A 72,089-nucleotide genomic window follows, 5' to 3' on the forward strand; every position below is an offset into this window, starting at 1 on the left:
ATACTGGAAGTATATGAAAGAGAACATTTGTTTAAATAATGGTGTTAGAAAGCCTTTCTAAGGAAAACAAAAACTTCAAAGGAAAACATTTACAGATTAAACAACCTAATTTTAAATTTAGATAATGGCAAAAGATACTAAAATCGAAATTGAAAAACAAGAACAAAAGATTGGGGGAAAATATGTTTAACATCCACAACAGACAGAAGATTAAAAACCTTTTATTTTCAGAGTTCCTATAGATTTTTTAAAAAAGATTAGAAAAAAATGGACAAGGGATATTAACTAGTAATTGAGAAAAGAAGATGTATAAATAACCAATGTATACATAAAAGTGATTCTTTATTTTGGTAATAATCAGTGAAATGAAAATTAAATGAACAATAAGGTGTCTTTTTTTTTCCCATTAAATAGGTGAAAATGAAAAAGATTGCTATCATACAAGATTGGGGAAGGTATGGAGATGCATGCTTTCATATACCTTTGGTAGGAATATAAATTGATACAGGATTTTTGGTGGGCAATTGGGCAGTGATAATTGAAATATAAAGTATACATACTCTTTGACTCAACAATTTATATCTAAGAATTTATCATATTGAGTCATATATATGCACAAAAATATATGTGTAAGGATTTTCATTGAATCATTGTTGGTAATAGTAAATAATTGAAAATATCTGTAGGGGAGGAAAAATAATTTTCCCTCTACCCTTTTAGGTTTTAGGCTGAGAATATTCTGTAAGAAAAAGATTCACAGGAGAAAAACAAACTTACATATGTGTGCATAGAAACCTGATATGAGACTCAACGAAGTGACCAAAGCAGAAAGCTTTTATATTTTGTAGACAAAGAAACAATAAATTTGTGAAGAATTGAGAAGACAAAGGGGTAGTAAAATGGTAAAGAAGCAATATTTGTTTACACAGCCATTTTGGCCCTAAATCCCTGTCTCTGGTGATAAGAATGCCTTTTACCCTCCTGTTACAGAGAGGGTAACTTTCACATAGGAGATTTATCTCCTTCTTTCAGGGGGACAATGGAGGGTCAGAGTGTCCTTGCACAAGCTGTTTCTCAAGTACCTTTAATTAAAAATAATCAATATGCCAAAGTGGCATATTTTGGGTTGACGTATTCTGAACCACTACATGTCTCAAATATCAATCAAAGTAGTAATAGTTAAATAATATATTCATACTGTGGAATGCCACATAGCCTTTTAAAAGAATGAGGTCAAAATGAAAAGATCAAGATATATTGCCAAGTGAAAAAAATTGTGGACTAATACATGAACATATGAATACTCCTTAATTTCCCCAGCATTACTCATTTATTACCCAACCTTAAACTAATAAATTTCTGCTATGACAACTCATCCTGGAGAACCCTAGAGGACGCTTCAAAACAACTCAACCTGGAGCATGCTGCACATAAATTGCCCATGTGAGGAGCATCTCTCTCAGAAATCAATGTCTGAAAATTGAAGTCTACCAGAGAGATTTCTGACTTGAAGTATTTTTGTTTTCTCTGAACATACCATCTCACTCCATATGTCTGTCTTTCTTGCCCAGTATTCCCACAGGCCAATTTACATATTATTTCATGTCTTCTGGAAGATGACTGCCTTATCTCTTTGTGGTACCAGAGCCGTTTCAGGTGGGTCCCAAGACCTGTGTTTTACCTTACCCCATCTTATAAATATTTCCTCTAATTGTGGTAAGAAATCTGTGTGGGGGCCGGCCCAGTGGCTCAGGCGGTTAGAGCTCCATGCTCCTAACTCCGAAGGCTGCCAGTTCGATTCCCACATGGGTCAGTGGGCTCTCAACCACAAGGTTGCCAGTTCGATTCCTCGAGTCCCGCATGGGATGGTGGGCTCTGCCCCCTTCAACTAAGATTGAACACCGGCACCTTGAGCTGAGCTGTCGCTGAGCTCCCGTATGGCTCAGTTGGTTGGAGTGCGTCCTCTCAACCACAAGGTTGCCAGTTCAACTCCCGCAAGGGATGGTGGGCTGTGCCCCCTGCAACTAGAAACAGCGACCGGATCTGGAGCTGAGCTGCGCCCTCCACAACTAAGACTGAAAGGACAACAACTTGACTTGGAAAAAAGGCCTGGAAGTACACACTGTTCCCCAATAAAAGTCCTGTTCCCCTTCCCCAATAAAAAAAAATCTTAAAAAAAAAAAATCTGTGTGTGTGTGTGTTTGTGTGTGTGTGTGTGTAGTGTGTGTGTGTAAATACCCAGTAAAAGATCTGAAAGGAAACTCATCATATTGTTTTCAGCAGTTATTTCTAAGTTAAGGGGTAGGGTGGGTGGGTGAGTGAAAGAGGGAGTTTCACTTTGTACTCTATAAATGTCAATATTATTAGATTTAAAATAAAATAAGCATGTACTTGTATACATGAAATATAACACATATACTATTTTATAATACATTTACAATTTCAAAACAGTTTAAATCAATCAAACAACTTGCCTGAGGTTTTCAGTAGGATCTGAACTCCGCTACTTACAACCTCAGGCAAGTCTTCCTCTCAACAGCCTTTGTTTTATCCATAGACATCTCCACAGTATTTTCTGTACTACTTCAGATGAGTGCTGTCAGTGACAGAAAATCCTGACTCAAAATGCTTGCACAATAAGAGAGTTTATCATCCCACATAACAAGAAGTCTTGAGGTAGATGGGTTCTGGGGCTGGTTGATAAACAAACTTGACAACACCATAAAGAACCGAAGTTCTATCCACCTCTCTACTCTGCCCTCTCCAGGTTATTGGATTTGCCCTCTGGCTGCCACCCCACATGGCTGCAACATGGCTGCTGAGATCTGGGTATTACATCCAGAAATGGCATATCCTGAGGAAGAAAGGGGAGTCACTAGTACTATTGTCTATTTCTCAGGAGCCGGGAATCCTTTCCCAAGAATCCCCAGTAGACTTCTCTAGCATATCATTTGCCAGAGTTTGGTAACTAGCCCATTTCTAAACCAGCCATTGGCCAGCAGACTGGAATTTGCACAACTGGTTTAGAAGTATCAAAATCCACTCACCTTGCCATTCCAGAAACTGAGAATGGTGGCAATTTCTCTTGAAGCATATGGTTGTGTGGGGAGGGGTGAGTACCTGAACATTAATACTCCTGTTGAGAAGCAGAAAGGAGGGAACCAATGCTAGTTAGGAGCCCCCACACTGTCTGCTACAAAGTTCTGGGGCCTCACAATCTCATCTTGTTCCAAACAGTACTCTTTGCTTATTTTTCAGGCAAAATCTGATCTTCCTCATGCATTTCCTATTTCAGGGAGTGGTATCTTTTTTTTCCCCCCGTCTTCTGCCTACACCCTCCCCCCACTCCAGTTCAAGCCATTGTTTCTCAGTCTAGTTGTGTAGGACAGCTCCCTGGCCCATGCTGGTATGAACCTTGCGCTCACCCCGGCTGAGGCAGTCAGTCGCCAGTCATGTGTCGGCCGCTCACAGCAGCACACGGCAGCTCTCGCCAGCTGTCAGTCACTTTTGATGGCTGCTGGCCACTCACGTTGGCCACTGGCTGCTCCTGGCAGCATGCAGTAGCCCATGGCAGTACACAGCAGCATACGGCCCCCCACAGCAGCTCACACTGGCTGCCGGCCTGGGAGTGGTATCTTTAGCTGTCCAGTTGTTCCTCCTTTCCTTCTCCCTTCTTAATCTATTAGAAGATCTTGTCAATTATACTTTCTAAATGACTCTTGATTTTGTCTCCATATGAATCTGCTCATTTTTTTGTCCCATTCCGTATTATCTCCAAAATCATTCTATCAGTCTCTTAAAAATACGTAGTTTCAGAAGTGACGTCATAAGAATGGTGGCAGCGGGGCGCACTTTTTGAGTTCTCCTCCGGATTTTATCACAAACGGGACATCTATAACCCATCAAAGGACTCTCTGATCATCATCCAGAACAACTAAGAGACTCATGCAAGGATTACTTGAAGGTGGGCAAATTGGGTGAGCAAGGGAAGAGGGAAGGGAGCAGAGTGGAGACGCGGCCTGCATCTGCAGCGGTGGAACGCAGCCGCCATCTGCAGCTGCAGAGACACAGGGGATCCCAGGACGGAACAGAGATCGCAAAAGCCAGGAGGTGGGCTCTTTCCCTGTGTCTCACAGCTGATCTCTCCCCCCGAGGGGACAGCATATCCAGCATTTGAGGCAATAACCTCAGCTGAGACCTCAAGTTGGGCCCTAGGCCAGACAAAGGACACAAACGTCATACCTGGGCCCCTCCCCCCACTCTTCCAAACCTACCCCTGCCCTTCCAGAGACTTAAACTGGTCCCTGAACTGAGGAGTAGTGTCAGATTACAGAGGAGCCTTAGTGCTCAGGCTCTGGGAAGACGGGAGTGCAGCTCTGAACCAGGGAAGAGGCTGGGAAGAGTGTGATTTTTGCTGGGCAAGGAGAGAGGGGACTCCTCCACCCCCAGCCACCAACTTTTCTGGCCTGAGGGAAGAGTGTGACACAACTGGGCTGGGAGAGAGAAGACCCCTCCATCCCCAGACCCCATCTTTTCTGGCCTGCCTAGGGCGAGGCAATTAAAACTGCGGAGGCACACCCAGGGATCAGCAGTAGTCAGCAGATGCAGCTCTGGGCTTTCAGCAGCTCATAAATCTCCCGCCCTCCACACACACACACACACACACACACACACACACACACACACGGAAGAGGTGCCCTAAGACTCAGGAGAACTGGGCACAGGGCTGGTGATGCTACTGTCAGTGCACATATGTGCAGGCAAGGGCAGAAACTGCACTGACTTTGTAGAAACTACCATCCAGACCCCTCAGCCCCACGCATCTAAATCTGCAGTCCCAACGTCACTCTGGGCACCAGGTGACCGGCTCTGCCTGCACAATACGCAGGGGACTCTTTGGTAAAGCAGAGGACAACCTGAAGATTGCTTGGTGGGCTTAAGCCAAGACTGGGGCTGCTTTTTGTTTTGTTTTGTTTTGTTTTGTCTTTATATCTTTGATAGCTTTGCCTGTGTTGAGTGGGGGTTGTCGGTTGTTTTTACATGTGAATGTATTTGATTTTTTCTTTGTTGTTGTTGTTGTTGTTGTGCTTGGTGATTTGCTTTGTTCTGAAATTGCCCTACCAGGGCCCAGCTTAAGAGGCATAAGATTCAACATACCCAGAGGCCAACTCCAGACCAAACCGGAGTACTACCAGGTTTGACCTACAAGTGACACACCCAGAGGGAATTCTCTACAGGCACAAGAGCCCATAGAGGCCACACCACATTTAGGTGGTCAACCCTCACGCAGCAGAACACCCTGCAGTGGGCAGAGCCAAGTGTCAGAACTAGTCAGCCTAGGAGTTAACCCCACCTACTCACAAGTGAAAAACAATTAAAGATCTTCTTCAACAGGACAATATACACAACACAAGAGTCACCTTTGGAGCATACACAGAGGAGAAGAACAAAGTAGTGCAAGTCAAATATAAAGGACACATACTACATAAGATAACCCAGCAAGAACTATGAACTCTAGGGGATCTACCCAATACATCAAAGCAAACACAGAGAGTCAGCCAGAATGGGGAAACAAAGAAACATGTCCTAAATAAAAGAACAGAAGAAACCTCCAGAAGTGGAACCACATGAAACAGAGGTAACCAAACTATCAGAGACAGAGTTCAGAACACTGATGATAAGAATGTTTAAGGAGCTTAGAGACGACATAAAGAAGGATGTAGAAATCATAACGAATAACCAGTTAGAACTAAAGAACACAATTACCGAAATAAAGAACTCACTTGAAGGAATTAACAGCAGGTTAGATGAAGCAGAGGATCAAATCAGTGACTTAGAAGACAAGTTAGCAGAGATCACCCAAACAGAACAACAGAAAGGAAAAAGAATAAAAAACAATGAAGATGGTTTAAGAGACCTCTGGGATGACATCAAGTGCAACAACATGAGCATCATAGGAATAACAGCAGGCGAAGAGAGGAAGCAAGGGATTGAGAACATATTTGAAGTAATAAGGTCCAAAAACTTCCCTAACCTGATGAAGGAAACCAACATACAAGCCCAGGAAGTGCAGAGAGTTCCAACCAGGATAAACCCAAACAGGTCCACACCAAGACACATTATAGTTAAAGTGGCAAAGGTTAAAGACAAAGAGAGAATCCTAAAAGCAGCAAGAGAAAGACAGAGGGTTACATACAAGGGAACTCCCATAAGACTATCAAATGACTTTTCTACAGAAACATTGAAGGCCAGGAGGGAGTGGCAGGAGATACTCAAAGTGATGGAAAACAAAGGCCTACAACCTAGATTGCTTTATCCAGCAAGGCTATCATTTAAAGTTGATGGAGAGATAAAGAGCTTCCCAGAAAAGAATAAGCTAAAGGAATTTATTACCACCAAGCCAGCATTGCAAGAAATACTAAAAGGACTTCTGTAAATAGAAGATGAAAACAATCTAACTACAAATAAAAAATGGCAATAACTATGTACCTATCAATAATCACTTTAAATGTAAATGGATTAAATGCTCCAATCAAGAGACATAGGGTGGCTGAGTGGATAAGAAAGCAAGACCCTTGTATATGCTGTATACAAGAGACTCACCTCAGATCAAAAGACACACACAGGCTGAAAGTGAAGGGTTGGAGTAAGATATTTCATGCAAATGGAAATGAGAAAAAAGCTGGAGTTGCAATACTTATATCTGACAAAATAGACTTTAAAATGAAGAACATATTAAAAGACAAAGATGGGCACTATATAATAATAAAGGGATCGATCTGACAAGAGGACATAACCCTAGTAAACATCTATGCACCCAACATAGGAGCACCTAAATATATAAAACAGATATTGACTGACATAAAGACAGAGATCAACAGTAACACTATCATAGTAGGGGACTTCAACACACCTCTGACAACAAGGGACAGGTCTTCTAGACAGAAAATCAATATGAAAACAACAGCCTTAAATGATACATTGGACCACTTGGATTTAATTGATATTTTCAGAGCATTTCACCCCAATGCTGCAGAATACACGTTCTTCTCAAGCGCACATGTGGCGTTTTCCAAGATAGATCATATGTCAGGCCACAAAACAAGTCTTGATAAATTTAAGAAAATTGAAATCCTACCAATTGTCTTCTCTGACCACAGTGCTATGAAATTAGAAATGAACTACAGGAAAAAAACTGGAAGACACACAAATTCATGGAGGCTGAATAACATGTTACTAAATAATGAATGGGTCAAGCAAGAAATCAAAAGATGTCTCGAGACAAACGAAAATGAAAACACAACGACCCAAAATCTATGAGATGCCGTGAAAGCAGTCCTAAGAGGGAAATTCATAGCATTGCAGGCCTACCTAAAGAAACAAGAAACATCACTTATCAACAGTATATCTTTACACTTAAGGGATCTGGAGAAAGAACAGCAAAATAAGCCCAAAGAGAGTACAAGGAAGGAGATAATAAAGATCAGAGCGGAAATAAATGAAATAGAAACCAGAAAAACAATACAAAAGATCAATGAATCCAAGAGTTGGTTCTTAGAGAAGATAAACTAAATTGACAAACCTTTAGCTGGATTCATTTAAAAAAAGAGAGAGAGGACCCAAATTAATAAAATCAGAATTGAAAGAGGAGAAGTGACAACAGACACCGCAGAAATACAATAAATTTTAAGAAATTACTATGAGCAACTATATGCCAACAAATTTGACAATCTGGAAGAAATGGACAATTTTCTAGAAGCATACAACCTTCCAAGGTTAACTCAAGAAGAAACAGAAAACCTGAATACACTGATTACCACCAGGGAAATTGAATCAGTAATCAACAATCTCCCAACAAACAAAAGCCCTGGACCAGATGGCTTTACAGGTGAATTTTACAAAACGTTCTAAAAAGAATTATCACCTATTCTCCTCAAGCTCTTCCAAAAATCCAGAAGGAGGAAGACTCCCAAACACTTTTTGAAGCCACTATCACCCTGATCCCAAAATCAGACAAAGACACCACAAAAAATAGAAAACTACAGGCCGATATCGCTAATGAACATAGATGCAAAAATCCTCAACAAAATATTAGCAAACAGAATTCAGCAATACATTAAAAAGATCATACACCATGATCAAGTGGGATTCATCCCTGGTATGCAAGGGTGGTTCAACATCCAAATCAATTAATGTGATACACCACATTAACAAAATGAAAAATAAAAATCACATGATCATATCAATAGATGCAGAAAAAGCATTTGATAAAATCCAGCAGCCATTTATGATAAAAACCCTTAAGAAAGTGGGAATAGAGGGATCATATCTCAACATAATAAAGGCCATATATGATAAACCCACAGCTAACATCATACTCAATGGGGAAAAGCTAAAACCATTCTCCTTAAGATCAGGAACAAGGCAAGGTTGCCCACTTTCTCCACTTCTATTCAACATAGTGCTGGAAGTTCTAGCCACAGCAATCAGACAAGAAAAAGAAATAAAAGGCATCCAAATTGGTAAGGAGGAAGTAAAATTGTCATTATATGCAGATGACATGATACTATATAGAGAGAACCCTAAAGACTCCACCAAGAAACTATTAGAGCTGATAGATGAATTTAGTAAAGTAGCAGGATACAAAATTAATATTCAGAAATCAGTTGCATTTGTATATACCAATAATAAAACATCAGAAGGAGAAATTAAAAAAGCAATCCCATTTACAATTGCTCCAAAGACTATAAAATACCTGGGAATAAATTTAACCAAAGAAGTAAAAGATCTGTACTCAGAAAATTATAAGACACTGAAGAAAGAAATGAAAGAAGATACAAATAGATGGAAACACATACCATGTTCATGGATAGGAAGAATTAATATAGTTAAAATGTCCATACTGCCTAAGGCAATATACATATTCAACGCAATTCCTATCAAACTACCAACGACATTTTTCACAGAAATAGAACATATAATCCTAAAATTTATATGGGACAACAAAAGACCCCGGATATCCTCAGCAATCTTGAGAAATAAGAACAAAGTGGGAGGTATAACAATACCTGACATCAAATTATACTACAAGGCTACAGTAATCAAAACAGCATGGTACTGGCATAAAAACAGACACATAGATCAATGGAACAGAATAGAGAGTCCAGAAATAAATCCATGCCTATATGGCCATTTAATCTACGACAATGGAAGCAAGAATGTACGGTGGGGTAAAGACAGTCTATTCAATAAATGGTGCTGGGAAACCTGGACAGACACATGCAAAAAGATGAAGCTGGATCACCTCCTTACACCACATACAAAAATAAATTCAAAATGGCTTAAAGATTTAAATGTAAGATCTGAAACCATAAAATTCCTAGAAGAAAATATAGGAAGAAACTTCACAGACATTACCTGGAGTAAGATTTTTACTGATATATCCCCTCACGCAAGGTAAGTAAAAGAAAAAATAAACATGTGGGATTACATCAAACTAAAAAGCTTTTTCACAGCAAAGGAAACCATCAATAAAACAAAAAGGGATCCTACTGAATGGGAAAAGATATTTGCCAATGATATATCTGATAAGGGGTTAATATCACAAATTTATAAAAAACTCACTCAACTCAACTCCAAAAAAACAAACAAACTAATTAAAAAATGGGCAGAGGACATGAAGAGACATTTTTCTAAAAAGGACGTACAGATGGCAAACAGATATATGAAGAAATGCTCAACCTCACTACCCATCAGAGAAATGCAAATAAAAACCACAATGAGATACCACCTCACCCCAGTCAAAATGGTTATCATCAATAAATCAACAAACAACAAGTGCTGGCGTGGATGCGGAGAAAAGGGAACGCTGGTGCACTGTTGGTGGAAATGCAGATTGGTGCAGCCACTGTGGAAAACAGTTTGGAGGTATCTCAAAAATCTGAAAATGGAACTACCTTATGATCCAGCAATCCCACTCCTAGGTATCTATCCGGAGAAATCCAAATCTCCAATTCAAAAATCTTTATGCACTCCTATGTTTATTGCAGCACTATACACAATAGCCAAGACCTGGAAACAACCGAAATGCCCATCATTAGATGACTGGATTAAGAAACTGTGGTACATTTATACAATGGAGTATTACTCAGCCATAAAGAAGAAAGAAATCTTACCATTTGCAACAACATGGATGGACCTAGAGAACATAATGTTAAGTGAAATAAGTCAGAAAGAGAAAGACAAATACCATATGATCTCACTTATATGCGGAATCTAGACAGTTTTGGAAACATGGAGGAAAAACAGAGGGTTGCTAGAGGGGCGGGGGGGTGGGGATAAGGGGAAGGTGAGAGGTTTTGGGAACGTACGGGGGGATGGTGGATGGGGGAGGGGGGTTCACACAGTGTGAGGGATGTAAATGATAAACGTCTAAGTTTTGCTTTGTCTTGTGCACCTGAAACTAATAAAAAAAATAAATAAATAAATAAAAAATAAATGTCTGATGGCAATAAATAAATAAATAAATAAATAAATAAATAAAATAAATAAATCAACAAGCAACAAGTGCTGGCATGGATGTGGAGAAAAGGGAACGCTTGTGCACTGTTGGAGGGATAGCAGATTGGTGCAGCCAGTATGGAAAACAGTATGGAGGTATCGCAAAAATCTGAAAATGGAACTACCTTATGATCCAGCAATTCCGCTCCTAGGTATCTATCTGGAGAATTCCAAAACTCCAATTCAAAAATCTTTATGCACTCCTATGTTTATTGCAGCACTATACACAATAGCCAAGACATGGAAACAACCGAAATGCCCATCAGAAGATGACTGGATTAAGAAACTGTTGTACATTTATACAATGGAGTATTACACAGCCATAAAGAAGAAAGAAATCTTACCATTTGCAACAACATGGATGGACCTAGAGAACATTATGTTAAGTGAAATAAGTCAGACAGAGAAAGACAAATACCATATGATCTCACTTATATGCGGAATCTAAAGACAAAAATAAGTGAATGAACTAATCAGAGACAGTTTTGGAAACATGGAGGAAAAACTGAGGGTTGCAAGAGGGGCAGGGGGGTGGGGATAAGGGGAAGGTGAGAGGTTTAGAAAATAGTCGGTAACCACAAGTTGGCCACAGGGTTTTGAAAATTAATTTGGGGAACGTACAAAGGGATAGTGGATGGTGGGAGGGGGGTTCACACAGTGTGAGGGATATAAATGATAAACGTCTAAAAAAATAAATAAATAAAAATAAAGACAAGAGGATTCAAAAAAAAAAAAAAAGTTTTTTCACATCAAAGGAAATCATCAATAAAACCAAAAGGGATCCTACTGAATGGGAAAAGATATTTGCCAATGACATATCTGATAAGGGGTTAATATCACAAATTTATAAAAACTCACTCAACTCAGCTCCAAAAAAACAAACAAAACCCAATTAAAAAACGGGCAGAGGATATGAAGAGACATTTTTCTAAAAAGGACATACAGATGGCAAACAGACATATGAAGAAATGCTCAACCTCACTAACCACCAGAGAATTGCAAATAAAAACCACAATGAGATACTACCTCACCCCAGTTAAAATGGTTATCATCAATAAATCAACAAACAACAAGTGCTGGCGTGGATGTGGAGAAAAGGGATTAGAAAACAGTCAGTAACCACAAGACGGCCGCGGGGTTTTGAAAGTTAATTTGGGGAATGGAATCAATAATGTTATAAAGATTTTGTAGAGTATCCGATGGACACTTGTCCCATTTGGGAGACCACCTTAGGGATGATGTAGATGCCTGATCAGCTGAAGCTGAACAATAACGAATGCCAACTATAATTATGTACATGTATATATACATATATACATGTATGTATATATATATACATATATGTATATATATACATATATACATACATGTATATATATGTATACTTACAAGACACGGAGTACAGCATTAGGAATAGAGACAGTGGAAATGTAATGGCTCTGTGCGATGTCAGAGGGATAGTGGTTTGGGGAGTGGGGTTCACACTGTGAGGGATATAAATGATAGACATCTAAGTATTACTTTGTCTTGTGCACCTGAAACTAATTAAAAAAAACATAGTTTCTCTAATTATAAAACTTATGCATCTATTATATAAAACTTTGGGAAATCCACAAAATAAAAAGCATCTGCAATAACACTACTCAGAGATAGCAATTGTGGACATTTTTATATATATCCCTCTTTGTTTTTCTCTATTCATGAACCTACACATATAAATAAATAGATATTACGTTGTTTTATAAATTGAGATCAAACTGTTTTATAGTATTTTTATTAATGAAATAGTATTAAATTTCTCCATGTCAATAAATATTCTTCTATGTTATCATTTTAAGAGCTACATTATATTTTACCTTATTGAGGTTTCATAATCTAGTTAAACAAGCCCTTATGGCTAGATTAGGTTTTCTCCAGTTTTTTATATTGTAAATAATATTTACAATGAATATATTCACAGGTAAGTTTCTTTACATATTTGTGAGGATTTCCTTAGAATAAATAAACAAATTACCAGAAGAGAAATTGCTAGTTCAAAGCACATGTGCATTTTTCCCCCATTCGTTTTTATTATGAAATATTTCAAGCAATCCTAAAGTCTGCTGTATATGTCAATAAATATCTATGTACCCAACATCCAGTTTGTCAGACTTCAATGTTTTGCCTTATTTGCTTCAGATCTATTTTTTTTAGCAAATTAAAATATTAAGACATACTTGAAACACCCTTTCTAACCCTCCCTGATCCCATTCATTCCCTGGAGGAATCACTATCCTCAATTTGGTGTTTCTGAGTCCCACGGGTTTTTACCATTTACTATATACATATGCATATGCATACGTATGTATAGGTCTATGCATGCACAAACAATATATGGTACTGTTCTACTTGTTTTTAAACTTCGTACTGCAAGTTTTCTGCAACTTGCTCTTTTCGTACAGCATTACACTTTTGAGGCTTATCCAGGTTTACACATGTAGCTCTAGTTCATTTGTTTTCAAAGCTGTTTTTATGGTATTCACTATATGATTATGCCATCAAATTTTTCGTTGTCTTCTTGGTAGACATTTCTATTGTCTCCAATTTTTCATTATTATGAGTAACATTGCAATAAATATTCTTGTAAATTTCTTCTGTACATGAGCAAGAGTTTCTCCCTGGGGTGGAATTGCTGGGGCATAGGATGTGTGTATCTTCAGCTTTACTGGATATTGCCAAATTGGTTGCCAAATTGGTCTCTAGATGGTCATAGCACCTTACCCTGCCACCATCACTGTCCATCACTGTGAGAGTTTTCATTGGTCTATATCGTCACCACCCATGGTTTGGCCAGTGCTGCTGTCCCCCAGCTCCAACCCTGGCAATGGAGGAGAACACACAGTTCTCTGAATTCTGCCACCACAAAGTGTTTTTAGTTTTTCTTTTTGTTGTTTATTTATCTTTTTATTGGGGAACAGTGTGTTTTTCCAGGGCCCATCAGTTCCAAGTTGTTGTCCTTCAATCTCATTGTGGAGGGCGCAGCTCAGCTCCAAGTCCAGTCGCCGTTTTCAATCTTAGTTGCACGGGGCGCAGCCCACCATCCCATGCGGAAATTGAACTGCCAACCTTGTTGTTAGGAGCTCATGCTCTAACCAACTGAGCCATCCGGCTGCCCCTCTGGCAGCTCAGCAGCAGTTCGTTGTCTTCAATTTAGTTGTGGAGGGTGCAGCTCACTGGCCCATGTGGGAATCGAACCAGCAACCCTGTTGTTAAGAGCTCGCACTCTAACCAACTGAGCCATCCGGCCACCCCAGTTTTTCATCTTGGCTCATTTTATAGGTTAAAAAAAAATGTATTGATGATGTTTAAGTACATTTTGATTCTTTTTTTTCTTTTTCCTTTTTCAGGTGTACAATTCTGTAATACAGTGATATAAATAGATGATTCTTTTTTTCTAATTATAAAAGTAACATAACTTATTTTAGAAAGTTTGAAAAATATAGACAAATAAAAAAAGAAAAGAATAGTCCTCTTTGATCCTACCAGTCAAATATAATACTAAATAATATCTGATATTTATTGAATTCTTACTATATACCTAGTACTGCTTCAGATACCTGATATTTTCACAAATAGGATTCATAAATTAGTTTTATATATATGTGATATACATAAATAAATATGATGAATATACATATGCGTATATATTTCACCTTTACATAAAAGTACCTAATTTTTTAAAAATTTATTTCACCTAACAAATAAGTCATAATCACTTTCTCATATTATCTGTATTCTGGACTGGAGGGTATTATTTAAAGACTTGCACATTCATATCCATTTTTCTCCCCTCACCATCCAGAAACCAAGGACCAGACTGAGCCCAGCAATGAGTCCTAGAGAGCTGGCTTGCTGCTAGCTGCATACAGTAGTGCAACTGACTCAGCCCCACGAGGAAATGGAATGAACATATGAGTACAACTCTTTGTAATGAATACTCAGGGAGGCCAACTCCCATCTCTGCCTTAGGGCCCTCTGCTGGGGACCGCCCATCCTATCTGTGTATCAGACAACATAGCATGCAACTCCTTTTAACTGCTAGCTCTCTGGTGCCCTCATCCCATATTCCTTTAGGTTTTCTCACAACTACCACCTTTCAATGTAAACATATCACCTACATCCTCAGCCTCTTGCCTTCACTGTCCACCCTCAAATACAGCAAACTCTCCAGATACTGATCCATAGGTAGTCTAATATTCCATTATCTTATGTGGCCTGGCCCATGTGTACACTTAAGGAGATGAAATATATTTGGATTTGATCCAGATTCCATGTCAGAAAAGGGTCGGCAATAGATGTATCATTGTTCACCCAGATTATTGTGATAGCTCTCACTCCCTCAAGTGTTGTCTTTCTCCCCACTGCATTACCCCCATTACAAATTCATCCATGTAGCTGTGAGCTCCTTAAAAATCAATTCTGATTGTGCCATTTCCCTGCATAAAATACTTCAGTGTGCCACCATGGCCTACAGAATCAAGCCCAAGTGCCTGCTGCAAGGCCCTCTGTAATCTCTGCTACCGGCTCCTCTATCCACTCCACCTGCTATATTCCTGCCCCGCTCTGTAGATTCTAGTAATTCTGAGTTGTCATTCTCTGCCCTCCTGACACCATTTCACACCATTTTGCCTTTGTATATACTTCCCTTCCTGTCTAGAATATTCCCCCCTTCTTGTCTCCCTGGAAAACTCCTATTCCAAAGATATTCCCACAAACTCAAAGTACCACCCTACGTATTTCTTATTAGATTGGTGCAAAAGTAATTGTGGTTTTTGCAATTATTTTTAACCTTTTAAACTGCAATTACTTTTGCACCAACCTAATAGTTAGAAGAGGAAACGTTACCTTTACAATGTAGAAACTCAGCTAATGCCACCTTAATCAGGTGGTCTAAATTATCACCATCATTAATAGGACAGATTATCATGTGCCCCCAATGAGATGTACTGGGAATGACACGTTCTGGAGGCATTCTTACCAAAAATATTTCATCTGAATCTAATCCCAGAGGAGCAATCAAACACATTCAGATTGAAAGACGTTCTGCCACACTGACCTCAACTCTTCCAAAATGTCAACGTCAGGAAGACCAAAACAAAAGGCTCGGAAACTGTTCCAAATTAAAAGATGCTAAAGAAACATGACAAGTAAATGCAATGTATGATCCTTAATTCCATCCTGGATCAAGGCGGGGAGAGGGTACAGAAGCGTCTACAAATAACATTATTGGGAGGATTGGTGAGTTTTGAATGTAGATTTGTATTAGATAATAATATTGGATCAATGTTAAATGCCCAGAGTATGGTCATTGTATCGTGGTGATATAAGAGGATGTACTGCATTTATGCTTAGGAGATACATGCCGAAGGGCTGAAGTGTTGCTATATCTGCAATTAACAAACGATGGTTCAGCAAAAAGAAATAAGCAAACAAATAAATATCTGTGTTTGTATGTGTATATTTAAATAAAAAAAGGGAGTGTGGTGGTGAAGTGTTAACAATAGAGGAGTTATAGGTGAAGGGTAAACAGGTGTTCATTGTTTTATTCTTGCAGCTTTTCTGTAGGTTTGAAATTTTTTCAAAACAAAAACTTGGACAGAATAAACAATAAATAATAAAAACAAAAAAAGGAACAAAAAGCTTTGTTCCAGGTCACGTTTTCTGTGAAGCCTTTTATGACATCCCCCTACTTCCCCCAGACCTCAAACACACACACACACACACAAAAAAAAAAAAAAAAAAAAAATCACAAAAAAAACCACACAAAACAATGAATCACTCTCTCTTCTGAACTCTTTCATGATTATCTGTCTCTCTGACCAAACTGTAAGTTCTTTGACATCTGGGCCTGTGTGTTGTGTTGGATCTATACAATGCTAGAACTGTACCTGACACAGGCCCAGAGGATGCTTTTTAAAAATTAATCAAGCTGAGTCTTGAGGCTTGGATAGGCTTCAATAAGCAGACAGGAGTGAGAAAGATTTCTGAAGAAGAAAGAATGGTGTGAGCAAAGGTAAGGAAGCAGGAACATACATTTTGTATTTACCAAGAACATTTGATTTGCTTGGTGAGAACTGAGATTTATATAGGTGAAAATGCCTAATACACAACAGATTCTTAATAAAAATTTGGTGAATCAATAAATGAATGAGATTGGACAGGCAGACTTCAATCAGATTGGAAAGGGCCTTGATTACTGAATTGATAAATATGAATATTATCTATTTCTTGAAATCTAAGGTCTTTTCCCAGTGGCAGGAAGAGAGTGTGTTCTTGGGTAAGTCCCTTATACTCATATATCTTCTGCCCTAAGCAATAAGAAAAAGTAAAGACAAGTGAGAATCTTAAAGTGGCCTGTTTAGAAACTCAGGAGGAGGAAAGATCAACTTATCAACTTATCTACTCAGGAAAATGCCTATAATGGAGTTTTATGACATCCAACATCCCTCAGATGAAAGGGAATCACAAAATGTTGACTGAAAGAATACATAAATGCCTCTATTTAAGACACATCATACTTATGTTTGAGAATCGTGGGTGAAATTATTTTGGCTATCAAACCAGATGTTTAAAGTTTGAGAAGAGTATACTTATGAAATAATTAGACTCTAACACTCTTTTAGGGATTCCACAATAGTCCTGGATTACAAAGTTCCTCATGATGCCGTATTTCAAATGTTGAACCAAACCCTTTTAAATAATTTTAGCGCAGTTGAGCTCTCCCCAATATACAATTTTCTATATATTTAGTATTTGTTTTCTGCTTCCTTCCAGATAGATTTGTGGGGACTAATAATTTAAGTAATGCAAAATAATCTGATTATGAAAACAGAGGGGGGAAAAGTGTGTTTTTTTAATTTATTGGCATGACAATTGTTAGTAAAGTTACATAGATTTCAGGTGTACAATTCTGTATTATATCATCTATAAATCCAATTGTGTGTTAACCATCCAGAGTCAGTTCTCCTTCCATCACGATATATTTGATCCCCCTTACACTCATCTCCCACCCCCCACCCCCCTTATCCTCTGGCAACCACCAAACCATTGTCTGTGTCTATGAGCTTTTGTTTCTCATTTGTTTGTCTTGTTCTTTTGTTGTTTTTGGTTTACATACCACATATTAATGAAATCATATGGTTCTCTGATTCCTCTGTCTGACTTATTTCGCTTAGCATCATACTCTCAAGATCCATCGATGTTGTCACAAATGGTTCTATATCATCTTTTCTTATCGCCGAATAGTATTCCATTGTGTATATACACCACAACTTCTTTATCCATTCATCTACCAAAGGACATTTTGGTTGTTTCCATGTCTTGGCCACCGTAAACAAAGCTGCAATGAACATTGGAGCACACGTGTCTTTATCTCTAAATGTTTTCAGATTTTTTGGGTAGATACCCAGGAGAGGGATTGCTGGGTCATATGGTAATTCTATTTGTAATTTTTTGAGGAACCTCCACACTGCCTTCCATAACGGCTGCACCAGTCTGCATTCCCACCAACAGTGTATGAGGGTTTCTTTTTCTCCACAGCCTCTCCAATACTTGTTATTATTTGTCTTGTTGATGATAGCCATTCTGACTGGGGTGAGGTGATATCTCATTGTGGTTTTTATTTGCATATCTCTGATCAATAGTGACGTTGAGCATGTTTTCATATGTCTATTTGCCATTTGTATATCCTCTTTGGAGAAATGTCTCTGCAGGTCCTCTGCCCATTTTTTGAGTTTCATGAGTTCCTTGTATATTTTGGATATTAGCCCCTTATCGGAGGCACTGTTTGCAAAATTCTTCTCCCATATAGTTGGTTGCCTCTTTATTTTGTCGATGGTTTCTTTTGCTGTGTAGAAGCTTTAAGTTTCATATAGTCCCATTCACTTATTTTAGCTTTTACTTCCATTGCCTTTGGAGTCAAATTCATGAAATGCTCTTTGAACCCAAGGTCCATAAGTTTAGTACCTATGTTTTCTTCTACACAGTTTATTGTGTCAGGTCTTGTGCTTAAATCTTTGATCCATTTGGAATTAATTTTGGTACATGGTGAGAGATAGCAGTCCAGTTTCATTCTTTTGCACGTGGCTATCCAATTCTCCCAGCACCATTTATTGAAGAGGCTGTCTTTCCTCCATTGTATGTTTTTAGCTTCTTTGTCAAAAATTATCTGTCCATATTTATGTGGTTTTATTTCTGGGTTCTCAATTCTATTCCATTGGTCTATGTGTCTGTTTTTCTGCCAATACCATGCTGTTTTGATTATTGTAGCCCTGTAGTACAAGCTAAAGTCAGGGAGTGTGATACCTCCAGTATTATTCTTTTTTCTTAAGATTGCTTTGGCTATTCGGGGTCTTTTGTGGTTCCAAACAAATCTGATGATTTTTTTGTTCTATTTCTTTAAAAAATGCCATTGGGATTTTGATGGGGATTGCATTAAATCTGTATATTGCTTTGGGTAATATGGCCATTTTAACTATGTTGATTCTTCCAATCCATGAGCACGGAATGTCTTTCCATTTCTTTGTGTCTTCAATTTCTTTCAAAAATGTCTTATAGTTTTCAGCATATAGGTCCTTCACATCCTTGGTTAAGTTTATTCCTAGGTGTTTTATTCTTTTGGCTGTAATTGCAAAAGGAATTGTTTCTTGTATTTCTTTTCCTGAGATTAAATTGTTAGTATATAGGAATGCAATGGACTTGTGTACGTTGATTTTATAGCCAGCAACTTTATTGTTTTCGTTGATCGTTTCTAATAGCTTTTTGGTGGAGTCTTTAAGGTTTCTATATATAGCATCATGTCATCTGCAAAGAGTGATAATTTAACTTCTTCATTCCCAATTTAGGTAGCTTTTATTTCTTTCTCTTGCCTGATTGCTCTGGGAAGGACTTCCAACACTATGTTGAAAAGCAGAGGTGATAGGGGTCAGCCCTGTCGTGTTCCTGAACGTAGAACAAAGGGCTTCAGGTTTCCACCATTAATTATGAGATTAGCTGAGGGATTGTCATATATGGCCTTTATTATGTCAAGGTATTTTCCTTCTACATCTATTTTATTAAGTGTTTTAAACATAAATGGATTTTGCATCTTGTCAAATGCTTTTTCTACATCAATTGATATAATCATATGATTTTTGTCCTTTATTTTGCTTATGTGATGTATCACATTGATGGATTTACGGATGTTGAACCATCCTTGTGCCCTGGGGATGAACCCCACTTGGTCGTGATGAACAATCTTTTTAATGCATTGTTGTATTCGATTTGCTAGAATTTTGTTTAGGATTTTTGCATCTGTATTCATCAGAGATATTGGTCTGTAGTTTTCTTTTTTGTGTTGTCCTTACCAGGTTTTGGTATCAGGGTAATGTTGGCCTCATAAAATGAGTTAGGAAGTACTGTCTCTTCTTCAATTTTTGGAAGAGTTTGAGCAGGATTGGTATTAGATCCTCTTTGAAGGTTTGGTAGAATTCACTAGTGAAGCCATCTGGTCCCGGACTTTTGCTTTTGGGAAGGTTTTGGATGACTGATTCAATTTCGTTACTGGTGATCGGTCTGTTTAGATTTTCCAGTTCTTCATGGTTCAGCCTTGGAAGGCTATATGTTTCTAAGAACTTGTCCATTTCTTCTAGGTTATTGAATTTGGTGGCATATAGTCCTTCATAGTATTCTTGGATGATCCTTTGTATTTCTGTGGTGTCCGTGATAAGTTCCCTTTTCATTTCTGATTTTGTTAATTAGTGTCTTCTCTCTTTCTATCTTAGTGAGTCTAGCCAAGAGTTTGTCAATTTTGTTAATCTTTTCAACGAACCAGCTCTTTGTCACATTCATTTTTTTCTATAGTCTTTTTGTTCTCTATTTCATTTAGTTCTGCTCTGATTTTTGTTATTTCCCTTCTTCTGCTGACCTTGGGTTTTACTTGTTCTTCTTTTTCTAGTTCTTTAAGGTGTAACATGAGGTTATTTATTTGGGATTTTCCTTGTTTCTTGAGATAGGCCTGTAATGATATAAATTTCCTGCTTAAAACTGCTTTTGATGCATCCCCAAAATTTTGGTAGGATGTATTTTCATTGTCATTTGTTTCTATGTATCTTTTGATCTCTCCTCTAATTTCTTCTCTGACCCAGTCGTTCTTTAAAAGTATGTTGTTTAATCTCCATGTATTTGTGTTTTTTCCTGCTTTCTTTTTGCAGTTGATATCCAATTTCAAAGCCTTGTGATCAGAGAATATGCTTGGTATGATTTCAATCTTCTTAAATTTGCTGAGGCTGATTTTATGTCCCAATATATGGTCTATCCTTGAGAATGTTCCATGTACACTAGAAAAGAATGTATAGTCTGATGTTTTGGGATGAAGTGCTCTATATATGTCAATTATGTCCATTTCATCTAATGTGTCATTTAGGCTGCTATTTCGTTATTTATTTTCTATTTGGATGATCTATCCATAGCTGTCAATGATGTATTTAAATCCCATAGTATAATTGTGTTTTGGTCAATTTCTCCCTTTAGTTCTGTTAGTAGTTCCTTGGTATACTTCGTGTTTCCTGATTGGGGGCATAAATATTGATGACTGTTATTTCTTCTTGTTGTATATTCTCGTTAACCATTATGAAATGTCCATCTTTGTCTCTTGTTATCTTTTTCACTTGAAGTCTGTTTTGTCTGATTTCATTATGGCTCACCTAATTTTCTCTGTGTACCATTTGCTTGGAATGTCAATTTCCACCCTTTCACTTTGAGTCTATGCTTGTCCTTGTAGCTGAGATGTGTCTCTTGGAGACAGCATATGGTTGGGTTTAGTTTTTTGATCCAATCTGCTACTCTGTGCCTTTTTATTGGTGAGTTCAGTCCATTTACATTTAGGGTGATTATTGATATGTGAGGATTTCCTGTCATTCTATCTTTAGTTTTCTGGTAAGGCTGTGTCTCCATTGTTTCTTTGCCTTTTTGTTGTTGTCTATTATTTCTGTGTGGTGGTATTCTATGATGTTTCCCTGTTTCTTCTTTTATTACAGTATATATTTCAGTTCTGGATTTTTTTTGAGTGGTTACCCTGAAGTTTATGTAAAAGAAAGTTTGATGTTTAGAGTATTCCATTTTCTTCAGCACGCTTACGTTCTCCATTCCCATATTCTGGTTAAGGCCTTTATTCTCCCCCTTTTTATATTTTGGTTGCCACAAATTGTCCCTGTCGATGGTGGTTGAATAGCCTCCTTTAGTATTTCTTGTAGTGCAGGTCGTGTATTAGAAAATTCTCTCAGCTTCTGTATGTCTGGAAAGGTCTTTATTCCTCCTTCATATCTAAAGGATATCTTTGCTGGATATATTATTCTTGGCTCATAATTTCTCTCTTTCAATAGTTTGAATATTTGGTTCCACTCCCTCCTGGCTTGTAGAGTTTCTGCTGAAAATCGATGATTATCTAATGGGCTTTCCTTTGTAGGTTACTGTCTTCTTTTCCCTGCCTGCCTTGAGGATTCTTTCTTTGTGGTTTTAGACAGCTTTAATACAATGTGCCTTGGAGAAGGCCTGTTGGGATTGAGGTAATTAGGTGTTCTATTTGCTTCTTGGATTCGAGGATCCAGTTCTGTCCACAAGTTTGGGAAGTTCTCATCGACAATTTGTTTGAATATATTCTCTGTTCCCTTCTCTCTTTCTTCTCCTTCTGGTATGCCCATTATTCTTATATTGCTCTTTCTGATGGAGTCAGAAAGTTCTTGTAGAGTTCTTACATTTCTTTTAAGTCTCAAGTCTCTTTCTTCTTCCATCCGTGTATTTCCAGGCTTCTGTCTTTGATGTAACTGATTCTTTCCTCCATCTGGTCAACTCTACTGCCTAAGCTGGCTTTTCATTCTTAATTTCTTCTGTCGATTTCTTAATGTCCAGAAATTCTATTTGGTTCTTTTTTTAAATTTCAATCTGTTTGTTCTTTGATTTTTGTTTCTGAGTTCATTAAACTGCCTTTCTGTGTTTTCTTGCATCTTGTTGAGTTTTTCAGAACTGCAATCTTGAATTCTCTGTCATTTAAGTCACATATTTCCATATCTTTAAGTTCCTTTTCTGGAGAATTTTCACTTTCTTTCTGAGTTGTATTGTTGCCTTGGTTATTCTTGGCAATTACTGATTTAGTATTTCTCTTCCTAGACATCTACAGGAGTGGCTTCTGCAACAGGTTGATAGGAAGAGGTCCTTCTTTTGTTTTCGAGTACTTGTTGGTAGAATGTTTGATTTTCTCTCCGACTGCAGGCTTTATCTCTCTCACACACGGTAGTGCTATGTTTTCTCTGCACTATTCCAGCTTCTCACCCAATGGGGTGATTCCCTGGGAGACGGACTTCTCCTCTGTTAATAGTTCGCCTGGGTCACAGGGCGCAGTGTCCGTGTGGGTATGTGGAGAGCTTTTGAAGTTCCAAAGCTCTTCCTGCATCAGATTCAGAGCCTGTATATTTCAGCAGTTCTGTTTACTCCTGCAGGGATCCACCTAGATAGGTGGAGCCAGGGGCGGGGTGAGTTGTGTGTGGTGGCCCAGAGCAATGGCTGGGACTACCACCACAGCCCGTCCTGCTTCCATAGCTCCCTCCCCTTTGCCAGAACTAGTTGGGCTGTGAACCTATGTCTGTGGAGCACAGTTCTCAGAACAGCAAATATTCTGTTCTTTTGATCTGACACTGCTACTATTCCTCTTCTAGCACTGGGCAGGTGGGGGCGGGGCGAGCTCTGGGAGGGGAGGGAGGGGGCGGCTAGTCTCAGTACCTAAGGCTTCCATTCTCTGCTCGGCAGTGAGGGCTTATACCACCGTTTTCAGCCTTCTTCCCTCAGTCTTTTCTCCGAGGTCTCTGCTGTGAGAGTTAGGTGCAGCCGTGTTATATGCTGTCCCCTCAGCCCTGTGGGCCATAAATGGAGCCCTAGCAGTCTGAGTTCTTTCATCTCCTGCAGCTGTGGTAGTTCCAGGATGCCCTGAGCTCAGAGCACTGAGCTAGGTCTGCGTCCTGCACCCTTGTGGCTCAGTCACTGCACTTCTCCCTTTCCTCCTCCCCTGCTCGCACGATTCACCCACCTTTAGGTGAATTCAGTAGTGGGCCTCTTCGTCTTGCCTGTCTGCTGTGCAGGGAGTCCTTCGTGGAGTTGTAGTTGTTCGATTAGTTGTAAATTTCAGGGGAGATTTACAGAGGCTCACCTCACGCCGCCATTTTGATGACGTCTCCCGTGTTTTTTCTTTTGAGGTTATCATTTCCTTGATTATTCATAAACAGCCTGGCATCAATTTCATTCCTGCTCATAGTCACAGTACAACTTTGCACACAACCCATAATGATGAGGATTGAATGTGAAGTCATGCGTCTATTGGCTGCTCTGTGAAAGAATATGTTTTAGGTTATAGTTCTGTTGAATTTTCAGTGAAATTCTACAAAAATCTTAGCTGAGAGGAAACACAAATCTCAGGTAACATTTTTAAAATTTATTTTTGGCCCAATTATGATGTAGCATTGACTTGTTCCAAATTTTTAACATTACTGAGGATAGACCTTTAGTGGTAGTAAAAATGAGTTGTAATTTACAAAGCATGTAGGCATTCTTTTTCAAGAAGTTAGGCAAGATAATTTGAGCTGTTATTTCAGGTAATAAAGTAGAATCACGTGATTAATCATTTGGGGTGTATGCAGAAATAGACTGTGACACAGCTAAATTAGTCAAAACTGTCCACTGCAGGCCAACTTCACCATAAAGGGCTATATATACCAGTTAGCAATGTTCCCTTAAAATCAGTCCTGATGTGTTTGTAAGCAGGAACATAATTGTATGGGTACAATCAACAAAGAAGTATCAGGCCATCCCACCAAGCCCAGCCAAACCCATATCTCACTGCAGGTTTATGGAGATTAGCATATCACATGAGCCAAATGCTGTTCCCCAACTTAAAATATGATACTTCTACTTTGTAGAAAAAGTGTAAACCCTGTTCTGCAACATTAATAAAATAGAAGCATTCATAGATATTGTGTTTGTATGTCTAAATAGAGACAAAAAGGGAATGTGGTCCAATAATTGAAACAAAATAGATATCTAGTAACAGAACATTTAAAAACATGAAAGACATAATAATTAGGGCTTGGAACATAAACAATTATGAGGAAAGATAAAAAGAAAAGAGATCTGGGGTTTCTCTGAAGACCTGGCTGGGAGGCCAAGTCCTCCCTGTGGCAAGCTGCCATTGCCATGGAAACCAGTGGGCTGCGCAATAGGGGATTGTGACGCTTGGGGGCAGGGAGAGGTGGTGACCAGTGACCAATCTACTGTCTCCCAGACCTTGGCCAGAGACTTCCTGAACACGCCAGTGGGAGTGGTGCCCCGAAACTAGCCCAAAGGAACCGCTGCCCTGCCGCCTTGATGACAACACCTCCGCTTCCTCTCTCGGCTGTGGCTGTCCAGCAGCCCTTCTTCATCCATGGCCTCTCCCAGATAACCAACAACTTGTATATAAGTAATAGTGAGGCATCCAATAACAAACTCGTGTTATCCAACAACTGCATCACTACTGTCATCAATGTCTCAATAGAGGAGACTAACACATTTTATGAGAACATCCAATACCTAAAGGTACCGGTGGCCGATTCTCCTAGGGGGCGCCTCTACGACTTTTTTGACCCTATCACTGATTACATCCACAGCGTGGAAATGAAACAAGGCCGCACACTGCTCCACTGTGCCGCTGGTGTGAGCCCCTCCGCCACTCTCTGCCTGGCCTTCCTCATGAAGTACCACAACATGTCTCTGCTGGAAGCCCACACTTGGACCAAGTCGTGTCGCCCTATCATCCGGCCCAACAATGGCTTTTGGGAACAGCTTATCCAGTATGAATTTAAGTTATTTAACAAGAACACTGTGAACATGATCAATTCTCCAGTGGGTATGATCCCGGACATCTACGAGAAGGAAGTCTATTTGATGCTATGAGCCATCTGGGTCATCCCCTGACATCTGCTACAGATCCTATACCAACACTAAACATGAACGCTGAACTTCGGTCAGTAAAGAAAATCCGATGACTTTTAGATGGGCAAGCAAAAAAGGAGGGCTGCTGGAGTTTTTAGCTTAGTGACCCTTATCTGTAAAGAATAAAATCCACTGAATGTAAGATGGTGACAATGTTTCTGATCCTGTGGGTGGCTGGTCATGGCTGCTGGGGCCTGGCCAGAGAGGAGGGTGGGGAAGGTGGTGCCCAGCTCAGATGGAGCTGCATCTGGGCCCTGCCTGATGCTGACTAACCCAGGAGTGAGTTCCCCAGAATCTCACCTGGTTCTTCCCACCCCAAAGCCAGAGCCTTAGACATCATACACCCCCTGTGCTTCTCTAAGTAAGTGCCAACCTACTGGATAAGTGGCCTTCATGGGGCGGTCTGGGAGCCCTGGAGGTATAGGAGAATCTCAGGCTGCCCCTGTCCATACCTTCAACCACAGTGACCCAACTCTGGTTTTTTTAGATTGGATTTACATATAAAATAGTTTTCAAAGAAACCGTTACACTATATAAAGTTTAAAAATATTTTTTCAAGTGCTGTACTAGATGGCAAGGTCTCAAGGTGCCCTTGGCGACTCCCACCAGCCTTTGTGAAAAGGGACATCATACCCCTCTCCAGGGCAAGTGTTGAGAGAGAGAGCAGGCCTGACACTAGGCCTCAGGGCTCTCTCATGGGCCTTGGCTTGGAAGGCTGGAGCTGCTGGCCAGGACACAGCACAGTCACCCCTCACACCTCATCCCATTGTGACCTTGGGCCTCTCAGAGTCCCTGTTTCCTCACCTGTCAAAGCAGTGACAACCTGTCTCTCACAGGGTGGTTGTGAGTTCTTTAGTATGAGACCTAGCACATGAATGGTTCCATGCCTGGAGTAAAGCACAGCTGTTTTGTTTTTGTTTTTGTTTTGTTTTTTAAATTTATTTAAGTGTGTTTTTCCAGGACCCATCAGCTCCAAGTCAAGCAGTTGTCTCAATCTAGTTGTGGAGGACGCAGCTCACAGTGACCCATGTGGGGATCCAGCCTAAGCACTGCAATCTAACCAACTGACCTAACTGGCTGCCCCCAGGGCAGCTCTTGTTATTAATGATACTCTTTGGTCCTGCTGGATGGGTGTCAGCACATTCATCCTCACAATGGCATTTTCCCCACCTGTGCACAGCCCTTTGTTGTCTACAAAGTGCTCTTTCAAAAACTCACTCTGTCTGTAAAAACAAATGGTTCAGGTTCTTTCGGGCCCTACCTCAGAGGAAGCCTAGATTTAGAGTCCTTTCAAAGTTCCCATTATGTCATTGTGTTTAATTCATGTGCAAGCAAGAAGCCAGAAGCACAATTCCAGCCCACCACCACCACCACTACCAAAGGCCTTGTTTAGAATTGCTGACCATTAAGAGCCAGCATCCCAGGATCCATCAGGATTCATGGGGGAACTTGCCAAAGGGATGAATGAGTGGGCCCCAGAAGTAGGCACTGGAATCCAGGATTATTCAAGCTCCTCAGGTACCTGGCTCTGTCTTGGGAGCAGCTATTCTAATCCAAAGGAATTTAGAGAAAAAATAAATGAGACAAGAGCACAACTACTTCAGTTGATGCAGACCTGTGGGTCAATAGCCTGGTGGAGTCTGAATGCCCTTTCCCTCCAAACCCACCGCACTCCCACTTCCACAAAAGGAGTGCCCAGGGATACAATTTGGGGGGTGGAGGAGCAGGGCAGGGGTGGGCTATGAAAACAACTGCTCTGGACAGATCCCTTTCTTTTACAGATGGAAGAACAGGCTCACAGAACACAAGGGCTCGTGTGGCAGAGCCCCCACAAAGCAGCCTTTCTGGCAGAAACCCAGATGGAAAATTTATTTTAAAGCAATTTTTAGATTTGGGGATATATATATGTAATCTATACATATTATATCTATCTATCTATCTATCTATCTATAATATGTATACATATTTTTAATACCTAAATTAGCAGACTATAAAATAACTCTCTTTGGACATACAGTTCTACTAGTGTTAACACATGCATCGTGTAACCACTACCACAATCAGGATACATTGCAATTCTATAACTACAAAAATTTCCCTCATGCTTCCCTTTTATAGTCATTTGCTGGCTCCATCCCAGCCCTGGCCAAAAGCTGATCTGTTCTCTGTTCCTATGGACTTACCTTTAACAGAACGTCACATAAATGGAATCATACAGGATGTAACCTCTGCAGACCACCTTCTTTTACTTACCATAATGTCTTTGAGATTCATCCATGTTGTATTCTATTGTATGGATGTACCACAGTTTTTTGTTGTTGTTTTTTTACATTCACCTGTTGAAGGATATTTGGGTTTGTATTAATTTTTTAAGAGCTGGTGTAACAAAATACCAAGAAACTGGGTAGCTTAAAATGACAGAAATCTGTTTTCTCACAGTTCTGGAGGTCAGAAGGCCTAAATTAAGATCTCCACAGGGTCATGACCCCTCTGAAACTTGTAGGGGAAAAATCCTTCCTTGCCTGTTCCTAATTTCTGGTGGTTGCTGGCAATCCTCGGTGTTTCCTGGGTTGTAGATGCATCACTGTGGTCACATAGCCATCTTCCCTAGAGTGTCTTCACATCCGTTCTCCCTCCATGCATATCTGTGTCCAAATTTCTCTCTTCCTATAAGGATACCAGTCACATTAGGGGCTCACCATACTCCAGTATGACCTCATCTCAACTAATTACATCTGCAACAACCTTATTTCCAAATAAGGTCACATTCTGAGGTTCTGGGGGTTAAGACTTCAACATATTTTGGGCAGATACAATTCAGCCCATAGCAGGGTTGTTTCAAACTTTGGGCAAGTATACATAAAATGCTATAACACAGAGAGAGACACACACACAGAGAAGAAGAAAAGGATAATGCCACCTGTGTGAGGGCTCAGAACAAGGCACCCCAAGATGTGTTTCTGTGGTATGCAGATTATTTTGCATTAAAGGCAATTTTATTTTATTCTATTTTTTAAGATTTTTTTTTTATTGGGGAAGGGGAACAGTGTGTACTTCCAGGACTTTTTTCCAAGTCAAGTTGCTGTCCTTTCAACCTTAGTTGTGGAGAGTGCCATTCAGCTTCAAGTTGTTGTCCTTTCAGTCTAGTTGTGGAGGCCGCAGCTCAGCTCCAGGTCCCGTTGCTAGTTGCAGGGGGCGCAGCCCACCATCCCTTGTGGGAGTCGAACCGGCAACCTTGTGGTTGAGAGCCCACTGGCCCATGTGGGAATCGAACCGGCAGCCTTCGGAGTTAGGAGCACGGAGCTCCAACCGCCTGAGCCACCAGGCTGGTCCCTGCTAAAGGCAATTTTAGCTTCAGGCTCAAGAGAAACTTCTGACCCTCCTGTAACTACCTAGATAAACTTGAATTAGGGGCCTTGACCTCTTTTGACCCACTTACAGTGCAGGGCAAACTTCTAATTACTGAACATCTGCTCTTCTTATCATTTTGTAATGACCTTTTGAAGGCCCCAATGTACCTTACCTCATCTTTAGCTCACAATGCCATACATACTTCATCTTAACTTTCTATTCCTGAACTTCTCATGCATATGGGGTTTCCGACTCTCTCATTTATGTTGGGTTCCCATACACACAAATGTATTTATTTTGGTTATTTTCTCTTGCCAATCTGTCCATGTCTATTTGATTATTAGACCAGCCAAAAGAACCTGTCCTGCGGGGCGACCTGCGACATCTGTCCCGCTCCCCGCATAAGAACGCTGGATATGGTGAGGCCAAAAAGGAACACCCATGGAGCCATAGGTAGGGGAGTCATACCACTCTAGTCTCACTGGCGGTTGGGTTGGAGACACAGGAAGCAGGAGCCACACTGTCCGCAACCCGCCGTCCTAACTGCAATCTGTGCTTGCTAACCACCATCTTCTTGCTAGCCCGCATTCGCTGCTAGCATACCCACGGCAGTTATATTAGTGGCCAATGGCTCACTGGTTACAGCTGACGGCCAACTAGCCACAGCTGATGGCCATCAAATCACAGTTGATGGCCATTTACTACCTGAGCCAGCACCTTTCCACGTGAGGCCGAGAGCCTGGAAATGGCACTCCTGGCTCTGTCCCCACAGAACCATAAGGGTAGAGGAAAGTTTCTTCCTCCTCCACACCTGGAAAGGAAAAAAAGAATTGTGGCTGTTTAAAAGTAGACTATGAGCTAAATGAAAAACAATAATAACCACCATTTATTAGAAAGCTATTATATGCCAAACACAGTATCAGGCACTTTATAGTGTCTCTAGTCCTTACAACACTCCTTCAAGGTAGTTATTACCCACATCATACTAATGAGAAAACAGAGGTTCCAAGAGGTTAAGAAATTTGCCTGAGGTTAAGAAATTTGCCTAAGGAATTTGCACTCACCTAAGAGTGAAGAGGTGACACTACGACTGGGCTATGTTTTTGTGCATTTCTTTTGAGACAAAAGTATGTAAACAGATTGAAAGAAGGAAAATTTTTGAGTCATACCCTTCATTCCCAAATAGTGTACATACAAGTCACCTAAGGTGTTTTTACTATACAGAAACTTGGGCCTCATCACCCAGGTTCAGTAGGTAATAGGTAAGGTCCAGGAAGCTACATTTTTTTTCTATCAACAAATATTTATTGGACATCTCTGTTGCTAGAACAAGGTATCTAGAGTTGGAACATATCACTATAAAGCTACATTTTTAACAAGTATCTCAGATGACTCTGATAAAGACAGAGAAACGTCAACCAAACAATTGTTAATACTAGGTATTCTATATCTTCTCATCTTTGTCCTTCTTTTTTGAATTATCTGTTCATTCCCGTAGACAGTTTTCTATCAGAGCGTAAATCTTTTATTTTTGTTTTCTGTTGTAAGAACTGAAATATAGAATAAGGATATTCAACTTTTCTTATCAATACGTTGCATATATTTCCCCCAGTTTATCATTTGTGTCATTTGTTTATGGTGCTTGTTTGTGATTTAAAAGTTTAACTTTGTATGTAGTTAAATCTATGAGTCTTTCTTAAAATTTTATTATTAGTTTCAGGTGTACAAAACAACATAATGATTAGACATTTACACCCCTCACAAAGTGATAACTCCCCCAGTCTACTACCCCTCTGACATCGTATATAGCTGTTACAATACCATTGACTATATTCCCTATGCTGTACTTTACATCCCGTGAATATATGTATGCATATATATGTATGTGTATATATATATTTATAGTTGACATTCAATATTATTTTATATTAGTTTCATGTCTACAGCGCACTGGTTAAGCATTTATGTAATCTATGAAGTGATCCCCTGATAAATCTAGTACCCATCTGACACCCTACATAGTCTTTACAACATTTTTCATTATATTCCCCATACTATATTTAAATCTATGAGTCTTTAACTGAACGATTTTTGCTTCTGAATAATACTTTAAAGATTTTCTCCATTGCATAATCATAAAAATGTTAACTATTATTTTCTCCAAATTTATGTTTTTTTCACTTTAAACCTTTTCCCTAATTTTTTAATTTGAAAATTTTCGAGCATCCAGAAAGTTCAAAGAATATAGCACAATAAGCATCCATATTGGCTCCACTTAGGTTAATCAGTTGCTAGCCTTTTGTCATATTTGTTTTCTCTCTCTTTTAATATAATACTTATTTTCTGTCCCATTTGAAAGTAAGTTGCAGATTTCATGTCACTTCACCCTCAAATATTTCACAATGCATCAGCTAAGAATAAGGACATTCTCCTACATACTCATAATATCGTTATCAAACTTAAGCCAATTAATAAAAATTTCCTCATACTCAGTCCATACCAGTATTACAGTTTTAATAGTTTTTTCCTTTCATATATGTGTGTGTGTGTGTGTGTGTGTGTGTGTGTGTGTACAATATATGTACATTTAAATAGAAGATCATCTACTCAGAATGTCTGAAAATTGATCAGGTATTAACCATATTTCTGGAGTTTATACATCTTAATTTCAAAGGCTTATATTGTTAGAAAATTGTAATTTAGTGTACTAAAACACACACACACACACACACACACACACACACAGAGTCATTCAATTCTTTACAATTCAAATTTTAAAACAGTTTTTGCCTGCTACAACAGTTAGCATCCTATCTGTTATGTTACCAGTGAGACGTCTGTGACATCACATGTTTATCCATTCTGATCTACACTGTCGAGGTGAAGAGGGAAAGATATACAATAAGAGGGTATGTTTACCTGTGGATATTTGAGGGCCCATCTCCAGCTATCTGTATGTCTCGTCCCCTATTAATGAGATACAGTATAGGCAAGTGGGGAAGTGACCTCTTGATCACCTTGTGGCAACTGACTGTTAAGGGGAGAGGAGGCATGAGTTTCATGGCAACCTATAAATATATACATATATATGTATATATATATGTATATATATATGAATGTTTAATGTTTGAATAGGTAATATTCTTGTGATTGAGCATTTAAATGGTACATAAGGGTATATAGAGTGAAAAGTGTCCTCACTTCTGTCCTCAAGCCGACCAATTTCCCTCCCCAAAGGCAGCCAATATTATTAGTTTCTCCTGTATTCTTCTAAGATATTACTTTATGCATCTACATATGAATTTTTTCAACAAGTAGGAGCATGCTTACACACTGTTCTCTATCTTGTTTGATAATACATGCTAAGTCAGTACGATAATTCATTTAACTTGCCCCTTATTGATGGACATTTAAGCTGTTGCCAGAATTTTGCTATTACAAATAATACCATAGTAAATAAACTTGTAGTTAAGTTTATGTACATGAATTATTTTATTCATGTGCAAATATATCCATAGGGCATTATTAGAAATGGAAATAGTGGGTCTGTGTTCAGGAAAACCTAGTTTTCAACCTGTGTGTTTCCTGTACTACTCATACAACTACTACATTCACATAGAATACTTTACTTCTGACACTTCTGGTCACGACATGTGAGGAGGTTTCACCCCACACTCAGCAATTCTGTGACACCAGCTGGGTGTCCTACAATGTAACTCAATTCTGACACTAGCTACCTGGAGATAGTGTCAGACCCCACAGGTTAAGGGCTCGGTCCCACAAGACTGCTCCCACACTGATGCCAGCGCCAACTGCAAGTAGTAGGTCCCCAGGTTACCAACAAAAGTTGTGGCTACAACTCAGAAGTTCCCATGACCCCCCCTCCTCAGGTTTGATTAATCTGCTTGGGCAGCTCAAAGACTCAGGGAAACACGTTTACCAGTTTATTAAAGGATATGATAAAGGATACAAATGAACAGCCAAATGAAGAGATACACAGGGTGAGGTCTGGGAGGGTTCTGAGTGTTCACCCATCTGGAAGCTCCTTGAATCCCCTACTATTGGGATTTCATGGAGGCTTCCTCATGATCAATTATTAACTCCATTTCCAGCCCTTCTCCCCTTTCTGGAGAAGTGGGGCCTGAGGGTAGGGCTGAAAATGCCAAGCTCCTAAACATGGTTTGGTCTTTCTGGGGACCACCCCCCATCCAGGAGCCCACCCAGAGTCACCTCATTAGAACGAAAGATGCTTCTAGTGCTCTTATCACTTAGGAATTTACAAGGGTTTCAGGAGCCCTGTGTCAGGGATGGGTCAAGATAAATATTAGAACAAAAGATGTTCCTGGTATTCTTATCACTTAAGAAATTACAAGGGTTTTAGGAGCTCTGTGCCAGCAACCGGGGCAGAGACTAATGTATATCTTTTCTATGATCTCACAGGGTCCAATTTCATAATTTGAAATTTTGATAAACATTGCCAGATAAATTCCTACAGATTCCTAGCAGCAATGTACACAAGTATGCATTTCCCCACTGAATCAGCAGCATTGCCTATTATCACACTTTCATCTTTGCCATTCTGACCAGTGAAAAATTGTATTTCGGTTCACTTTTAATTTGCATGTCTCTTATTATGACTAAGTTCTAGCATCTTTGCATTCTTTTAAAACCACTTGTATTTTTCTTTCTATGAATTGGCTGCTCATATCAATTTTTTTTAATAGATTGCTAGTTTTTTTCTTACTGATTTGTAAAGATTCTATCAGATACATGAGACATTTTTCTGTGATTAGAATTTCAAATAATTTCTTCAGTTTTTCATTTGTCTTTTGACTTTGCTTAGAATGAATTTGCTAGGCAGAGATTATTTTTACTTAATTAAATTTATTATTTAATGCTTTTGGGTTCTGTGTCATTCTCAGAAAGGCTTTCCACAGGTAAGATTATGCTAAAAATGTCTCCCATAGCTTTTCAAATACTTTGATGGTTTCAATTTAAACATTTAAACATTTTATCCATCTATGATATATCCTAGTGTGAGGTATGGATCCAACATTACTTTTTTTCAGATTGTTACCACCATTCTCATGTATTTACATAATTTATAAGATAAAATATGTTATATTCACATACAGTTTCTTACAATCCATAATATAAGTATAGTTTCAGTAGTATTCATATTCCTAATATTCACATTTATTTTTTGGTCTGCTTGACAGGCCCAAGACTAAAAGGTATGTTAGTCTTATGTTGCTATTGTCTCCATGTCAATTTCTCCCATATTTATGTGATTGCTAATTTTATGTGTCAATTTGGTTAGGCTACAGTGCCATTTGTTTGGTCAAACACCAGTCTAGATGTCGATGTGAAGGTATTTGTGGATGTGACTAATGTTTACAGTCAATTGACTTTAAATAAAGCAGATAAACCCACTCCATTACATGGGTAGGCCTCCAATCAGTTAAAGGCCTTAAGAGCAAAGACTGAGGTTTCCTGAAGAAGAAGCAATAGTTCCTCAAGACTGCAATATACAAATTCTGCCCGAGTTTTCAGGTGGCTGTCCTGTCCTGAAGATCTCAGACTCAAGACTGTAACACCAACTCTTACCTGAATTTCTAGCCTGTTGGCCGGCCCTACAGATCTCTGACTTGACAGCTCCCACAATGATGAGAGCCAGTTCCCTACAATAAATCTTTGTTTCTCTCTCTCTCTCTCTCTCTCTCTCTCTCTCTCTCAATATGTACAGGCATATCTCATTTTATTGTGCTTCACTTAATTGTGCTTCGCAGATATTGCGTTTTTTACAAATTGAAAGGGGACCCTCCCCTAGCAAAAAGATTGTGACTTGCTTTATTGCAATACATGCTTTATCATGATGGTCTAGAACTGACCCCACATATTGGTTTTGTTTCTCTGGAGAACCCCAACTAACACAATTTCTAATATTTTTTCTTTATATATTTTGATGGTATAATAGAACAAAAATTAACTCTCTTTGCCTGAATAACGCTTTCTGTATTGATGTGCCATATTGTCAACTCCTCCCCTCGTTTTTTTGCCTGCATTTGTTTAATACGTCTTTGTCTGTTTTTTACTTCATATTATGTCATTTTTTAATAGTATGTCTCCTATAACTAGATTATACTTAAACTTCTTTTATTTAACCAAGTCTTTTAATAGGGGATTTTGTGGGGACAGAGCCCCAGAAAGCAGTTTCCAGGCTCTCGGCCTCACATAGAAAGGTGCTGACTCAGGTAGTAAATGGCCATCAACTGTGATTGGATGGCCATCAGCTGTGGCTAGTTGGCTGTCAGCTATAACCAGTGAGCCATTGGCCACTAATATAACTGCTGTGGCTATGCTAGCAAAAAATGGGGGCTAGCAAAAAGATGGTGGCTGAGCTAGCAAGAGTGGATTGCAGAGAGGCAGATGCCGCCAGCGAGAATATAGTGATATGACTCCCCTACTTATGGCTCCGTGGGTGTTCCTTTTTGGCCTCACCATATCCTGCTTTCTTATGTGGGGAGCAGGAGTAGAGACCCCGCATGACTCCCCGCACGACAGATTTCTATTTTTAAAATCTGCAATCTTTGGTTTTAGGCCATTTTGTTCTGTGACTTATTTATTAACATTTCTCTGCCATTGTCTTTATTTTCAGTTTGGTTTTAGTCTCCTCCATTGTTTTAGAAAGTATTTTATTCTATTAGTTGAAAGCAGTTACCCGGAGGAAGTGGAAACTTGTGTTTTTTACTACACCTTTCTATTTCCTGAATTGACACAGTAAATATATTACCCAGTACAGAACTTCAGGTTTTTAAAAAGCGTTCTTTAACTTATTTTTATCTAATTGATGGGTCCAGAGTGAAATGGCATATTTTGAATCATGCTTTTGAGATATAGAAGTTAGCATACTTTATCTTTACTTCATTTCCCATTCTAAGCTATGAAAATGTTAACTCAGGTATTAGATTCATATAATTTTACTACTATTTTAAAAATTCAGAACCTAATTTGAGTAAAAAAGTGAGATTCAGATTTAGCTTTATAATTAGATATGGTGCAATAATTTAGATGCACTTTTATTTTGGCTTGATAATGCTCCCCTCCATGACTTCCCCATTCTTGAGCTTTTTTTTAACTTCATCTCTTGGTTGATTGAAAAATACTATAAACCAATTTTTTCAACAAAGTGGTATATTTTATGATCCCTTAAACAGCACCGAGTGTTTTTTTATGACATCTTTGCACCTGAAAGACAACTCAGATGTATAGTACATTCTGGGGTCACACATTTTTCTCTTTGAAATTCTAGCTATGAGAAGTTAGACAGATGGATATATGTTTTTTATCTGGACAATCTGATTTCATTTTTTTGCCTGAACAATTACAGACATTTTAATATTGTACCTTAAAACTTTTGCCATGATGTGTCCAACTGTGGGTCCCATTTTACTGACTTTGCCTAGAACATAGTGAGCTCTTCAATCAACGTACATGGTTTTTCAACAGATGAAAATTTGTTTATTTTAATTTTATTCCATCTTTTCCATTCGCCTTTGTTCCTCTATCAGGAACACAAATTATCCACACGTTGGTTCTCTACTTCCTCTACTCTTTCTCCACAGCTATTATCTTCTCTCTTATTGTTTCCACCTCTGCCTTTATACACTCTATTCAATTTCTTAGCATCAGCTTTGTTCTAGACAACGAGTTCAATTTTCTGTGAAATAATTTTTCTTTTCTCTGTCTCCAATATGTACTTTAATTTTGTTTCTGCTTTTTTTCTTTTTTAAAAAATTATTTCTCTGTTTTAAGTTGCTGTTGACATTCAATATTATGTTAGTTTCAGGTGTACAGCATAATGGTTAAGTATTAATATAATTTATGCAGTGATCCCCCCGATTAGTCTAGTACCCACCTGGCACTATATATAGTTGTTGCAACATGATTGACTATATTTTCTATGCTGTACTTTACATCCCCGTGTCTATTTTGTAACTGCCAATTTGTATTTCCTAATCCCTCCCTCTTTTTCACCCAGCTCCCCAACTCTCCTCTCCTCTGGTAACTATCAGTTTGTTCTCTGTATCTACTACTCTGTTTCTGTTTTGTTTGCTCCTTTATTTTGTTCTTTAGATTCCACATATAAGTGAGATCATATGGTATTTGTCTTTCTCAGTCTGACTTATTTCACTTAGCATAATACCCACTAGGTTCTTCCACGTTGTTGCAAATGGTAAGATTTCATTCTTTTTTATGGCTGAGTAATATTCCATTGTGTATATGTACCACCTCTTCTTTATCCACTCATCTATTGATGGGCACTTGGGTTGATTCCATGTCTTGGCTACTGTAAATAATGCTGCAATGAACATAGAGATGCATATAAATTTTTGAATTACTGGTTTGAATTTCTTCAGATAAAAACCCAGCAATGGAATTGCTGGGTCATAAGGTAGTTCTGTTTTTAATTTGAGGAACCTCCAAACCATTTTCCATAGTGGCTGTACCAATTTGCAACCCCACCAACAGTATATGAGGGTTCCCTTTTCTGGGCATGCTCACCAACACTTGTTTGTTGATTTATTGATGATGGCTGTCCTGACCAGTGTGAGGTAATATCTTATTGTGGAGTTGATTTGCATTTCTCTGATGATTAGTGACACTGAGCAGCTTTCCATATGTCTATTGACCATCTATATGTCCTCTTTGGAGAAATGTCTATTCAGGTCCTCTGCCCATTTTTTAATTGGATTGTATTTTTTGGGTTGTATGGGTTCTTTATAAATTTTGGATATTGATCCCTTATTAGATATATCATTGGTGAATATGTTCCCCATTCAGTATGCTGCCTTTTCGTTTTGTTGATGGTTTCCTTTGCTGTGCAAAATCTTTTTGGTTTGATGTTGTCTCATTTGTTTACTTTTTTCTTTTGTTTCTCTTGCCCAAGGAGACAGATCAGAAAAAATATCACTAATTTTTGCAATGTCAGAGAGTTTACTGCCTATATTTTCTTCTAGGAGTTTTATGGTTTTGGGTGTTACATTTAAGTCTTTAATCCATTTTGAGTTTACTCTTGTATATGGTGTAAGAAGGTGGTCCAGTTTAATTTTTTTGCAGATGTCTGTCCAGTTTTCCCATTTATTGAATAGACTGTCTTTACCCCATGGTATCTTCTTGCCTCCTTTGTCATAGATTAAAAGACCTAGAGGCGTGGGTTTATTTCTGGGCTCTGTATTCAGTTCCATTGATCTATGTTTCTATTTTTATGCCAATACCATGGTGTTTTGATTACAATAGCCTTGTAGTATAGTTTAATATCAGGTAGATTGATACCTCCAATTTTGTTCTTTTTTCCTCAATGTTGCTATGGCTACTTGGGGTCTTTTATGGTTTCATATAAATTTTAAGATTATTTGTTCTAGTTCTATGAAAAATGTCTTTGGTATTTTGATAGGTATTTTGATTGCATTAAATCTATAGATTACTTTGGGGTTTTGTTTCTGCTTTTTTAGAGTACTTGCTCATTTTCTTGACCCTATTTGTTTCTCCTTTCATCTCATCCTGTTGTATTATCATCTCAGTACCACCTCTTCATTCCTTCTGGGTGTGTGCGTGTGTGTGTGTGTGTGTGTGTGTATGTGTGTGTGTGTGTGTTACAGAAGCTTTAAGGATGTCAACAGGCTTCTAAAATTTTCTCCTGGACCCTGGTAAAGATGAGCTCTTATTTCTTCTGATTTTTCTTTTTTTTAAGATTTTTTTTCGGGAAGGGGGAACAGGACTTTATTGGGGAACAATGTGTACTTCCAGGATTTTTTCCAAGTCGTCATCCTTTCAATCGTAGTTATGGAGGGCGCAGTTCAGCTCCAGGTCCAGTTGCCGTTGTTAGTTGCAGGGGCCGCAGGCCACCATCCCTTGCGGGCATCGAACCGGCAACCTTGTGGTTAAGAGCCCACTGGCCAATGTGGGAATCACACTGGCAGCCTTTGGCATTGGGAGCACGGAGCTCCAACCGCCTGAGCCACCAGGCCGGCCCTCTTCTGATTTTTCTAGATGCTCTGCTTTCCCCTGGCTCTGTGTTGATTATTCTCCTTACCGTCCAATAAGACAAGGTTCCTGTGGGCTCAATATCTGCCTACAGGTGATTGAGCCAGTTACCCTTGAGCACACCACCTGTCTATGGAAGTAGTGGCAGAATCTTCATCTCAAGTCTGTAGCTGGAGGGCACACTAATGTCCGCACAATCTGACTTGACCTTTTGTACCTCTTCTTTAGTAATGTGATACATAACACAATACAGTTCCCAGCACAGATTTCTCTCAGGGACATTCAAGAAGCTGGCCTTTCCTTAAAATTTTGGGCAGTACCAGCCACATAATTCACAGCAAAGTTACATGCAAAATGAGAATGTGGAGCCCCTTGTTCAAAAACTAAGAATTTCAAGATGGTGACAGCAGAGCATTAAACCAAGCATGAGGCCCTCCTTATCATGGGGCCCTGTGCAAGTGCACAGGTTGCATTCCCATGAAACCAGCTTGCATGCCTTAAATCTAAGTCTCCTGCCTTATCCTCCCAATCTCTCCTATTTCCTGGCCACTTATTTTACCTATCTACCTAGATGAACAGGAAGTAGAGGTGTCTGGGGAATATGGAGTGGATGTAGGGGTAGAGATCAGTATTCTGGTGAGCAGCCTAAAGGGTAGAGAAACTGCCATCTCTTGTTGGTTTAGGTACCAATCTGTGAGTTGTGAGACAGATGGCAGGTCATCAGTGGGTAGGGAATGGGCCTTAAATAAGTGGCTTCCTACCTTTTTCAGTCAGTGTCTTTGAGGAAATTAAGCCAAGGTAAACCATGACTGGGGTCTTCTTGGTCCACCTATTTAGGACCATCTGCCTCATAATTAACATCAATTTCACCCAGATACAAGTCTTAGGTTGTCAGGTTTAGTATTTGATATTGTGACATCTCATCTTTTCTTCTGTATTTGAGGGTATTTTGTGAGAAGTTAGGCCAGTACACATTTGGGGGCAAATAGCAATATATCATTTTGAACTGGAAGCCCCCATGGAACCAATTAGTTAGGCCAAGGGTTGGCAATTTTCTTCTGTATAGGACCAGATAAGTAAATATTTTAGATTTTACAGACCAAGAGGCAAAATCAAAGATATTATGTAGGTATTTATATAACAACAGAAAAAACAAATTTCAAAAAATATTTTGTTGATGAAATTAAAAATCTAATAGTAATAACACTATAATTTTTGGTAATACAGGTCTACTAATGAGAAGAATGGGATTATTTGTTTTTGGAATACATTTTGCTTAATTAGTGGTCAAAATTAGAATTCCCTATTATCAGATTAGTTTGCAAATGTTCATCTGTTAATGCTGATCTGTAATGGGATTTTATGTATTTCATTTTTGAAAATGTCTTTCCACACAGATAGGCATTGCCAAACACTGGCATCAATCATGTACATATGATTTTAATTGAGCATATTACTTGCATGGAAGGCATTTACAGAATTCTATTAGATTCTTCGCTTGATATTTGCCTTTTAGTATGTCACTACATTGCAGATTAATCACTTCCAATTGATGGTTAGGTAGAAACTCCTCAATTGCACAGTTAAATGAATTTTGAAAAATGGAAATTTCCTTTGCACTTGTACTGAGGTCTGAAAAATGCTGCTTGGAACTGTGTTTTGAGCTTGGAAAATATATCTGCTGCAAATTTGTATAGGAATGGATAATTTGCGTCTTATTTTAACTTTCGAGAGCATGGAAGTGTATAAAGGGGACACAGATTATTTAGAATTTAAGCAATGTTAGTTGTCATCAAAATGATATTACTGTTGTATAAATTTCATATGTTTTGCCTTATAATTGGCGAAATTCATTAAGACATATTAAGTTTCCAGGAAAAGCTAATTTCCAAAGCAATTCATAGTTTGATAATAGTGATTGAAGGCTGTTTTAATTTTTAAAAAATCCATTTTGGCCTTGAGCTCAAAGAATCAGAATAAAACTTTGCCACTGCTAAGACATTGGATTGCTGTGTGGTAGGGCAAGTTAGGATATTCAGTTTCTACTTCTGATAAAAATTCACAGAACTGATGACGGTTCAGTTCATGAGAGTGAATCAAGTTGCTATTAACATTACTACCGTGTTTCCCCGAAAATAAGCCCCAGTTAAGATCATCAGACAGACGCCTTTAGCACGTTATGACGATGTTCCAGAAGATGACATGACTGTATTTGAATAAATGTAGACTGTTGTACATGAAAACAATAAAACATCCCTGAAAATATGCCCTAATGCGTCTTTTGGAGCAAAAATTAATATAAGACCCAGCTTTATTTTCGGGGAAATACAGTATAAGACCTGGTCTTATTTTCGGGGAAATATGGTAGATCAATAACACATAAGTTCAAACATTACCACAAAGTAATTACTGATGAGTAATGCAATGAATAGCCATAGGATTTAAACACCTTGTGTTCACAAGCTTTGTAATTTGTTCAAATAAGGGTTTTTCTGCTTTACACATATTTTAGTACCATCAATTGTAACACATCTTAGCAGGTTCCACTTCATGTTGTACTGAATCAGTGCTTTATCAGCTTCTTTGAAAATATTTTCCCCTGTAGTTGTTCCATGCAGACTATTCAGAGAGGCTACTTCTTCAGTCACTTCAAGCAAGGCATTTACTCTTCAAATAAAAATTAAGTAGTATTAGTATTCTGTTAACTCATGAAGAACCAAGGAATATCACTGTTAATTGCCTTGTTTTTTAATTGACTCTTGATGTTGCTTCAAATACCCTCAACTCTTCAAATACTGTTATAGCTGAAATGCTAATAGTCTTAAATTTATTTTTTCTTGACACATTACTTTGGCTGTTGCAGTCAAGCACAATTTAGTGAAACAGCTTTCATTGTTTGGCTGAGAAATGAGCCACTCAGAAAATTCCTTCAGTTGCAGCATCATTTTAATTTTTTATTTTTGTGAAGAAATTCTACTGTGATGAAATAATGTTTTGAATTCTCTAATGGTTCTGTTGTTTTCCTGTCAGTTGGGAATACTGTGATGAGTGTAGTCTGATAATGTTGACATATATTGTATTCTTTTAACAAAACTCTGGTGTTATTGCATAATAAATGCTTTGCTATCAAATTTGACAAAATAGTCCACACTCCACTGTGCCTTGAAAGCATGACAATTGAAGTCCCTTTTTCTTTTTTCTTGCCTTGACACGATAGGGAAGTACTCGTAATAAAAAAATGTCATAGTTTTATATGTGTGGCACTTGAAACACTGCCAAGTTATAAGAGCATCACTGTGATTTGTAGGGCACTAAGCAGCCATGTGAAGTGATGAGAGCACCACATACATTCTCTGTTGCAACTACTCAACTCTGTGTGTTTTGTGAAAGTAGCCATAGATAATACATAAATGAGTGAGCATGACTGTATTCCAACAAAACTATTTATGGACACCACAGACACCAAAATTTGAATTTCATGTAATTTTAATGTGTGATAAAATGCCTGTACAAATACAGGTGGTAGGTTGGATTTAGCCTGTAGGTTATGGTTTTCCAGTCCCTTGTCTAGCAAAGGGCTAGAGCAGCTAGCTAGCTAATATTCATTGAGCTTGGTGCCAGCTGCTGTGCCCAGGTGAAAGGAAACCTTCTGTTTAAAGCAGTAGTACTAATACCCATAGCAACTCTACAGGTATTATTTCCATGCCTAAAATCACCATAACCATTGGTATGATTCTTTAAGTATGCCTTGACTCTTTACCGTATTGCTTAATTTTTCAACCTCAACTCCCAATTCTTTCCTTACCAGAAATCTCATATTCTTAGGCTTCATTGCTTTTGCGGACATGTTCTACCTCTGCCTGGAACCCCCCCGCCATTCACCCCCCAGCTCCTACCAATCCATCTTCTATTCTCTAGGAGCTTTATCTGGTCCCTCTCTAAGGCTGATAAAGAAGCCTCTCCTATGAGCATCCACAGAAATTTGGGCAAAGCTTATAGTACTCACCACTCTGTATATAGGATAGAATTTATTTATACAACTCTCCAAGAGTTCAACACAAGGACCTTATCAATTTGGGAACTTTTGAGACATTATTTCTTTGCACACTTTTTGGGCCCTGACCTATTTCTCTTTTCCCTCCGGGACTCTGATGACACAAGTATTAGATTTTTTGTCACAGTCCCAAAGATCCCTGAGGCTCTGTTTATTCTTTTTTTCAGTCTGTTTTCTCTGTTGTCCAAATTGGGTAATTTCTATTGTTCTGTTTGGAAGTTCACTGATTCTTTCCTCTATTCCTTGTATTTTGATGTTGAGTCCAGATATTGAGTTTTTAATTTTGGTAATTACATTTTTCAGTTCTAAAATTTCCATTTGGTTCTTTTGTATCATTGGTTTCTTTGCCGAAATTTCCTATTTCTTTTCTGAGACTTTCAAAGTTTTCATGTTTCAAATGGGTTCATAATTGCTCATTAAAACCTTTTTATAATGACTACTTTAAAATCCTTGTCAGATAATTTGAACATCTCACTCACCTTTGTGTTTGCATCTGTTGATTGTCTTTTCTAATTAAAGTTGGGATTATCTTGGTTCTTGGTATGAGTGATTTTTGATTGAAACTGGACATTTTGGGTATTATGAGATCCTGGATTTTATCTAAATCTTGTGTTTTAGCAAGTCCCTTCTGACATCACTCTGGTGGGGGAAAGGAAAGCACTGACTTGTTACTGCCAGGTAGGAATGGAAGCTCAGGTTCCCTACTCAACTTTGGTTGACCCTGGTGGAGGGGGAGGGTCTTCTTGTTACTTCTGGGTGTAGGTGGGAGTTTTGGCTCCCCACTAGGCCTGCATTCATACCACCCTGGCTGGGAGGTGTAGGAGTGCCTCATTACTGCTCCCCACATTGTTTATACCGACATTATGGGAGTGGTGGCCTTGTTACAACTGGGCAATGGTGCAAGTCCTTACTTCCCACCAGGCCTCCTTTGACACCAACTCAGCGGGGAGGAGTGATGCCTTACTGCTGGGTGGATTTGAAGTGCCTCATTACACAACCTGGTGAGGGTGCACGTCTGGGTTCCTGGTGGGCGTGGGAGTCTCGGCTTCTTCCGGTAGAAGTCCCAAAAACTATTCTGACAAATGAAGTTTTTGTAATAACTAAAAGTCTGTCTGTTACTTGGCTCTCTATCACCCCTCTACCCTTATCCTATATTTATCATCAATGTGTTTGGGCATCAGTTGGATAATCTTTATGACACTGGTAAGTATGGAAAGAGCTGGTAAATTTTTTTGAATTTATTTTTGATTCTGATATAAAGGATAAGTATAGATTTATTTATAAGATTAGATAAGTCATGACTGTGCTATGTAACTTTTTATTAGCTGTACAGGTTTATGTGGGCCCTAACATTATAAATGAACTACATATTTCTAAATGCTTCAGGTTAAGTATTTAGTTGTTTAAAAGAAGTTAAATTTATTTTCCTTCTTATATTAATTGGACTTCTTCTCTTATATTAATTGATGGTACTTACATAGTATTAGCATAATAGTGCTACAAATTATGCACTAATTAGTCCATTACATAATTAGTCCATACCACTTAGCGTGATACAAATTTTGTATAATTTTAAAATATTGATTTATCTATGCATATATTAAGCATATCAACTTGGTAAATTCAAATTACTTTTCCCAGCTCCTAGTGTAATGGAGAGATGTAGCATGTTGGGGTTATATGCCCTAAGTAAAAAGTAGATTAGGACTACCTATGTGTTGGGTTTATATGGAGGTTGGGGAGGGATGAGGAAGTGATTGGTAGAGTGGTGACTGATACATTTGGAACCCAGAATGCGAAAGCTAGAAAGGATTTTAGAAATTCCAATCTTCCTATTTTTTTGAGATCTTTGAATGCATATTATGTGTCTGGTACTTTACCTACCTTATAGCATTTAATCTTCAAAATAATGTTGTGAAGTAGCTATATTTTTCCTTTTTCACAGATGAGGGAACTGCAGCTCAAATTAGACTAACTTGTTGAAGGTCACCCAGCTATCAAGTGGTAGAGTTAGGATTTGAACTTAGATCTGTATGATTCCATAGTTCATGCTCCTTTGGTTCAACTGCTCTGCCTTCCATATGGTTTTTTCAGATTCACTTTTCATAGAAATAATTATAAAATCATTTATCCCACTTCCTATATCTCTCCAGTGAGGACCTAAACCTTCATACCTATTGTACATACATTTATGACAGATCATAAAGTATTTTAGATCTAAAGAATTACAGTGATATAAGGACTTATATTACTGCATGCTTCGTAATGGAGAATGGATATCTGTGGTTGGACTAGATACAGAATTCTGGGTTAGAGGGTAAGTAACTTTCCCAAGGACACACAGCCTGTACAGAGTAAGGATTTGATCCAGATCTGATTGACTCCACCCCAGCCACTGCATCCACTTAATGCAATTCTCCTGCTATTATCTAGTAATGATTATGTGTTGGTTAAAGTTTTGAGGGGTTGAGGGTGCGTGGGTAGCTTTATAATTCTTGGAAAGGGTCTGAGTCAAGAACCAACTCCAGGAAGATGGCCAAATAGCAGAATTTGTATCTCTGCTTGTGCAAGCCTAAGTGTGTGTGTGTGTGTGTGTGTGGTGGTAGGGGATAGTGGTATCAAAATCTCCCAGGCTTTGAAGGTCATCATTTGTGACCAAGTTAACAATGCATGTGTTAATTTAGCTGTAGAAAATATTCAGCCCTCTATACTCACACATTCAAATAAAATGGAATACCATAAAGAATGGAAGAGGTGTTTCAGAGAACATAATTAAACATGAAATATAATCTATATAAAACTACAGTTTGTTAGTCTAGTTATTAGACTCAGGGGAACAATTTAAAACTGTGTGTGCAAAATCAGTTGGGATTTCCATAGCTTCTAACTGAATACTGCTAGGATTACTGAGTCAGCACTGAACTGTCTTTCTTATATTTTGAAATCCAAGTTAAAATATATCTCGTCTATTGGTTACATTATTGAAAATGTGAGTTACGTTTATAAGGGAAACGTTGTTTTCATATGTCCGTTAATTAGTATTTTCCTATCCCTGAAGACAAGAGGTGTGCCCCGTAACAGATCTATTATATGAGACGTATCTTATTAAATTTGCCTTTTGAAAAGAGTAATGGACCGAAGGCATGTTTTCTTTTTCTCCTAATTACACTATGGATTGAAAGCCAGACTAGTGACTTTTATTTGCATCTGAGACACGGTCAGAACAAGAAAGTGTTATTGTTGCCTAAGGCATGTTGGTGAGGGTGTGTGTGTGTGTGTGTGTGTGTGTGTGTTAAAGGCTTTTCTGGGCTGCAAACTGTGATGAGGATCTTATGTTTTCCCTCAGGCTTTTCCACAAGCAGCCCCAAGTCTTCCACGCAGGCCCCACTGAGATCACAGCAATAGAAACTAACATCCTGGAGGTCCCGCTTAAATATTCGTCATTGCTTTTTCTTACAATACTCTAATAAACTACCGATAAAACGCAGGTAGCATGTAAATTTGGCCCCAAAATGCCGCCAACAGACCTTTGGGGGTGGGGAGTCATGGTCAGCGAGCCAGACTCGGTGGGCAATTCTTCATTCCCTCCGGCCGGGGTCAGGAGGCCTTTTCCCCTTCACTTTCGGCGCGAGCGAGGGGAATCCGGGCTGGGAGCGCAGGCCAGGCTTAGGGCGGCGCCCGAGCCTGGGGCATGAGGCCGGCAGCTGCTCTCCGAGCGTGCACCTCGCGGAGGCCATTATTTCCAGCGGTGCCAACAGTGTGTGCCTTCTTTGCAGGGCGGAGTTCAGGGACCCTTACCAGGCCCTGGGGGGGGGGGGGGAGCCCCAGGACCCCCGGAGCGCGGGAGTGCTGAAGCCGTGGGCTGGGCCCATTTCCGAACTCCCAGCAGGCAGAAACCTCGCTCACAGTTTGCTTTCGCCGCGGGCGGTGCCGGACTTCGCCCTTCCCCATCGTTCCCCTCCCCCTCCCGAGCCCGCTGCGGCTCCGGAGGTGACACGGCCTGGACCCTCCATTCTCTGCCCCAGTGCATTTAACCAGCACAACCTAACAGGCTGTTTCATCTCGCTGACAAACCTTCCCCCCGACAGACGGGCCCAGCAGCCAACCACCGGCCAGAATTGGCGTGCGTCCCACTCCCCGTCTGTGGCGGCCTCGGTGGGCGGGGCTCGGGCAGCTAGCAAGTTAAGTGGAGCCACGGCTGACGTGAGTCAACAAAGGTCACGTGAGGCCAGCGGGCCAAGCAGATTGGCGGCGCCGCCCGGGTAGGGAGGGGGGTCACGGCGGCGGCGTGGGGTTCGCTGTGTGACACAATTACAACAACTTTGTGCTGGTGCCGGGGAAGTTTGTGTCTCCAACAAATCCCTCCCGTACCCCCAGCCCCGCGCGCTCCGACTGTTCCCGCCGTCCCCGCCCGTGGCTGCACCCCGTCCGCCCCCGCGATGTGACCCTACAGCCTTCACCGTCGCTGCTGCCGACTCGGGGGCTCCGCAGCCCCTACCGCCGCCGCCTTCACCGCCGCCGCGTCGGGATTTTTCGTCGCTGCCGCCCGCGGCGGAGGCGGAGGAGGAGGCGGTGATAAAGTTGGTGTGCCGGTCCCGCGTGGAGATTGGGGGCGTCGTTGCGGACCCTGGCCCAGGGGGGGTGTCGGCGTTGGAGTTGTGAATTCGCTGCGTTTCCATGAAATCCTGCGGAGTGTCGCTCGCTACCGCCGCCGCTGCCGCCGCCGCTTTCGGTGATGAGGAAAAGAAAATGGCGGCGGGAAAAGCGAGCGGCGAGAGCGAGGAGGCGTCCCCCAGCCTGACAGCCGAAGAGAGGGAGGTGCTCGGCGGACTGGACAGGTACGGGTCGCCGTCACCCGCCCGGTCAACTCCGGACGGGCTGGCGCCGCTCTCCGGGGCGGCCCGAGCGCGGCTCGCTTCTGGCGGCGGCGGGGCGGGCACCTCAGCTGGGCGCTATCCGTGCCCTAGCCGCTGCTGGGGCCTCGGGCTCGGGCCGGGGTGGGTCGGTGGCGTTCCCGGAGCTTTAACGAGCCGCGTGTGTCTCTCCCCACAGCCGCCTCTTTGGGTTCGTGAGGTTTCATGAAGATGGCGCCAGGACGAAGGCCCTACTGGGCAAGGTAAGGCAGCCGCGGGACGGAGCGCGGACGCGGTCGGCGCCCCGGGCCCGGCGGCCGGGCCAGCGCTCATTGTGACCGCGGACGAGGGACGAGGGGCTTCCGGAAAACTATTTCCTGCCTCTGCTCTCCCCCCACCCCCGGATACCTCGCTGGCTCCCTTGCGAAATCGCCCTCTCCTCTTGTAGCTGGAGGAACGGAGACGGCAGCGCTTTGGGGCCGAGCTCAACTGTGTCGACAAAATTGCCGGTTCTTCTCTGGCTTTTTGGGAATAGACTGATGATCTCCGAGGTGCTTGTTTAGAGTCAACGGATTGTAAATGTGTGCACATTTCCCCAAATTTCCGACTTCCCTCCTGGTTTTTATTTTACTTAAGGCAGGCTGTTCGTGATGTCTGCTGGTAACCAAACGTTTGGGCTTTCTTGTGTCCCTGCTCCCAGAAAGGGGAAGTTGCACATAGTTTAGGGCGGTGAAGAGTTTGCATTGGGCTGTTGACATGCATCTCGATTGGTATGTTTTACCTGAAGTTAGGTGACTTGTTTACTTTTTGGGTCTTTCTGCCATAGAAATCCTGCCGTTATCTAAGAATGTGATTTTTTTTTTTCTTGGACCCTCGTTTCCTGTGTGTGTGACAGGGGTGGCCAGGAGGGATTCAGGATGTAGCCTCTGTTTATTTGTGTGGAAAGTTGTTGGCACTGTCATTTAGTTAAGTAATGGCTGCTCCTATCGGCCCAAGATGGCGGGACAGGGTGGGAGGAGAAAGTGAAGGGGGGGGTTTGGGGGAGGGAGGAGAGGTAAACATGGAAATAAATAGTAGCGTTGAATAGGCTTCTCTTTCGCAGTGTAGTTCGGTGGTATTTAATAAAAATTATCTAACATTATTTGCATGTAGAATTCTTGTACCTTTCTTAAGCTTGGAAGCAGCATTCATAAGCCTGGTAAATGCTTATCAACCTGTAGCACATTTAGTTACCCATCCGTAAGCTATTGAACAAAGGCTGTGGAGTCTCAATCTGCCTACATCAGTTTGTCTCCTGACCAAAATCTTATTGAAATATTTGTATGAATTCCTCTTAATTGGGACGGTGAAACTTGGAGTGTGTTTGGGAGGTGTTGCATCCATTATACATTTTCTTTTCTAGCTGAAATCAGTAGTTTTGCATATCACACCTAGCTTTATTGTTGCAATTGAGAAAGAAGTTTGAAATGACTAAAGCCTAGCATTTTGTTCTTAAATTGATTTTTTCTTTAATTTAGTTGTCCTGAATTTTTGTCTGTAGTATGGTTTAGGAGAGTCACTGATTCCTTTTATCTGTAATTACACTTCTGTTTTTGTTACAAGTAACTAAGTATTTGGGGTTTCAATCACAAATAATGACCAGAAAGCTAAACAGAAATAATCTTTTTCAGTAAGTCCAGTCTCTTTGACGGATACAGACAACTTGAATTAAACTTTGACCATGTAGGTATTAATTGGCTTCCTTAAAATTATCACTGGAAAAATGAATCGTGATTAGCTATGAAATGATTTAAACATCAGTGATTTAAGCCTTAATTTTTTTTTTCAATCTGAGTATTTAAAATATTTAAAAATACTTGCCTATTGTCAAAGTTGTTATTCAAAAAGATTAAACAAAATACTTAAATTTAAGGAGCATTTTATTTTGGAGTGAATAATGAAGGTCTAATGGGACTTGGTAAAATTGTTTGCAAAGATAATTCATTTGCAAAAGTTTGGCCAAATCTATTGGTTTTGATTATAGTAATGAAGAAATAAACGGACTCTGATGTTTTATGTGGATAATGTGTAAAATGCTAGTTGAAGATTGCATGTCGAAGAATGCTCATATTTAGATGGATTTATAGTGGATAGTGCTTAACATTGGATTTCAGATTGTAATATTGAACACTGCAGTTATTATGCACTGTTGAGTTTAAATTTTAAAGAACTGAACATTTTCAAATATTTTTTGTAAAGTGTGTGTTATTGTCTTGATGTTTGAATACAGTAACATTTTAAAAATGAGAAACTTGCAAAGCTTTATTATTGTTTTGGGGAGAATTAAGGCTTCATAAAATACTGGGTAATTTGGTAAACTACTAAGTATTTTGTTGAGCTAAAGAAAAAAAATCTTCATTACTTCAGACTCAATGTTTGTGAGGTCCTACCTATTTAGGTCGAGACTCATTAGCCTTAACATTAAAACAAAACATTCTAGAGTGTGTGCATGCAACCTCATTCAGTTCTTGGTTGCATCTTTTGTGAGCCTGAACATACCAGTGAAATGTGTAATGTAAGGATTGACATTATATAACCTCTTACCATGTGTTTGAATTGGATTCTGAATAGAATGAAAGAGCTGGAGTCTTGCTATAGGGAAGTACTGAATTATTTAGTTCTGTCCATCTTTTGAACAGTCCTCGGACATAATGTTTTTTCTTTTTTTTCTTTGTGGAATGTTGAGCTATGTTGGTTTCAGAGTTCTTATTCTGTGAAATTCTTAAAAACAAGAGTTGGCTTTTCTTTGTCCGGGTACTTAGCTGAGGGTAGATAATGGAATTGAATCCCAGGATTCTCTTTTTAGCTATGGTTTTTGTCACCCCTCCCCCCCCCACACATACAAATTTAGTCTGCACTCTGTATAACTTTTTTTTCCTTTCTGACAGAAACTTAGCTATTACTACTTGTTTTCAAAAATTCTTACTGCTGTATATTATTGGATCTTCTTTCAAGTGTTTAAATTCAAATACATAGGTTTTAAAAAAATAACGCTTAAAAGCTTTGGAAAGTTTGAAACATTTTATAAGTGTCTCTTACTTGCCCCTTTTCCAAACTGCTGATTTCTCTTAGTCTCTGAATGTTTTTGTAAGATTCATTTATAATAGAGTCATTGATTAAAAGAATTTTTGTTTGTATATTTGCCATTTGATATACACTACTTAGGGTTTTGGGTTAAAAAATAAATAGTAATACAGCATATTGTTTTTGTAGTAATATCTTTAAAATATTTTTAAAGATTTTAAACAACGAGTGATTGCTTAATCAGAATTCTTGAAATATAGCATGATCTTGGAACACTTCGCTCTTTAAACTAATGCTGACCGTTAATCTTTTGGTAATATAATATTTCAAGATTCTTATTTTTTAAATTACAGTGGAGTTACTGAAAAGTGAAGAACTGAAATGTTTAAACAAATTAACTGGCGATTTTTTTATTGTAGTATCTATTTGAAAACCTTTTGGGTTAATCTTGTTTTCACTTGGATAAGGATTTGAGTTAAAGTATAATATATAGTAATATGCATGACTATAGTAAGAGTATAAATATGATAATACTATAAGTATATTTATAATAATAAAATAATGCAAAAGGGCCAGGGAATCTTTTTTTCTTTTTAATATCATTATGGCTTTATTTTACTATAATTTTAAAAATTATTTTTCAGTTACAGTTGGAAACACAGTGTTGTATTAGTTTCAGGTATACAACATAGTGATTAGACATTTATATACCTTATGAAGTGATCATCCTGATAAGTCTGTTACCCATCTGGTACCATACGTAGTTATTACAATGTTATTGACTATGTTCCCTATACTGTATTTTACATCCCCGTAACTCTTTTTATAACTGGCAATTTGTACTTCTTAATTCCTTTCACCTTTTTCATCCATCAGGGCTGGGGAATCTTATCTGTGACAGAGAACTGTTGCTAAAAATACATAGTTGTTCATTTTGAAGTATCTTTATATCATTTTTAAGTTTGTCCTAAATATCCTATTTTAGTTGAACTTTTTTTTTTTGTAATTCTATTAATAAAAAGATTATGTAGAATACCTAGAAGTAGTTACAGATTGCTTACCATTTAAAAATGTATAGGCTTTTTTCCCTAGGAGATACTAGTATTAAAATAGTTGGCATTTTAAATTTTCTGAGTAATAGAAGTAGTTTAAGAGCATTAAAACATATATTTCCCTAAATTGGGCTTGATTGCATGTAGATGGTATGGAGGTGGATTTGTTATAATATTTGGATGTTAATGATGTTTACAATTATTCTATATTATGTGTTTTTATTGTTTGTTGGCACTTAAAGGGACATATTTCCAGTGCTAAAGAACGTTAGTGTTTAGGTTACAGAAGTAACCACAAATAATGGCATGCTTTGTGTTTGAAATTAGGTCTTCTATTTGATGAGTTTTAAAAAATATTTTCTAGTTTAGAAAGTTGTCTTCTAAACAATTACAGTCATTTTTTACCTGGCAAAGTCTTATGCAGTTAGTACATTTCCTAAAATTTTGATACATCTCTGATAGTAAGAGACTACAGAAAATGTTTGTATATCTGGGTACAAATTAGAACTGCAGGTGTGTGTGTGTGTGTGTGTGTGTGTGTGTAATATTGGCAGTGCCATAAAAAGTGTATACAAGTGGACACTTTGGGCAACGTTGTTCAAGCAGTAGTTTGCTGTAATCAGAAGTGTCTGGTAACCACTTTGAGCACCTCTTGTAATTGCAGAAGTCAGACGTGACTTGTATTCATTCATCTTTCCTTATCAGTATACATTAAGTATTACAATTTTAATACAGTTTTCCTTTCTTAAAATGTGTATACATTTTTTTGACACCTGTAAATCTCATACACAGAGAGAGAGAGAAACTTTTTAGGTTGTGGCTTTCTTTTTCACTGGATAGCTTTTTCCATAGGATCAATTACAAATTGAAACGAACAGGAAACATTTTTGACTGCCACCTCTTGATATATTTTCAGTTAAGAAAAACTGACTGAGGTGACTTTTTGTGATTTAGGTGGTAAAGTGGAGTGATGGGTCACACACTTTAAACCAAAGTGAAGGTTCAGTGCTTACAGAGTAAAAAATCTTTTTCTGACTTTATTATGTAATGTTTAGTTTTTATTTATACAGTACCAGTATTATTTTGCAGGTTTGAAAAGGTTTTGGGTAAGTTTATTTTTGCTTTGAAACTCATTGTAATGCTTTGAGCTCTTTGATTTGATGAGAAATTTATGTTATTGACTGATAACATTGTGTATTATTTGTAATATTTTTGAAATGTATCCAGAGAGCTAATTTATGTTACAAAACACCACCAGATTGTCTAAAAATTGAAATGGTGGTTAGGTTATTTAGGGCCCACGTGTATTTATTTGTAGACTAGTTAATTAATGGAGTTTATTTAATTAATACATAATTGACAGTCTTAAATACTCATACTGAATCTTCACATATAATTGAATCAGTTTTCCATATTGGTTTATAATTTGTCGACAGTAAATTAGAGCAACAAATATTTGAGTGTATGCTAAGTGCAAGTCTATGCAGGGAATATGAAAATAACAATATCCCTTGCCTGCACTGAAAACGTACAGTTCCCTAAGAGGGGTGAGATAAGTATAAGGATGACTAACAGAAACATTAGTGGCAAAAGAAAAGTGAAGTATCCTGAAAGTATGATAAAAGTCAATTTAACAAGTTACAATGACTTTTTTTTTTTTTTGCCACCCATTAAAAACATGATTAGCAAGCATGCGCAAAAGCAATCACCTCGTCAGTGGTTTAACACAGGGCTGAATGGAACTCCTAGTGTACTCTGGAGAGTATTACGATCCTTGGGTTTGCTGATTCTTAGACCTTGTTCGTGTAAAGGTGGAGGTGCCTTTACAGTTTTTCTAACCAAGCCACATTAACTTGAACATCATTTATTTCCCTGATGAAGACTTACTTCTAATGCCCCTTGTGCTACCTAACTCATTCCAGGGCTGACTGAAGTAAAGGCAGGAGAAGCATTGCCTTTGCAGAGTGCTGTTGTGGCTCATGTTCTTTTAGAGTCTCTCATTTTTAGATTTAACTGTTCCTGGACTGTGTTTTCCTGATTCAGGAATTTCAGAAGATAACTGACAACTGATAGTTGCTAGGTTAAAATTAACTAAAGCACTTGAGACCTACCATGTCCTGATATATTTTTTGTTTTTTTCTTAAAACATTTAATGATAATTTATACTATTATGTAACATATTCTTTGTCAGGCATTTAAAACTAAATTTTATTAATTTTTTACAACACTTGTGAGTTAAATGGGGGGTGTTCACATTTGTGAGATATTGCAAAATGGTTTCTGGGCTAGCTTAATTTATAGACAGCCTATTCCATTTATCCAGGTGTTTATACAAATTATACACTTTGAACACCAGGCCCCAGAAGAGAAAAAAAGATGCCACCTGTTAGCTCCTCATGCCCGGGAACTCTTATAATCTAGACCATCTTTCCTTGGATGAGTAGTGCTGGAGGTGGGCAAGGCATTGCTTTCTTGAACTCCCATTTTCAGTTAGTTTACTCTTGGTGCAGTTGTAAGCTGAGTGTCAAAGTTCTACCCTAGACTGGACCTCCGGAGAATGAGTCTTATTAATAGGATGGGGATTGTTTCTTGATTGTGTTTCTTGGAGGTGATGTTTCTTGATTTTGATATTAGTAGGGAATCTTTTAATTTTGTTTAGGGAAGCATGATTTTAAAATTAGATTTTAGCTTTTAGCACATGCTCAAAGGATGGTCTGTGTATCTGTCTCTCACTCATCTCATTTTGTAGTAATACTTATTTTTGTTATGGTTCTTAACTTGGGATCCTTGGGTCAGTTTAAAACATTTTTCTTACAGTTTTGGAAGGATACTTGAAGTAGTTAAATAGTGATCATCTTGAAGTATTAGGTTGTTACAAAAGTACCAATGGTTTAAAAGGTTAAAAACAATTGCAAATACCGCAATTACTTTTGCACCAACCTAATACAAAACCCTTTCAGGTGAGGAGAGGGAAGGAAATTTTAAACTTTATACCTCAGATTTCTGTACTGCTATGCTTTTCTTTTTAAACCACAGGCATGTATTACTTTAAAAATAATACGGTAAGCATACTGATAGTATACCATAATTATATTTTGATTGACTAAAGATGGATTTTATACTAATGTGTGTATAGTTAGATACCTGTAAAGAAAGACCTTATCAAATTGGGATACTTCTGAGCTTGATAGTCCTTCAGTGGGGATAGGAGTGAATGAAGTAGAGATGTACCCCTATTAGATCCAATTTCTTTGTATTTTAGGTGGTTTTGTGATAGTCGTTGTACTCATTCTTCATTTTGATCTTCAGCATCTATATCATTGATGACTATTTTTGGACTTGATTTGGCCCAGGCTGATAGTTGGGACCTAATTAAGAGCTATAATCTGGAAAGGTGGGAGTGATTCCTTATTTAGACAGTTTTAGGTTTCTCAGCTAAGTGGGCTGTTTGCCACTTTCTTGTACAAGGTTTTATTTTTTTCTCTTACCCATTTCTTTTATTCTGTTTTTACTTTTCTACCTTGCTAAAACTGTTGGTGTCGTTCTCTTGTGAATGTATTCTCGTATTCTTTTTGTAGTTTTGTCTGGGGTAGTATTTTGTATGCATTAGAATAAATAAAAGATACTGCTACTAAGTTATTTTCAGTAAGAAGGTTGGGCTTTGTTATAGTTAAGAGTATTATATAAAGACATCTAAATCATTTTAATTTAGAACAGTGGAAGAAACTCTTTCAAATAAAGGGTTTCCAGGCTGTAGATCTATTACATTATGTTTATGAGAGTCTCCTCTTTTTTAAAAAACAGCTTATTAGGGAAAATTTCCATTATTTTCAAAAGCAGAGAAAATCAAGTAAGCAACCAACCATCACCGATCATTACCCAGCTTCAACAATTTTCAACCCACGACTGGTCTTTTTTCATCGATATCTTGCCCCTTACTCCCATTATTTTGACAGAAATATCACACATCAGTCACATCATTTAATCTATAGATATTTGAGTTTGTCTCTGAAAAATAGCCACAATGTCCAAATGGAACTACTGTGAGGGGCTGTGCCCAGTCCTGGCAACAAATAAGACCTGGCTTCTGCTCCTATAGTCTGGAGAGAGGGACAGACTGAGTGATCATGATGTAGTAAGTACAATAATTAAGGTATATGCAAAGTGCTATGAGCTCTCAAATGATGGAACTATTACAACATTTAAAAACTTTTGACTATGGGAAGTTTAAACTATCCACACAATTCCCAGCATTTTGGAACAGTTAATGTTGACTGGAGAAATGTGTGAGGGAAACTGCACAAAGATGTAACATTTCGTCTTAGTTATCAAACATGAGTAAAAGTTTAGCAAGAGGAAAAAGGGTAGCTAGTTGGAAGTATGAAGTTAAATGGTGTTTGAGAAATTGTGAATATTCTAGTGTTAGAGTGTAGGGTGTCTCAGTAGGATTGGGAGGAGGTAACTGAGCATGTGAAGGTCCCCCCCCATCACTATAGGCCATAGGATGTTTTGGGGAGTCATTGAAATCAACTGTTTAATTAGGGCAAGTGATATGACCAGACGTAGGTTTTGTGGGAATATTATTGGCTATTGTGAAGAGGATAAAGTGAAGGGGAAAGGAACCTAGTCGCGAAGTACTGATGGATAAATAGCAATACATGGATTTTAGAGTAGAATTCTGCTTCTGCCTCTTACTAGATGTGTGATCCTTGGGCAAACTATTTCATCTTTCAGAGGCTCAGTGTTTTTCTCATCTGTAAATCTGAAGTGGTAGTAGGTTTCTGGCAGGCTCTTCCATTTTATGTTAGGAAAAAGTATGTAAAGTGCCTGGCATTGGGCCTGGCATGGAAGGTGTTCAGTACAAAATATATATTGTTATCATCTTGGAAAAAGTAATTAATTACGTTTAAACTTAAGGCTGTAGTTTAGGAATGAGTGGGGAGATAGAGGCAGATTTCAAATCAGACTTTTTTTGGCTTTCATAACGTCTCACAACTTTGGCTTTCTTTCTGTCTCTCTGACCACATCTCAGTCTCCTTTGCAAGGAGATTCTATTCTAGGTCTTCTTTACGCACTCTGCTCCCAACTTGCATGTATACTTGATTGCCACTTGTTTACTTTATTTGGGTATCTTGAAAGCACCTTAAACTGAACATATGTAAACTGAATTTATCATTGTCTTTGATGTTCCTTATCTTAGTAAATGGCAGTTACCACTATCCTTGCCAGAAACCTTGGAGTCATTCTTGGCTCCTCTTTTTCTTAACTTATCAAGTCGTAATTGTCATATCTTGTCATTTCTGTGTCTTGAATCTCAAATCCATTTGTTTCTTTCCATCCCCACTACCACCATCCTAATGGCAGCCATGAGCCTATCTTTGACTTTTGAAATACCTTCATGTAATTTTTTGAATAGATATACTTGCACATAGTCCAAAATTGCAAAGTTACATAAAGGATGTTACATTGAAAAGAAAATCTTCCTGCCGGACCATCTCCCAGTTATTTAGTTCTTATTCTCAGGAAGCTACTGATAAAAGGTTTATTGGGTAACTTCCTATTTCAACACATATACAAGCATATTCTGTTTTACATATATATATACACACACACATATATATAATACATATATTACATATATGTAATACGTAATACATATAATTATAATATGTTATATATCTATTTTTAGCAAACAAATGAGATTATACTTAATGTATACAAATTGTTAAAATGCTTTGTTAATTTGACTGCTTGCCATATGAAAATATTAGTAGTTTTTATATTGAATTGTTTTGGGTTTGAAGTTGTTCTCTGTTATTCAGGTAGTGAGATGATGAGGGGATTGGTTTGGGTGTTTTTTAAGTTTTGATTTTGAGGTTCTCTTACTCCTTTTATACATGGTATTTAAGGTAGAAATTCTTCAATGTACAAAAATCTTAATTGAAGATATGTTCATATGTATTTTACTAAGATATTAGTTGCTTAATTTTATATGCTGTGAAGTGTCAATTGGAATAATTGGCAATTTTTGCCTTCATATTTTGGTTTTATTGGTGTGATTATCAGGCTACATGAGTACTGATTTAATTCACTCCCTGAATGTTTATAGAAGTAGCCATAGTCCGTACTACTTAATATCTTGTATTTGTAGGAGTCATTCACCTTCTTGATTTGCTCTTGGTTTTTATTATTGAAAAGGAAAAATAGGTAAACTTACATTCTTGATTCATTGAAAATGGTACAGGGCATAGTGTGTTATTAACTTATTTCATAGCAGAATATATTTTCATTAAAGATTGACTGGTGTGGAGCTAGAGCAATGGCACTGTACTTTTTTGGGGTCATTAACTCTTTGAGAGGGTCATTGTAGCTGTGTACTTTTTGTATATGATTTCAGGAGTGTATGGATATCTTTGAAGCCCAACCGTGAGCTCCATTATTCTCAGTTAGTTTAGTTTACTTACTCTTGGGTAGAGGTGTTAATAATAGGAGTATGTTGGGGAGAAAGAGAAGCTTTAGAACCTCTGGACTGGTTAGGCATAGATAGCATGGATTTTACCACAGTTTTGTGGTGTTGTATGACCACTTCACATATTCTCTCAAATTCTCCTCTACTGATTATAAGGGTGCTAAGGGAAGAGAATGTTTACTGATCCCCAGAGAACTGAGTGCTCTAACTGGAAAAGTAGCTGTAAGCACATGCCCCATTAACATAGTTAATAGGCTTTAGTATTGTTTCCTCAGCCTGGGTGCTCAAAATGCTGGTTTGGTTGGAAAGTTGTATGATATACTGGGGAGAACAATGAATTAGAAAACTGAAGACCTGAGTTTTAGGGTCTCTTCTGCCTACTTTAGTCAAATCGCTTAATTCTTGTCCTCAGTTTCACCATCTGTTAAGACGAAGGGCTAGGAATTAAGAGTTTCCAAAGTGACTAGCACCAGAATTTAGGAGGCTGTTCATTTGAATTTTTAGGATTGACTCAATTTTTTAAGATTTTGACCCAGAAGGAAGGCACAGTGGAACTTTGTTCTAGACTGTAATTTTGTTTGATTTCGGACTCAAGCCTTCAAGACCAAAAACCAAATGAATGCAGACACATAATGGAACTGAGAGTTGTATATTTTTGTTAATCTATTTTGATTAACCATTCAGCTAGTCTTAGATTGATTTGAAAGTTGGTCTTATTAAAGGTTAGTGTTTTGACTTCTTCAAATTGATTCTTATAGTTGGGATTGTTATTTGTTAGGTTAGATCTGATGTTTCTAATTCTAGAAGATGAGTATAATCCCTGTGTATACCTGTTTGCTAGGAACTCATCATGACAGGGCTAAATGAATTCTCAGATGTGAGTTGGTAAGAAATGTCACATTGAATAAATATATAGTGTTAGGTACTGGGCATTTGGGTGTTTAAAAGATGAGTAAGGCCCTTCCTTCAGTTTCCATAAGAGTAGCAAGAATCACTTGGCATTAGTTGGGGCACTTTCTGATCTCTTGAATGTAAACTTCTGTTGTTGGATTTTGCTTTGTGTATGTGTATTGTATATATGTGTATGTATGATTATATTTTCATTATAAGCCTATGACTTAAAAAGATTTGGAGTTTGTAAGGTAGATTCAGAGTATAACTGTTAAGGAGAAACTTTTTTTGTAAATGCATTTTCAAATATGATAGATAAAATGAAATGAGTCTTCTGTCATTGAAGTTGAAGTTTCTCATTGACACTAATTGGCCAGGATATTGTAGACAGCATTCAGATATTAAAGGATAACTTTTATTTTTAAGTTTATCTGTAAAGATTATCCAACTCTAAAATAGTCATGATTCTGTGAAAAGACGTAACTGTGTCCTGAATATCTGAAGGAAAAACTGGAGTCCTTATTAATCTGATGTATGTTTTTTGGCTGTTTTGTCTTGTTGGACTTGGTTGTTACAGAAGTGGACATCACATGACAGATTGTATATCATGAATACATTTCTATAAATGGAATTTCTTTTCTATTGGCTTTTTTAAAATTTGACTATTTATTTTGAGATAATTGTAGACTCACATGCATTTGTAAGAAATAATAGATCTAGTGTACCGTTTATCCAGTTTCTCCCAATGGAAGCATCTTGCAAAAACTATAGTTTCACAACCAATATCACAACCAGAATATTGACATTGATACAAATACAGAAATGTTCCATCACAAGTATCTGTTTTATTGTACTTTTATAGCCATATCCACTTCTTCACCCCCTCACTTATTCCTAACCCTTGGCAACCACTAATCTGTTCTACATTTCTATAATTTTGTCATTCGAAGAATGTTATGTAAAAATGGGATCATGCAGTATGTGTCCTTTTGGGATTGCCTTTTTTCACTCAGCAGAAATCCCCAGAGATGATTAATCCAAGTTGTATGTATCAGTAGTTTGTTCCTTTTTATTGCTGAGTAGTATTCCATGGTATGGATGTACCACAGTTTAACTATTTACCCTTTGAAATACATTTGAGTTATTCTCGCTACTGCCTTTTTTCACTCAGCAGAATTCCCTGGAGATTACTTCAAGTTGTATGTATTAATAGTTCATTCCTTTTTATTGCGGAGTAGTTTTTCCATGGTATGGATGTACCATAGTTTCATTAACCATTTACCTATTGAAGGACAACTGAGTTATTTCTAGTTTTTGGCTATTGCAAATAAAGGTGCTACGGACATTTGTGTACAGGTGTTTTTGTGAACTTGTTTTCCCTGGGATAAATGCCCAAGAGTGTAATTGTTGATAGCTGTATGTTTAATTTTATAAAAAACTGCCGAACTGTTTTCTAGAGCAACTTTATGTTTTATATTCCCATCAGCACTTCCTGCTAGTATTCCAGTTCTGTTGCGTCCTTGCCAGCATTTGGTGTTACTACTATTTTTGTTTTTGACATTCTCATAGGTGTGTAGTGATAGCTTGTTGTGGTTTTAATTTTCATTTCCCAATGGCTAATGATGTTGAACATTTGTCATGCCCTTGTTTTCCATCTGTATAGCCTTTTTCGTGAAATGTCTGTTCATGCCTTTTGGATTATTGATTTGAGAGTTTTTCTGTGACGTAAAAATTTAGTGCTGTACATTTCCATTTCAGCACTACTTTTGCTGTGTACCAGTTTTATGTCGTATTGTCATTTTCATTCAGTTCTGTGCAATTTTAAGTTTCCTCTTTGATCCATGGATTGTTTAGTAGTGTTGTTCAATTTCTAAGTATTTGGAGATTTTCCTGTTTTCATTCTGTTACTGATTTTTAGCTTTATTCCATTAGGATTAGGGAATTTACTCTGTATAATTTCCATTGTTTTACATTTGTTGACATCTGTTTTATGACCCAGGACGTGGTCGATTTTGGTGACTGTGCCATGGGTGCTTGAAAAGAAGGTATAGTTTGCTGTTATTGGATAGAGTGTTATATTGAAGGAAAAAAAAGGGCACATTCTGCTGTTATTCAATGAGGAGTGATATACATGGCAATTAGATCCTATTGGTTGATTGTGTTGTTCAGTTCTTCTGTATCCTTGTTGACTTTCTGTCTAGCAGTTCTATCAATTGCTAAGAGTGTGGTGTTGCCAAGTCTCCAGCTATAATTGTGGATTTGTCGATTTTTTTTTCTTTTCATTTGAACAGTTTTTAATGAAAGCTGTATATAAGATTACTTTATTCCTGCACCTCTCAATTGTTTCTTCCTTACATTTGCCCTTTTCCTTTCCTACTTGGCGAGATTTGGCTTTCCGTTCAAGGATCTTTTTGCGATCTTTGTCCAGCTTTAGTCTAGTGATAACGACCTTGCTGGGGTGAATGCCCACATGAACTGTCATGCCATTAGCCTTCTTCCGCTGCACTCTTTCAATGTAGATGACATATTTCTTCCTGTAAACCTGGACTACTTTGCCAATTTGCTGCCCTTTGTAGTGTCCTCGGACAACCTGAACTTCATCATCCTTTCGGATGGGCATGGATCGAACATTGTACTTCTGTCTCAGCTCTTTGGAAAGAGGAGAGGACATAATCTTCCTGCGAATGTGGGAAGGTGCATTGAAATGTCTTTTACGGTTCTTGATCCGGTCAGAAGTCATAAAAGGGTTGAACTTCATTTTGGCCGCTGGCGCTTCAGCGATGGCCGCAAAAGGGAAAAGATCCACACGCTACTTCCGGTTCTGTCTCAGATTTTTTTTTAATGTTAGTTTTTGCTTCTTGTACTTTGAGGATCTGTCGTTTGATGTGTACACATTTAGTATTGTCATATCTTCTGGTAGTTTGATCCTTTTAGTTAGCATTATGTAATGTCTCTCTTTGTCTTATTTTACTTGCTCTGAAATTCACTTATCAGAGTAGTCATTCTTGCTTTTTTTTTTTTAAATTAATGTTTACATGGTATGTCTTATTCCGTACTTTTGCTTTCAACCTACCTATATCGAGGTATTTAAAATAATCTTTTTTTATGGATAGCATATTGTTAGATCATTTTTTAAAATTTACCCTTCCAATTTCTCTTATAATTGGTGTATTTAGACTACTTGTACTTAGGGTAATTATTGATATGTTAGGGCTTATGTCTACTATTTTATTATTATTTTTCTGTTTCTCATTCCTCTGTTTTCTTGTTTCTTACCTCCCTATGGGTTATCTGGATATATTTGTGGGATTCCATCTTGATATGTGGTGTTTTTAAGTATAAATTTGTATAAATTTCTTACTGGTTGCTCTAGGTATTGCAATATTCATATATAATTTATCACCACCATCTGCTGATATGGATGTTTTATAGCTTCTAGTGAAGTGCAGAAATTTCACTTCCATTTAGGTCCTTTTTTCTTCTCTACTTTTAAAATAAAATTTTCTTAAGTATTTTCTCTACATAACATTGAACACCACGTCAGATGGTGTGATAAATTTTGTTTCAACCAGGAAATATGATTTATGAAACTCAATGCATAGTATAATAGTCTATAATACTTATCTCTAATACTTACCCATTCCAGCGATCTTTTTTCCTTTTAAAAGGCCCAGCCTTCTTCTGCTTTCATTTCCTTTCTGTTTAGAGAACTTTTTTAGCCACTCTTTTAGGTAGGTTTGCTAGCAACAAATTCCCTAAGTTTTTCTGAGATTGTCTTTATTTCCCTTCATTCCTGAAGGACATTTTTGCCATATATAGAATTCACAGCATATAGTTATTTTCTTTCAGTATGTGAAAAATGTGCTATTTCCTTCTGTTCTCTGTGGTTTCAGATGAGAAATTTGCTGTCATTCGAATTGGTGTTCTTCTATAAGTAATGCATCATTTTTCTTTGGCTGCTTTCTAGATTTTTTGTCTTTAATTTCAGAAGTCATTATGATGATTGAATTTAGCAACACAGAGCTAAAAGAAAGTTATTATGATGTATTTTGGTGTGGATGTCTTTAGTTTTTATTTTTAAATTGGGGTTCACTCAACTTTTTCTATCCATGGATCAATGTGTTTCACCAAATTTTAGGATTTTTCAGCCTTCATTTCTTCACCTACTTTTCTTTTTTTTTAAATCTTTACCATGGTTTACTTTTTAAAATCCCACTCTTCTCTTCGGGACTTGGTTAAGAATTTAGTTCTTTTGTTTTTGTCCCATAGGTCCCTGAGGCTCTGTCAGTTTTTTTTTTTTTTTTTCTCCTGTCTGTTTTCTTGTTTAGGTTGGTTTAGGTCTATTGATTTGTTTTACTTCATTGTCTATCATTTCCATTCTACTGTTGAGCCCATGCAGAGTTTTTGTTTTGGTTATTGTATTTTTAGTCTTAGAATTTCCACTTGGTTCTTTTCCAGTAACTGCTGAAATTTTCCATTTTTCCCCCCCATTTGTTTCAGAGCAGTTGTAATTGCTTGTTGAAGCATTTTATGTTGACTACTTTAAAATCTTTGTCAGATATTTCATCAAAAACCTGGTTCATCTCAGTGTTTTACGTGTTGGTTGTTTTTTCTCATTCACATTGTACTTTTCTGGCTTTTGGTATGGTGAGTGATTTTTGGTTGTACCTTGGACATCGTGGATATCATGTTATGAGAATTTTGTGTCCCATTAATTGTTTTTTATAGTAGGCAGTCTTGTTGAGGTGTAGTACATAGGCTGGGTGGGGGTATGTTTAGCTTCTTACTGGATCCTATTGACAACCACCTTGACATAAGTAGGGCACTGAGTCATACTGTCTTGACTGATGGGATGCAAGTTCAGCTCCTCCCTTGTCCTCACTGGCAGAAGTTGGGCACTAGTTCACACCACTGTGTTGCCTCTGAGTAGGGGGTGTAAGATAGCTTCCTGATGGGTCTTGCTTCTCCAGCAAGACAGAAGTAGAGGGCTAACTCACACCACTCTGATCCCTACTTTGTGCTACTTCTTTGAGTTAATGTCAGGTGTGGGGTGGTAGAAGCTTAGCTCTTCTGGGTATCACTGACACCAGAGAATGAATGAAGCAGATTGTCAGCTGTTCATCTAGCTTGGCTTTATTCAGTGTCACTACTGGGTGGGCGTGGAGGTTCAGCTCCCCACAGCCCTACTTATACTAGGGAGCAGGGGAAAGGGGAATGAGTGCTTACTGGCTCCAACTCATACCACCTTGTTCAGTCTTGATGCGGGGGTGCAGGTTCAGCTCCTCACTTGGTTCCTGCTGACACCAGGCCTGTGTGTGTTTTAAAGTGTAGTTGTAACAAATCCTGCCTCACACTTTGTTAAGTCTTTGCTGCTGGGTGATGGTTGAGGCCTAGCTTGCCCTTGACTACCTTTAATGGGTGAATCTGAACACCATTTGCTTCCACCGGGTATGGGGTATGGAAGAGCAACCCTTCTTTCAGCCTCATCACTAACCCAGCAGGAGTATTTGAGCACTCCCCTGCTTCTGCAGGGCCTGGAAGATCAGCTTCCTACTCAGCTTCGTCCATAGTATCCTGGCAGGGGAACTGTGTGGGAGCTAGAAGATCAACTGCCTGTTTTGTCCTGCTAACACCACTCTGGTAGGGGACTCGGATGAACACTACTTGCTGTCTACTCTGGCTAAGAGGAAGAGAGTATGGACGATTAGTTGCGTGCTTTGCCCTACTGAAACTGGAGGGTTCACGTGCATGTTTACGCATTACACATTTTCCATTCATGCTTGGTAGGTATTGCTGAAAAGGTTTCTGTTGGTGAGCTACCCTTATCCCAGTCCTTTGGCTAGGAGGAAAAGGCTTTTCTTGGAGCTTTCTTTCCTCCATGACTTGGTGATACTGGATTGGGGGCTTCTGAAGTAGCACCCTGTTATGGGAATACAGGAGGCAATAAGAAAACCCAGGGAACTCTTTGCCTTGTCATTCCTCAAGCCCTGATGTCTTTAGGAAGTCTCCTGCCTTTTTTTCTACCGTCTATGCTCATTTGTTGTATTATGTCCAGGATTTTTTAATTGTTAGAGGCAGGACCTGGGAGGAATGAAGCTACTCCATTTTGGTGGAATTAGAAGTCTTCCATTGACTTTTATAGTAATTCAAGTTTGAACTGTGAAGTTTTACCTAAAGATGTTATGTCATGTGAAAGAAGTAAGTCTTTAAAAAAATCAAATTTATAGGAAAATCTTAACTTTGACAATATCATCATAACAGGATCCTCATTACAAAGCTATTTCCTCGTATCAGGGCTTGACCCATAGCTGTATTGTTTTGGGGACAAGATTTAAATAACTACAGTGTTTACTTTTGAACATCGAATACTTTGTGTCATATTCTTTAAAGGAAGTACATATTTACATATACAGAGTGAAACTGAAAGATAAGCTGGGTTATAGTAGAATGTCACTGTTTTGGTTTGCCATCAAACAGCATTTACTCTTTAGTTTCCCATTCCAAATATACCAATGCAACAGAACATTCTACTACTTTTGCCATATTAAGGTCAGCAAAAAGAACAAAATCCCTTCCCCAAATTCTTACAACACTTAAAATAGGCAAAGTGATTTAGAAGTTTTTAGGAGGAAGAGAAGAAATACATGTTTCCCTATGAATTTCAAATGAATAAGCAAGTGAAAACTTACTAGATAGGAGGCAACAGTCCACCTTAGGCAGAGGATAACTAATTTCAGCAATGTACATGTTAACAAAATTCTACGATTTTAAAATGAGAGGACTTTTGTAATTCATTCCAGCTCTAAAATTCTGTGATTTTTGTCCTTTTTTTTTGTTCTTTCGAACTTGTTGGCGTGCAATTTATATAGAAACTGAAACTTGATTTTTTTTTTTTAATAGAAAAAACTTGTTGGAAAAAAGATTGCTAACCTTTTAATATTAGTTGCTCGGCTATTCTGTTTATGAAATGAATTGATTTATATTTCTGTGTAATATGCTAATAGTAATGTTGAATGGTAAATACAGTGCATTCTTCGATCCATTAGTTATTTTGGATTATTTTGTTTAATTTCCATATATTTGTGAATTTCTCAGAATTTTTCTAATTTCATTCCGTTTTTCTTGGAGAGCATAGCTGTTACAGTTTTAATCCTCTTAAATTTATGGAGACTTGCTTTGTGGGTTATCCTGGAGGAATGTTCAGTGTATGCTTGAGTAAAATGTATATTCTGCTGTTGTGGGAGTGTTCTATAGATGGCTTTTCAGTCTTGTTAATATGGTAGTGCTCTTCAAGTCTTCCGTTTCCTTGTTGATCTGCTGTCTATTGATTACTGAAAATGGAGTATTGCAGTCTTCAGCTATTGTTGAATTGTCTATTTGTCTTCAGTTCATCTTTAGTTTCAGGTTTTTTGTTTCGTTATGTGCATATTTGTTTTTAATGTATCTTATTGATGAATTGTGTCTTTTGTCATTATAGCATGTTCTTTGTCTCTAGTAACAATACTTGTCTCAAAGTATATTTTGCCTGATAATAGTATAGCCAGTCCAACTCTATTTTGGTTACAGTTTGTATGGTACACTTTTTTTTTTTTTTTTAAGATTTTATTGGGGAAAGGGAACAGGGCTTTATTGGGGAACAGTATGCACTTCCAGGACTTTTTTCCAAGTCAAGTTGTTGTCCTTTCAGTCTTAGTTGTGGAGGGTGCAGCTCAGCTCCAGGTCCAGTTGCTGTTGCTAGTTGCAGGGGGCACAGCCCAACATCCCTTGCGGTGGGGGGGGGGTCTACTTGGCAACCTTGTTGTTGAGAGGATGCGCTCCAACCAACTGAGCCATTTGGGAGCTCAGCGGCAGCTCAGCTCAAGGTGCCGTGTTCAATCTTAGTTGCAGGGGGCAGAGCCCACCATCCCTTGCGGGACTCGAGGAATTGAACTGACAACCTTGTGGTTGAGAGCCCAGTGGCCCATGTGGGAATCGAACCGGCAGCCTTCGGAGTTAGGAGCATGGAGCTCTAACCGCCTGAGCCACCGGGCCAGCCCCTATGGTACATATTTTTACATCTTTTTAGTTTTATCATATTTTTGTCTTTGAATCTGAAGTGTCCTTTTTAGAAAGCATATAGTTGGATCATGCTTTTTTTTAAAATCCATTCTGCCAATCTCTTAATTGTGTTTAATTCACTTGCATTTTATATGATTACTGATAGATAAGGTAAGATTTACATCTACCGTTTTGATATTTGTTTTCTATGTCTTCTGTCATTTTTATTCTCTATTCCACCATTTGTACCTTTTTTTTGTGTGTGTTAGATATTTTCCAGTGTACCATCCAACCCTTTTTATTAATTGATATATTAATTTTTTAGTGGTTGCCCTGGGAACTTACAACCAGTTCTGATTAACATCTACTTAATTTCAGTAATATACAAAGACTTTGCTCCTATATAGCTCTGTTCTCTCCCTCTTCCTTTGTGTTGTTACTGCCATATGTTGCATCTTTACACATTGTGTTCCCATCAACACAGATACATAATTATTGATTTATTGAATGTCTTTTAAATCATGTAGGAGAAAACAAATTTAACAAACCAAAAGGCATTTATACTCCTTTTTATATTTACCTGGGTAAGTTCTCTTTACTGGTATTCTGTTCTTTTTTCTTGTAGATTTGAGTTATGATTAATGTTCTTTAATTTCCACATGAATCACTGCCTTTTGTATTACTTGCAGTGCAGGTTTACTAGTGACAAATTTAGTTTTTATTTATCTGGTAATATCTTAATGTCTCCTTCATATTTATGGATAGTTTCACTGGATATAGAATTCTTGGTTGACTGCCTTTTTCTTTCAACACTTTTAACATACAATCCCATTGCCTTCTGGCCTCCATGGTTATTGAGGAAGAAAGCAGGTATTATCTTACTGAAGATCCCTTGTACATGATGAGTCACTTCTTTCTTTGTTGCTTTCAAAATTCTCTTTTTCGTTTGACAGTTTGATTATAATGCTTCTCAGTGTGGACCTGTTTAAGTTCATTGAGCTTTTTGGATGTGAAACTAATTATATTTTTATAAATTATTATTATTATTAAATTTGGAAAGTTTTCAGCCATTATTCCTGTAAATGTTCTTTCTTTCCTCAACTTCCTGTGACTGCTGATATGCATGTTTTGGTACATTTCATGGTATCCCACAAGTCTCTGAGTCTCTGTTCATTTTTCTTCATTTTTTTGTTTGTTGATTGGGTAATCTCAGTTGATCTATTCTCAAGTTCATTGATTGTTTTCTGCCTGCTCCAATATGCTGTTGAGCCTCTCCAGTGAATTTTTGAATTCAGTTATTGTACTTTTCTATTTGGTCTTTTTATATATATATGTAATTTATCTCCATTTATTGATACAGTCAGCCCTCCATATCTGCAGGTTTAGGTTTCACATCCAGGGATGGAAAATGTTTTTTTTAATGTTATGTTGTTGCTGATGTGTGTGTTATGTAGTTAGGCCTATAATGGTTGCATGTGTGCTGAACATACACATTTTTTTCTTGTTATTAATCCCTAAGCAATACAACAACTACTAAATAGCATTTACATTGTATTAGGTATTGTAAGTAATATGGAGGTTTAATATATATGGGAGGATGTGTGTAGGTTACATATAGATGCACTATGCCATTTTATATTGGGGTTTTGAGCATCCTTGAATGGGGAGGGTTTCTGGAACCAATCTGCAGATCCTGAGGGATGTCTGTATTCTGTATTTTTTTGATACAGTGTCCTTATACTTTGCTTTAGTTTGTTACACATGGCTTCCTTTAGTTCTTTGAACATTTATAATAGCTCATTTAAGTCTTGTCTAGTAGGCTTATCATTTGGGCTTCCTCTGGACAGTTTCCATTGATTGCTTTTTGTTCTGTGACCATACTTTTTTGTTTGTTTGCATATTTCTAATATTTGGTTGAAAACTGGACATTTTAATAAAATGTAGCAAAATGGAAAGCAAAATTTTCCCATCTGCAGCATTAGATTTTGTTATTATTTGTTGTAGTGATTGTTTCTTTGTTCATAGTGACTTTTCTGAACTAATTTTGGAGAGTCTGTATTCTTTGTCCTGTATTGCCTCTGAAATCTCTTCATCTTAGTGTTTAGCTAACCACTAGACAAAGATTTCCTTAACTGCCTGGAAGCAGTAAGTCTCCCAGTCTTTGCTAAGGGTGCTCTGTGTGCAGGCAATTGACAGTTCTGCCATAGCTTTCACTTTCATAATTGTGCGTATGTGTCATGGTCAGACAGAGCCTAGCAACTTCTCACGTCTTTCCTGAGTATGTGCATAGCCTCCGTCTCCTCTTGGCCTTCTTAATTCTTAGATTTTTCATATTTGTTGGAGCTTTTCAAAGCTTTTATGAACATCTCCTTATTCTACTTTTCCTTTTAAGGTTCTTGGTTATTCTATTGTTTGCCCCAATTGTTGGCCTCTGCTTCAGCAAGCTGTGAAGTTAAACAATTTCCTGACGTTTTTGACAAATGCTCTGGAGTAAAAGTTTTTTGTACTGGGCAAGCTCCAAATCAGGTCAAAAACAGATAGCTTTGCAAGTGGGATCTTCCAGGGAACCATCAGATAGGTAAAATAATTACGAATTTTCTGGGAATGAGGCTTTGAAGGAGCTTCAGCCTCCTCTGGCTTTTCAGGCTGCTGGTTTGTACTGCAAATCCATGTTGTTAGTTTTCAAGTCTATTTACTGTAGAGCTGGCTGGGGAGGCTGGGACTGCGACAAGTTAAAGAGCCATAAAACTCTGTTTTTAACTACGATTTAGCCCTTTTTCTTGAGCAAACTCTAAATTGCTGGAAGCTTTTTGGTTTCTAAAGTTATTTAAAAGTTGATTATGACAATATTTGCCAGTTTTTCTCACTGGAGAAGACTTCTTGGAGGGCCTTACTCTCCACTGTTTTCACAAATGGCACTCTTGAGTTATTTTTCAAAGGTCAAAGTATGATTTCATGCAAATCTTTCAGTTCATATTCAAAATGACACTGTTTTGCCATCGATTTTAAATCTTTTATGCTGAAAATTTTGGTTTTTAAAGACAGCATAATTACTCCATTGCTTTATCATATACTACATGCATTAATGGTGTTAGAATAACAATACGAACACTACCATGAACTGCATGGTTACTCATTGTAGCCTGAGGATTTTTTGTAGTTCTTAGTTGTCCTTAGGTTATATTCCACTGGAAATGTTTGGTCAAATTACTATTTTAAAATTCCTTGAAATAATAATATTTCTTTCTGGTTATGTTATCCACTGGCTACATAGTACAGTTTGTTTCATTTTGCTTTTGGCTTTTTACTGATTGTTTTTAACTTGCAATTTTTTTTTACAGTGTAACATTGAAAATATTTACATGGTTGTAAACTACTTATATTATTCAAAAGTCAAATCTACCATCACATTCCTTCCCTGGCCATTTTTAAATTCTAAGTGTATTACTTTTTGTTTTAAAAATTAGAGACAAATACATGCATGCACACGTCTGTATCTGTACTGTGGCTGTAATTTTTTTTTTTTTTTTAATCTTCCTTTTGCTTTGCGTGGGTATTACAGTGTTACCGGAGAGTGGGCCCTTCTCAGAGTGATGTTCAGGCTTGGTTTCCACACCAGGGGTTGAACCCGGTAGTGTCCAGGATAGGTTCCCAGACTGGGGGTCGAACCCGGGCCTTCGAGCAAAACTGGGAATCTTAGCTACTTGGTTGCTGGAGGATGGGCCCTCCTCAGCGTGGTGTCCAGGTTCTTGGCGTCTCAAGCAAAGAATTGAATGAGACACTGAGGTAAAGTAGTGAAAGAGCAGTTTATTGTAAGAAAAAGTACACTTCAAAGGGGTAGAAGCGGGCCCGAGTTGAAAGCAGTGGTTCAAGGGCCATTATTAGAAGAGAAAGTGCACCCCAAAGAGTTTGGAGCAGCCAGAGCAAAAGAATGTGCTCGAAAGGCTCAAAGACTGACTGGCGAGGACTTGGAGTTTTTAATCTCCTTATTCTCTAGAATGGGCTGTTCCTTTCCAGGCATGGGACCACTTGATTGACACCTGTGATTGACAAGGGGCTATTACCTCATCTTTTTAGACTGCACATGTTCCTTCCCAGAATTTAGTCTGTTATAATGATATTAATGAACTTCCAGTCAGATGCATGATATTATAATGGTGGTATAATGAGGCCCAGGTGAAATGAAGGTCGTGTGGCCTTTACTGCACAGGTGCAAGTGACTGGTTTAATCTAGTTGGTTATTTTGTACCATTTGTTTCCCCATAGGGGTAGATAATTATAGTGAAAAAGGGAAGTTTTGGGTGGAGAGGGGAGGTCTTTTGGGTGGTCGCATTCTGTGGGTTGTGTTGGACATGCAGGAATGCAGAAACCTGATGCCTATCTCTAACTGCCTGCCTTGTTTTCCCCTTGAGAGATAGTCCTTGAGTGATTCCCCATAAAATCTCTGGGAAGTTGAGGGACGGGGGTCTTTTCTTCTTTATTTGCTTCCTGCTGGGCAGGGGTGTACAGCTGTCCCTGTCTATTGGGGGATTCATGGGACTCTGCCCTGTCTGATCTCAGATGACAGGAAGGGATCTCGAGATCTGCCTGGAAGACCGTGTTGGCTTCTTTGTTTGGGACTGGTAATCTTGCTGGGGTATCATCTGTATCCCAAGGCCCCTGAATGAGGAAAAATAGAT

General features: G+C 38.4%; 3 protein-coding genes across 13 annotated transcripts in view; 2 read left to right on the top strand and 1 right to left on the bottom strand.

The window, feature by feature from the left end:
- The first annotated feature begins 24,677 nt into the window (after window positions 1-24,677).
- DUSP21 (dual specificity phosphatase 21) lies at window positions 24,678-26,037 on the top strand. Its single transcript, XM_019717925.2, has one exon. It carries the CDS (start codon window positions 24,988-24,990, stop codon window positions 25,552-25,554), a length of 567 nt encoding a protein of 188 aa, XP_019573484.2. The 5' UTR covers window positions 24,678-24,987; the 3' UTR covers window positions 25,555-26,037.
- A 21,285-nt stretch (window positions 26,038-47,322) lies between these two features.
- The window catches only part of KDM6A (lysine demethylase 6A), a 197,577-nt gene continuing 172,810 nt past the window's right edge, over window positions 47,323-72,089 (top strand). For 5 of the 11 annotated variants that reach the window (XR_012493466.1, XM_019717934.2, XM_019717935.2 and 2 more), the window contains exons 1-2: window positions 47,574-47,883; window positions 48,098-48,161. Coding sequence is in view for 10 of the 11 variants with exons in the window: in XM_019717934.2 (XP_019573493.2) it covers window positions 47,723-47,883; window positions 48,098-48,161 (225 nt within the window). In the remaining variant the exon portion in view is untranslated. Of the gene's footprint in view, window positions 47,884-48,097; window positions 48,162-72,089 lie in introns of all 11 variants that reach the window. The other 6 variants (XM_019717926.2, XM_019717933.2, XM_019717929.2 and 3 more) reach the window with 5 other exon arrangements.
- On the bottom strand, window positions 61,604-62,188 carry LOC109438213 (large ribosomal subunit protein uL24). The gene has a single exon (XM_019717922.2). It carries the CDS (start codon window positions 62,129-62,131, stop codon window positions 61,619-61,621), a length of 513 nt encoding a protein of 170 aa, XP_019573481.2. The 5' UTR covers window positions 62,132-62,188; the 3' UTR covers window positions 61,604-61,618.

Source organism: Rhinolophus sinicus, chromosome X (genome assembly GCF_036562045.2).
Source record: "Rhinolophus sinicus isolate RSC01 chromosome X, ASM3656204v1, whole genome shotgun sequence".
In the NCBI taxonomy this organism is placed as follows: Eukaryota; Metazoa; Chordata; class Mammalia; order Chiroptera; family Rhinolophidae; genus Rhinolophus; species Rhinolophus sinicus.

Bases quoted from the DNA above. Each gene is read 5' to 3' on its own strand.
- LOC109438213 (XM_019717922.2), bottom strand. From the start codon at position 62,131: ATGAAGTTCAACCCTTTTATGACTTCTGACCGGATCAAGAACCGTAAA.
- DUSP21 (XM_019717925.2), top strand. From the start codon at position 24,988: ATGACAACACCTCCGCTTCCTCTCTCGGCTGTGGCTGTCCAGCAGCCC.